Source organism: Heterodontus francisci, chromosome 14 (genome assembly GCF_036365525.1).
Source record: "Heterodontus francisci isolate sHetFra1 chromosome 14, sHetFra1.hap1, whole genome shotgun sequence".
Lineage (NCBI taxonomy): Eukaryota > Metazoa > Chordata > Chondrichthyes > Heterodontiformes > Heterodontidae > Heterodontus > Heterodontus francisci.
Genome location: NC_090384.1, coordinates 81678350 through 81750438, shown reverse-complemented (window position 1 = coordinate 81750438; position 72089 = coordinate 81678350). Strand labels below are relative to the sequence as shown.

At 43.3% G+C, this 72089-nt stretch overlaps 1 protein-coding gene across 1 annotated transcript; it reads right to left on the bottom strand.

The window, feature by feature from the left end:
* Positions 1 to 32989: 32989 nt before the first annotated feature.
* Positions 32990 to 35609, bottom strand: fibinb (fin bud initiation factor b). Its single transcript, XM_068046903.1, has one exon. The coding sequence runs from the start codon at positions 35382 to 35384 to the stop codon at positions 34767 to 34769; it is 618 nt and encodes a 205-aa protein (XP_067903004.1). The 5' UTR covers positions 35385 to 35609; the 3' UTR covers positions 32990 to 34766.
* Between the last annotated feature and the right edge of the window lie 36480 nt (positions 35610 to 72089).

Genomic DNA, 72089 nt, shown 5'->3' with positions numbered 1-72089 from the left:
CTCCCCTTACAATCGAATCCCCGATGACTATAGTCCTTCCACTCTTTTTCCCGCCCTTCCAAACAGCAGAGCCAGCCACGGTGCCATGAACCTGGCTACTGCTGCCTTCCCCTGGTGAGCCATCTCCCTCAACAGTATCCAAAACGGTATACCTGTTTTGGAGCGAGATGACCACAGGGGACACCTGCGCTGCCTTCCAGCTCTTTCTCTGCCTTTTGGTCACTCATTCCCTTTCTCCCTCAGCAATCCTAATCTGCGGTGTGACCAATTCGCTAAACGTGCTATCCACGACCTCCTCAGCATCGCGGATGCTCCAAAGTGAGTCCATCTGCAGCTCCAGAGCCGTCATGCGGTCTAACAAGAGCTGCAGCTGGACACACTTCCAGCACGTGAAGGAGTCAGGGACATCAGCCGTGTCCCTGAGCTCCCACATTGAGCAAGAGGAGCATAACACGGGTCTGAGATCTCCTGCCATTTTTAATCTTAAGCTTAACTTAGTCTTAACTTAGATAAATGAAAAAGGAACGAAAAGTTTTTACCAATCACATGAAAAAAAATAAATAGAAAAAGCCTTACCTTATCTGCACACCACCGAGTCCTTTTTTTTTTGGTTAGAGGAGGAGGGCGGGTGGGAGACACTACAGGTGTAGTGTCTCGGGTTCAGCTGCTGCCCAAATATATAGGACTTACTTACCCAGCTGCCACCTCGCTCTCCCTGTCGCCGCTGCAAAAAGGAACCAGCTGCCACCTCACTCTCCCTGTCGCTGCTCTCCTCTGTGCCAGCAGAGAGTCCACTTACAGATGGCTCCTGTGGTCAGAACTGTTTCCAACCTATACTAATTGCAGTCGAAACTGTCCCACCAGGTTCCTGCCCTAGCAGACTATCAGTCTGTCCAGACAATAAGGCAATTCTTGTGTGTTAATTACATTACTACCAAACTGTGAAAGTCACTTGATGTACTTACAACCGGTTTTACAAGATTCACCTACTTACTTCTTGCAGTGAATATACAGCTTTTAACACTATATAACCCTTACATTTGGCCAGACTGGGTAAGGATAGCAGATTTCCTCCCCTGAAGGGCATTAGTGAACTAGATGGATTTTTACAACAATCTAGTAGTTTGACAGTAATTGTTAATGAGACTGGTATTTTATTCGAGATTTATTAATTAATTGAATTTAAATTCTCCCAGTTGCCATGGTGGGATTTGAACTCACGTCTCCCAAGCATTAGTCTGGGCCTCTGGACTACTAGCCCAGTAACATTACCATTCTGCTACCCTCCCCATGTTCTGAATTTTGGCACCTTATGACAGGTGGAAGTAGGGAGACCAGTTTGAAGAATAGTAGAGAAGTTGAATTTTGTAGTAATAAAGTTATCGATTAGAACCAAGGCAGCAATGGGAGAGAGGTAAATGAGGAGAAGAACATAGTTGCAGAGAAAAAAAAAGACAATCCAAGTGATGGATTAATCAGGGGAAATAAATTCAGCTTGGGATCACCACTCCCGGTGGCACTGCTGGGACTGATTGGCTGGCAACTCACTGAGACGAGACCTCCTCCCTCAAGCAGGTGGAAGTCCCACCTTGGGACAATTAAAGCCCGGGGACCCGTAAAATGCGGGACGGATCCCCGGGCTAGGCGGAAGTGGGTTCGCCACCGACTTTTACGTCGGTGGCGAATTCTCGCCTGCCTAAGGTAAAATCCAGCCCAATGTGTCCTGCCACCTTTAAAGATCTATGCGCATGAACCCCCAGGCCCCTTTGTCCCTGCACACTCTTTAGAACTGTGCCATTTAGTCTATTTTGCCTCTCCCTAATCCTTTTCCCAAAATGCATCGCCTCATATTTCTCTGTATTCTATCTGCCCATTATGCTAGCCTATCTAAGTCCTGTTGCAGTTGATTGGTATCATCCTCACTATCTGTCACACCTCCGCGTTTGGTATCATTGGCAAATTGTGAAATTTGCTCTATATTCCAATATTCAAGTCATTCATGTATATCAAAAAAAGCAGTGGTCCTAGCACTGAACCTGTCTACCATCCTCCAGTCCAATCATTTACCAGAACTTGCTGTTTTCTGTGCTTCAGCCAATTTTTTTTTATCCAAGCTGACACTGGCTCTCCTATTCCATGAGTCTGAATTTTGTTAACCAGCCTTCGATGTGGTACTTTTGACAAAGACTTTCTTAAAATCCATATAGACAATGAACATTGCCTTCCTTTCATCAACCTTATCTGTTACTTCATTTAAAAAAATCAGTTAGTTTAATCAAGCATGATTTGCCTTTTACAGATCCATGCTGGCTCTCCCTAATTAACTCAAACCTCTCCAAGTGCCTGTTGATTTCTTTTCCCTGATTATTGTTTCTAAAAGCTTACCCACCACTGTTGTTAAACTGACTGGCCTGTAATTACTGGGAATGACCTTTACACCCTTTTTTGAATAAAGGTGTCACATTTGACGGGTGTCAGGCAAGATTAGCCACTGAAATCTCTGGAACGAAATTTGAATCCATGACCTTCTGGCTCCAAAGGCAAGACATTTTAAATTTTATGGATTTATGATTACCTTAAAAATGTATTTCTTTTCAGATATAGTGGATAATAGGTTCAGATGACATCATTGGAGAACTAACAGAAGTGATATTATGTTAGCAATCCAAACTATACTTATTTGAAATTTTATTTGAGATAAATATACCTGAAATTAGGATCCAATAGGTGGCTCAAGAGAAATGGACTGCAATCTAAATTTGTACAAATCATATTTTTTTCTGCCTTTCTGTTCATGGAGGAGGGGCTACATTTCTTTTACTGCTAACTTTTAAAAGTGCATATTTTCAAAATAGCATCACCTTTGTTTAAAATTATTTCAATTTATGTTTGGCATATGCAAACTATTGATCAAAATAAGTCCATAATAAAAATAGTATCCACAGAATTCTAGTTTGTAACTGTTATATACACAGTTGGATAGATGGCAGCTATCTGGTGATTGAGAGTTGCTAATGTTCGTTTATTGTTATTAAAGATTTGTAACGCTAGTGCCACAAATGCTGAGTGATTTATAAAGTCTTGTAAAAGCATGAACTTGCATTAAAAAAAACCCTTTCATTAGTGAGGCACTGTAGTCTGATTATTCTGTGGGCTTCAGTTATAGTGGGAGGTCAAATTTGCCAGCACTGTGGTTAAAATGTTTGGGAACATTTTGTGCAGCTGGCTGCTGTTAATAGGATTGGTAATTTTACTACACACAGAAGTGCCAAAGATTTATGATTCCCAAGATACATTATAGACGTAAACCATATTGCAATTTACTTTAAAAAAAAAATCTCTGCAATACATACAAAGATAGCATGTGTAAAAAATAAAATTGTGGTTGAGGTTGTGGTGATAAATCCAATTTGCTTGAGGAACTGAATGATAAAGGGAAACTCACTGGACTTCACTTTCATCTTAGCATGTTAGCAAATTTGCTATCACCGTGTTGTGCTGACGCATCCTACAAGATACCATTTTGTATTTCTGTTTTGCTAGAATTATTTAAAAAAATACAGCATTGAAAGACAGTTGCCCTTGTGCCAGTGCTAGTTCTTCAACTGGAGGTATTGAATTTTGTTTTGTGGCCCTTTTTCCATATGCTTTTATATTTTCCGTTATCAAATGCTTATCTAGTTCCCTTTTAGATGATGAATACTTTCTGCTCAAACAGCCACTTGTGGTGGACAGCATTTCACGTTCTAATAATTCTCTGCATGAAAACATTTCTTTTAACTTCCCCCTCATTCTTCTAGCTATAAGACTGAGTTTTTGCCCCATTGTTAACAACTTATCCTCTTAGAACCTTTCATAATTATGAAAATCTCTATCAGTTACCTCTAAACTTCCAGGGGAAAAGCCCCAATTTTTGAGTGTCTCTTCATAACTATAAACTCTCATTCATGAGAACATAAGAAATAGGAGCAGGAGTAGACCATATGGCCCCTCGAGCCTGCTCTGCCATTCAGTACGATCATCTTCTGCCTCAACACAAAGTGGATTTGAAGCCATTATCACATTGCTGTTGTGGGAGTTAGTTGTGTGCATACCGGCTGCTGTGTTTCCTGCATTACAACAGTGACTATACTTCAAAAAATACTTCGTTGGCAATAAAGCACTTTGAGATGTCCGGTGGTCATGAAAAGCACTGTATAAGCGTGTCTTTTTTTCAATCTGCTGGGACCATTTTAGAAGCTAGGGAATTTTGGAAATTTATAACCGGAACATCAACTATCTCTGTAGCTACTTCTTTTAGAACCCTAGGATGTAGGCCTTTTAGTCCCTTCTCCAATCCTTTTTCTCTGCTGATATTAATTACCTTAAGTTCCTTACTCTTATTAGCCCTTTGGTTATCCTCTATTTCTGGTATGTAATTTGTGTCTTCTACTATGAAGACAGAGTGTTACGACCAAGGTGGGAGGAGTGCACCGTCTTTCTCTAGTTCCACTTCTCCACAGGTCACATCATATATTTTAATGTTTACCCAGTTACCAGTACGGTCAATCATATGCTCTACCCTTTATCCAAGAATAAAATACACCAACCAGATTTCTTTAATAAACAACACAATGATCAGTTTATTATAAAACAATACTTATCCAGTAACAGTTTGAAATATGAATGTAAATAGATATGCCCTTCTAGATACACACATACGCGCACACACACACACACACCAGTTAGGTAAAAAAATAAATTTTCTCTGCAGAAATCTTTTTTAAAGAAGACAAAAATAATATTTTGGCCAAATTCTTGTTAATTCTTTAAGAAAAAGATATGTTGTGTCCCAAATGGCATACAGTCTGGTGACCAAGTACACATAGACGGGTCACTGGGATTTTTCTGGAGCAGGTTTTATTAGGCAGCATCAAGAATTAATCTGTCAAGCTTTCCAGGAACTTCTCAGGAGAAATGTGACATCAGGGGTTTTAGCTATCACACACTGGAATTTTGCAGGGTTTCTCAAAGAGGTGGAGAAAGATGAGCTGGGTGTTTCTTTCAGCAGGCTACAAACCCAACTGACGTTCAAACAGTCCACACCCCATCAAGAAAGTCAAAACCTCCTGACCACCATAAATCTTGATATGTCACCTCTCTGTAAACATCTCCCCCAAGCCACCAAGACCTCTGTTGTTTAGTTAGCTTAAGGCATGTGACATCCAGTAAAGGTTTGTTTTCAAACAAAAACTCAAGTGTCTTCCCAGTCACCCTTGTAGAAAAAAACACATCCATGGAATCTTTTCAGTTTTCCAAATGAACCAATGTCCACAATCTTTATCACAAGTCCTCAAAACATCTTAAGAATGGGAGCACCTTCATAACAAGCCACATAATATTTGTTCACGTCTCTGCCATTTCTTCATTCCCCATGATAATTTCTGTTGTCTGTGCCTCTAAGGGACCATTGTTTACTTTAACTACTCTCCTTTTTATATACCTGCAAAAGATCTTACGATCTGTTTTCATATTCCTGGCTAATTTACTCTCATAGTCTATTTTTCCCTTTTTTTTCAACATTTTGGTCACCCTTTGCTGGTTTCTAAAACACTCCCAACCCTCAGGCTTACTACTATTCTTTGCAATGTTATACGCCTCTTCTTTTAATCTAGTATTATCCTTAACTTCCTGAGTAAGTCTCGGATGGATCTTTCTTGCTGGGTTTTTAATGGAATGTATTTTTGTTTAACAGTTTGAATTGTTTATGAAAGTGTTTCCCACTGTTTATTTACCACCATACCTTTTAGTCTGTTTACTCAAACAACCTTAGCCAGCTCTCCCCTCATACCTATGTAATTGGCTTTGTTTAAGTTTAAGATTCTTGCTTGGGACGGGAGTATGTCACTTCCTAACTTAATATGAAATTCCATTGTATTATGATTACTTATTCCCAGCGGATCTTTTACTATGAGATTGCTAATTAACCCTGTCACATTGCACACTACTAGATCTAAAATAGCTTTATCCCGAGTTGGTTCCACAATATATTGTTCCAGGAAACTGTCTCAAAAGCATTCTACAAACTTATCTTCCAGAATACACAGTGGCGCAGTGGCACGGGCGGCACAGTGGCGCAGTGGTTAGCACCGCAGCCTCACAACTCCAGCGACCCGGGTTCAATTCTGGGTACTGCCTGTGTGGAGTTTGCAAGTTCTCCCTGTGTCTGCGTGGGTTTCCTCCGGGTGCTCCGGTTTCCTCCCACAAGCCAAAAGACTTGCAGGTTGATAGGTAAATTGGCCATTATATAAATTGCCCCTAGTACAGGTAGGTGGTAGGGAAACATAGGGACAGGTGGGATGTGGTAGGAATATGGAATTAGTGTAGGATTAGTATAAATGGGTGGTTGATGGTCGGCACAGACTCGGTGGGCCGAAGGGCCTGTTTCAGTGCTGCATCTCTAAACTAAACTAATACCTTTACCAATTTGATCTGTCCAGTCTACATGAAGATTAAAGCCCCCCACAATTATTACATTGCCTTTGTTATAAACTCAAATTATTTCTTCCCTAATGCTCTGTCCAATGGCATGACTACTGTTCGGGGACTTATAAACTACTCCCATCGGCGTTTTATAAGCCTTGTTATTCCTAATCTTCACTCATACTGATTCTACTTCTTGATCTTCTGAGTGTTACGACTAGGTGAGAAAGGTGTCTAGGGGTCCCCCTCAGCCTTCACCTGGTCTTACTGTAGCAGGGTTCAATTTTAAACACACTGTTTTTAGCTTTCGGCTAAGGTGAATTCTTGTTCACTGCTATCCAATTATCAGGCAAAGAAACCAGCACAGACAGGTTTTCTTAGGTTTAAAGAAGGTTAAAATTTATTAAACTTTAATTTGGTTGACGCCTACTGATACACGACGCGCCCATGCTAGCATGCTTATATGATACACACCTGCAAATAGAGACAGAAACAAGCAGAAGAACAATAAAGTGGAAAATTTTGAGGAAATATCTGAAGAGTTGTTGCTATGGTTCTTTGAGCTCACTGTAGAGTCCTTGATTGTAGGTAGTTCTTATTTTTTGTTGGGGCCCAGTATTCTTCTTAAACCTTGTTCGCTGTAAGAGACTTTTCCCTCTTGGGGTTCATGTGTCTTCAGTGGATTCAGAGGCTTGTGAGAAAGAGATGGGAGCAGACAGGAGAGGCTGTGGCGAGCCAGCCAGGAGAGGTCTTTTCGGTCCAGGAGCAAACAGACACTCTCAGTTCAAATTCTGTGGTTAGTTCAAAAAACTCTGGAACAGCCAGTCCTGGCCCCTGTGGATTGCATCACCCCAGCAGGCCCTGGAATGTACTTCCCCACTCCCTCACTGTCCGGAGATCAACATCCATTGTGGGCTGAATGTTCAGGGAATGGTTCTTTGTCTTCACAAGCACCAAAGAACAAAGAACAGTACAGCACAGGAACAGGCCATTTGGCCCTCCAAGCCTGCGCCGATCTTGATGCCTGCCGAAACTAACACCTTCTGCACCTCCGGGGCCCATATCCCTCTATTCCCTTTCTATTCATATATTTGTCAAGATGTCTCTTAAACGTCGCTATCGTATCTGCTTCCACCACCTCCCCTGGCAGCAAGTTCCAGGCACTCACCACCCTCTGCGTAAAAAACTTGCCTCGCACATCCCCTCTAAACTTTACCCCTCGCACCTTAAACCTATATCCCCTAGTAACTAACTCTTCCACCCTGGGAAAAAGCTTCTGACTATCCACTCTGTCCATGCCGCTCATAACTTTGTAAACCTCTATCATGTCGCCCCCTCCACCTCCGTCGTTCCAGTGAAAACAATCCGAGTTTTTCCAACCTCTCCTCATAGCTAATGCCCTCCAGACCAGGCAACATCCTGGTAAACCTCCTCTGCACCCTCTCCAAAGCCTCCATGTCTTTCTGGTAGTGTGGCGACCAGAATTGCATGCAATATTCTAAGTGTGGCCTAACTAAGGTTCTGTACAGCTACAGCATGACTTGCCAATTTTTATACTCTATGCCCCGACCGATGAAGGCAAACATGCCTTCTTGACTACCTTATCCACCTGCGTTGCCACTTTCAGTGACCTGTGGACCTGTACACCCAGATCTCTCTGCCTGTCAATACTCCTAAGGGTTCTGCCATTTACTGTATACCTTCCACCTGCATTAGACCTTCCAAAATGCATTACCTCACATTTGGCCGGATTAAACTCCATCTGCCATTTCTCCGCCCAAGTCTCCAACCGATCTATATCCTGCTGTATCCTCTGACAATCCTCATCATTATCTGCAACTCCACCAACCTTTGTGTCGTCCACAAACTTACTAATCAGACCAGCTACATTTTCCTCCAAATCATTTATATATACTACAAACAGCAAAGGTCCCAGCACTGATCCCTGCAGAACACCACTAGTCACATCCCTCCATTCAGAAAAACACCCATCCACTGTTACCTTCTGTCTTCTGTGACCGAGCCAGTTCTGTATCCATCTTGCCAGCTCACCTCTGATCCCATGTGACTTCACCTTTTGCACAAGTCTGCCATGCGGGATCTTGTCAAAGGCTCTACTGAAGTCCATATGGACAACATCCACCGCCCTTCCCTCATCAATCATCTTCGTCACTTCCTCAAAAAGACCTCCCCTTCACAAAACCATGCTGTCTCTCACTAATAAGTTTGTTTGTTTCCAAATGGGAGTAAATCCTGTCCCGAAGAATCCTCTCTAATCGTTTCCCTACCACTGACGTAAGGCTCACCGGCCTATAATTTCCTGGATTATCCTTACCACCCTTCTTAAACAAAGGAACAACATTGGCTATTCTCCAGTTCTCTGGGACCTCACCTGTAGCCAATGAGGATGCAAAGATTTCTGTCAAGGCCCCAGCAATTTCTTCCCTTGCCTCCCTCAGTATTCTAGGGTAGATCCCATCAGGCCCTGGGGACTTATCTACCTTAATGCTTTGCAAGACACCCAACACTTCCTCCTTTTTGATAATGAGATGATTGAGACTATCTGCACTCCCTTCCCTAGGCTCATCATCCACCAAGTCCTTCTCCTTGGTGAATACTGATGCAAAGTATTCATTTAGCACCTCACCCATTTCCTCTGGCTCCACACATAGATTCCCATCTCTGTCCTTGAGTGAGCCAACCCTTTCCCTGGTTACCCTCTTGCTCTTTATATATGTATAAATAGCCTTGGGATTTTCCTTAATCCTGTTTGCCAATGACTTCTCATAACCCCTTTTAGCCCTCCTGACTCCTTGCTTAAGTTCCTTCCTACTGTCTTTATATTCCTCAAGGGATTCATCTGTTCCTAGCCTTCCAGCCCTTACAAATGCTTCCTTTTTCTTTTTGACTCGGCTCACAATATCCCGTGTTGTCCAAGCTTCCCGAAACTTGCCAAACTTGTCTTTCTTCCTCACAGGAACATGCTGGTCCTGGATTCTAATCAGCTGACGTTTGAAAGACTCCCACATGTTTGTTAGTATGCAAATGTTTTTTCCAGCCACGGGTGATCTGTTCAACAAGTCATTTCCTCGGTCCAACAACAGTTCAAAATCAATGTTCATATGACAAAACCAATGTGCCTCATTCTTGGCAGGTGGGGGCCTGCATGACACCTCCAGACCCAGCGGAATGAAATGCGAATGGGGAAAAGCGCATTTCATTAAAAGGGTCAAGAGAAAATATAAGATACAGAAAAAAAACATGCATTTCTCTCATTCATTCCCATTCATTCATAAATCCTAAAACTTATTACAGCCTGTCTTTTCTTGGTACCAGTGCTGTTTCAATTGCCCCCTTTTTGGCATCCCAGTAAACATGTGGTTCTTTCGGAAGTTTTTCTTCAGTTTGCTCATTTCCGTAGCTGCCTAGGGTCTTTGAGATGATTAGGTTTAATTAGCCCTGAGTTGGAACTTTTTTTTTCACAAGAATCAGTAGTGGGCAGGTCTATCCTGAACTCTCTTTCAGTACTTTGCTGAGTCATGCAAAGGCTTTGACTTGAGGGGATGGGTGGTTCGCTTTTTTTCTGATTGTGCGGAGGATTCTTTGCTAATCTCCCCTTTGTCCTCTGGGACACTCCTGCCTGCAGGTATTTGTGCAGACTCTACTGCATGCCCCTATGGCACTTCGACTAGGTGAGACATCACCCTCATGGTTTCTCTGCACCCTAGAGGTCTTTCTTTGTCTCTGTAGGTTCCTGTACATGTTGTAATTAAACTCTGGTGGGGTGCTTCTAGTGTCTGCATTTACATGGTGTCTTAGTTTTCACATTTTTCGGGGTTGGCTGACCGGACAGGAGGGGTTTTCATCTGGGATTTCTCCCGGATTCCCTTTAGCCTGCCCTCTTGGCCGTTTTTTTCCCCTTCCCTGTCTAACCTTTTGCCAGCCGTGTGCCTGCCGTGTGTCCCTTTTGTTTTCGGCGGAGGTCCTCAACAGTTCACCAGCGCTCTGCTGGAGGGTCCTCCTAGCACCGTTTCAGGAGTTACGGGTGCAGGTTTCACTGTAGGTTGGTGTTTCCCCTCAACCTGGCACATGTGGCAACTCCTGCAATACTCCACCACATCTTTGTGGAGCTTTGGCCAGTCAAACTGCTGTCTTATGCGGGCTTTGGTCTTTCGTATACCGGCATGCACATTCACTGCAGTCTCGTGGGTCCCATCTTAATATTTCTCTCCGGTACCACTGCGGCACCACTAACTGGTGAACTGCTGTCCACTCCTTGCTCTCAGGTCTGTGAGGAGAACTCCATTTCCTCATCAGTACTGCATTCTTTAAATAGTAGCAATCAGGGACTCCCTATGCTTCACTTTCAGACTGGGCAGCCTGTGCTAACTCGTGCAATATTGGGTCGACTCGCTGAGCCTCACCTAGGGAAAATCCATTTAATGCATTCCCTGGGTCTCCTAACTTTCCAAAGAAAGTGTCAGACATACAAACCTGGTCATCTGCCTGCAGTGCCAAGTCAGTCTTCTCTGGGGGAGTTAGTTTGGTCATGGCCTGATCCACTACACATTCAGGGAAACCGCAGGGGTTCATCTCCTGCCATGGCCCTGTCTCTCTGACCTCCTCTGTTCCTTCTTTCATTCCTGGGGGGGCTACCACCTTCACCCCCGCCAGATCATTACCTAGGAGCAGGTCAACTCCGTCCACAGGCAGGACGATCCCTACGGTCACCGGTTCCGAAACTAGTTCGCAGTCTAGGTGCACCCGGTGTATAGGTACAGGCATACACTGCCCTCCAATACCATTCACCACCATTCTGGTGTTCACTGTACTCTCTGGGAAAAGGTCAGGCCTTTTCCCAGTGAAAGGGATCTAGTGGCCCCTGTGTCCCTGAGAATTACTATGGACTTGCTAGCCCCACTCGAGGGGTATGGGGTTACTTTCCCTTCAGACACAAAACCCTGATAACCTTCAGGAATCCTATTAAATTTTCCTGCACTTGCAGCCGTGAGCTTCCTGGGCCTCACTCTTACTGCAGTTAAAGCCACAGTTTGTTCTGCTGTGCTTTCCATCAGGTTCCCTACTTCACTGAGCGGGTGTGCCCTGACTAACCCTACAGGTTTTCCCTTTAGTTTTCAGCTGTCAGCTTTTAAATGTCTTGCTTTATTACAATGGAAGCACTCAGGTTTCCGGGTCTCACTCTTGTTCACAGCACCTTCCTTTTTGGCTAGAGGCGGGCCTCCTGTGTCTCCTACTTTCCGTTCTCTCCCAGGACTGCTTGAGCTCCTATCACCTTCCCATCCTTTGTCTTTTTCAGATTTGTGGGGTTGATTAGGAAAGGTTCTTCCCTGGGAGACCGACTTATAAATTAAAACAAACTCATCGGCCAGAAGGGCCGCTTGCCGAGCTTTCTGAACCTGCTGCTCCTCTACATGTGTCTTTATGGAGAGTGGGAGAGAGTTTTTAAATTCCTCTAACAGAGTTACTTCTCTGAGAGTCTCATAGGTGAGCTGTACTTTAAGAGCCCTCAGCCACTGGTCAAAAGCCAGCTGCTTATTTCTTTCAAACTCGAGATAAGTTTGTTTAGCTTGCTTCTTGAGGGTTCTAAACTTTTGGCGATAGGCTTCGGGTACTAATTCATATACCCCGAGGATTGCATTTTTTGTCAGTTCATAATTTGATGAACTCTCAACTGGCTGCAGGGAATACACCTCATGGGCTTTTCCGGTTAGCTTGCTTTGTAATAAAAGAGGCCAGGATTCAGCTGGCCATTTTAGCTGCCTTGCCAGTTTCTCAAAGGACACAAGACATTCTTCCACATCTTCCTCATTGAATTTTGGGATTAGTTGAGCTAGTTTTAATAATTTTGTACCCAGCCCTGAACTACGCTCCTCCATATTGGCCATGCTTTCACTGGGGTTACTCTGTCGCCCCCTAGTTAACTCAAGTCGTCTCAGCTCTCTTTCTTCTCATTCTTTCTACAAGGTTCTTTCTCTCTCTCTCTCCTGCTTCACTGTTACGACCAGGTGAGAAATGTGTCTAGGGGTCTTTTACTGTCTTCACCTGGTCTTATTGTAACAGGGTTTAATTTTAAACACACTGTGTTTTTCGCTCACCCTTTGTGATTCCTTGTTCACCTCATTCCAATTATAAGGCAAAGAAGTTAGCATAAACAGGCTTTCTTAGGTTTAAAGAAGAAAAGTGAAACTTATTCAACCTTAAACTTAAACTCTAATTCAGTTAATGCCTATGAATACACACCACGCCCCATGCTAGCATGCATACGTGATATGCACATGCAAATAGAGACAGAAAAGAGCAGGAGAAAAATAAAATGGAGAGCTTTGAGGCAAAATCAGAAGAATTTCTTGTTACTGTGCTTCAAGCTCATTGTAGTCCTTTTGTAGGTAATTCTTGCTTTTTGTTGGGGCCCAGTATTCTTCTTAAACCTTGTTCACTGTAGGAAACTTTTCTCTCTTGGGGTTCATGTGTCTTCAATGGGTCTTCAGTTCCGTGAGAAAGAGATGGGAGCAGACAGGAGAGAGATATTCTCAGTCCAGGAGCAAACAGCTTTCTGAATTCAAAGTCTCTGTGGCAAGTTCAAATTTTAAAAAACTCCAACAGTCAGTCATCTGACTAAACTGGTCTGACCATGTCTGTTTGTGTATTCATCCATCTTAGCAACGTCTGATAATCAAAAGTCCATTGTGAATTAAATTGGAGCAGGGAGTGGCCTCTGTTACTATGTAAATGTCTTTCCAGTCAGGGGCTTGGCAATTCCTTGTAATAGGCCCTCTTTTCTTCCCAGCAGCAATTTTAAGTTTTAATGTTCATGTGGCGAAATAATGTGTGCCTCATCTTGGTAGGTGGGGGCCAGCATGACACTCCCTCTGTCTTCACGTTCCTTCTGGAAGGCTCTTTCTTTCTCCCTCTCCTGTCTCTCTCTCTCTTTTTCCCTTTCCCCAAATTCAAATTTCCTCTGTTCCAAATGTATCTTTGCTAACAATACCCTGTTGGAGTCTGCTTCGAACTCTTTTTCTGCTTCTTCAGATTCAAGGGAAAAACGGTTGGCCACTAGCCTTAGGAGTTCAGACTTCCTAGCCTTGCCACGTACAGTGATCCCACACTGCTCAGCCATTTTTCTCAACTTCTCCATAGAGAGTGCTTTTAACTTAACCCAAGTTACTTCACCCTGGCTTGGGGAGCTATTAGCTTCAGTCGCAGACATGTTAATATTCAAGCACACACAACCACAAGAAAACCTGTATTGAAATCCTTTCTCTTTTTTGATTGTAACAATTTGGGTTTCCACTTCCAATTTTTCGTTTGTCTGTGGGTTAATTCCGGATACTAGCACCCAAACTTCTGTTACGACCAGGTGAGAAAGGTGTCTGGGGTCCCTCTCAGGTCTTGCCATAACAGGGTTTAATTTTAAACACACCATGTTTTAGCTCCCCTTGGTGAATCCATGTTCACTGCTTTCCAATTATAAGGCAAAGAAACCAGCCAAACAGGTTTTCTTAGATTTAAAGAAGAAAGGTTGAAATTTATTAAACTTAAACTCTAACTCGGTTGACGCCTATGGATACACGGCGCGCCCAAGCTAGCATGCATACACGATACACACATGCAAATAGAGACAGAAAAGAGCAGAAGAAAAATAAAGTGGAAAAGTTTGAAGAAATATCTGAAGAGTTTTTGTTACAGTTCTTCGAGCTCACTGTGGAGTCCTTGATTGTAGGTAGTTCTTTTCGTCGGGGCCCAGTATTCTTCTTAAACCTTGTTCGTTGTAGGAGACTTTTCCCTCTTGGGATTCATGTGTCTTCAGTGGATTCAGAGGCTTGTGAGAAAGAGATGGGAGCAGACAGGAGAGGCTGTGGCAAGCCAGCCAGGAAAGGTCTTTTCAGTCCAGGGGCAAACAGACACTCTCAGTTCAAACTCTGTGGCTAGTTCAAAAAACCCTGGAACAGCCAGTTAGTCATATGACCAGCTGATCCAACCAGTCTTGGCCCCTGTGGATTGCATCACCCCAGCAGGCCCTGGAATGTGCTTCCCCACCTCCTCACTGTCCGGTGATCAACATCCATTGTGGGCTGAATGTTTAGGGAATGGTCCTTTGTCTTCACAAGCACCGTCTATTAGTATGCAAATGTTTTTCCAGCCACAGGTGATCTGTTCAACAAGTCATTTCCTCACTCCAGCAACAGTTCAAAATCAATTTTCGTATCATAAAACCAATGTGCCTCATTCTTGGCAGGTGGGGGCCTAGTATGAGAAAAGCCCTATCTTCAGCCCTAGTTATACCATTCACCATGACACTGAACACAGCCCAGTTTATGTGGCACCTATCCCTCTTTCCTGGGTACTGGTGCCAGGGTCCCATGAATTGAAACCCCTTCTTCCCACACCACTCTTTGAGCCATGCAGTTAATTCTCTAATCTGCTTGACTCTATGCCAATTTGCACCTGGCTCAAGTGACAATCCATAGGTTATTACCTTTGAGGTTCTGCCTTTTAATTTGGTCCATAACTCCAAACTCTCTCAGCAGAACATCATTCTTAGTTCTACCTATGCCACTGATTCCTACATGGACCACAACAACTGGATCCTCCTCCTCCCACTCCCAGTTGATCTCCAGCCAGGGGGAGATGTCCTTTCCCTGCCACCGGGCAGACAACACAATCTTCAGAACTCCCGGTTGCAGTTGTAGAGAATAGTATCTATCCCCCTTACTATATTGTCCACTATCACTACCGCATTCCTTTTCACTCCCCCCACTTGAATGACATCCTGCGCCATGGTGCCATGGTCAGTTTGCTCATCCACCCTGCAGTCTTTGTTCTCGTCTACACAGGTAGTAGCACCTGCTACCTGTTGGTCAAAGTCAAGGGCCAAGGCTCCTCCATCACTATATCCTTGTAATGTTGTTGTTTTGTCGTGTTGCTTTGCTTGCTGTACACAAAGATACACAAAGACGATTGGTATGAACAAAAGATAGGTTTGTTTTATTTGAGAACTCAGACTGCTACGGATATATTACAACTATGTTACAGAGAGCTCACGAGGCACATCTAGCCTTGGGGATCCACACCTCTCAGCTGCATCGTCGCATGCTATGTGAGATCACTTCCCTTTGTGATGATCATGCCCACTCTCTGTACATGTTCTTAAAACAACATAACACAAGACCCCTTACCTGCCTGACTCGCAGTCATACCCTCCTATCCCTGACCGTTGACCATCTCGAAAGTTCTACTTAACCTAAGGGAAGTGACTGCCTTCTGTAACAAAATGTCCAAGTAACTCTTCTCCCTCATGCCCCAGACTGTCTGGAGCTTGGACTCCAGCTTAGCAACTCCGAGCCGAAGTTGCTCAGGCTGCAGACACTTATCACACTCATGGTTGTACGGGACTTCAATGCATTCCACATGTTGCAGTCACAGCAAACCACCTGCCTTGCCATGTCTGTTTAACCTTATTTATTTGATGGGTTAACTAGTTACTAATTTAGTAAAGTAATAGCTAGTTACAGTCTCCTAGTTTGAAACCCCTTCTTCCCACACCACTCTTTGAGCCATGCAGTTAATTCTCTAATCTGCTTGACCCTATGCCAATTTACACCTGGCTCAAGTGACAAGAACACACTGGGTACTGGAAAAACAGCAAAAAGAATAAATAGCAGCATCTCCTTTCCACCCACCACCCCCTCCACCCCCAACTCTGCTGCACTAAGTCCCATTTGCACCAAATTCCCTACTTAGCACTCAGTTTATGAACCACTCTGTTCCTGGATTACTCTGTGCTCCACACATTCTTTCTAGTGAATATAAAACTGAGAATGCCATTTGTCTTTTCTACTTGCATTCCCACCCTAATTATCTACTTGGCTATAATCTCTAGACATTTCTGTTCCTCTGCACCTGTTAAGAATCCTATTACTTAGGGTATACTTCATTTCACTGTTCATTTCCCCAAAATGTATTAGGTTCAATGCAATGTAAAGAATCTACTCACTACAATAATATGTCTGTCTTCCAGTAGTCTTTCACACTGTGCCCCAAAAATTGGTGTCACAGTTTGATGATATTCCTCTTATGCCAATGTTATTATCATTTATATGTAAATGTAAAGCAAATGAGGTACTTGCACAAATCTACCCACATCTTGCCAATCTGGCAAGCATCAGTTTGCTCCTTCTCCCTTTGTTCTGTCCCCTAGACATATCACTAGAAGTTTTTCATTCAACTTGTATGTCAATCAGTAATTCAACCAAGAGATTCTGGTGAACAACAAAGCCCAAGAAGTTTAAAAATGTAACTTGAACCACCAAGGTACTGTCTTTTACTTGCATCCATTCAATTGTCCTGTTTATTATGTATAATGTATGTGAATATAATTTTCTTGCCAACATGGTCAGTACTGAATCTTGTTAAATAGGATTCATGGCAGAACACTGGTGAATGAATTTGAGTTTGAAACGATAGAACTGAAAGGTGAGAGTGACACAGAACCTAAAAGTATACTGCATTGTGTGATGAGCACTGAAGTACTACCAATTTTGTGTTCTGCCACATTAACAATATGTACTCTATAGGAAAAAACACATGCTAATTTATAATATCCATCTTATTATCCATATAATCCATAATTATAATAATAATTTAACCACTGGTTTTATATCAAAAAACGTAGAATGCAAAAGCAAAGAGGTAAAGTTGAATTAGTGCTATTGCCCTCACTCACCATTCCCACCCGCCCCCCCCCCCCCCCCCCGAAAATATAAAAAATTGTGTAAAATGGCTTTTATATAACATGTTAGAAAAAGAGTTGGTCTTTTGCAATTTATCTTTGTTTGTTTCTAATATTCAGCCATATCATTTGAATGTCTCACAACAAATCTATTTGTTAGAGTATTGCTAAGATCAAGAAAAAGGGCATTCATTTTTAAATATTTTTAAATGCTTCAATCTTGCAGCATCCTTCTTAGTTCACTTAAGCCAGATTTGGTGGCTTTTTAGTAGAAAATATGACTGTGCCATTAATTAAGTGGTTACTGATTGTTTTCTTGCTGTATTTTCAAAATCGAGACATTATTTTGTTTAGATTTTTCCCCTCCTTCCTACATTGAAACACTTCATGGATGTATATTGGGTCAATGCCAAGAGCCCTTTAAAGTTGCTTCTTTGGACTAACACCAAAAATTATCTCCAAGAGATGGCTTTCTTTCTTTAAAACCCACTTTTTAACATGTGCCCTTTAAAATATTTTGTTGTAAACCTGAGCGGTACACTTACTTAAGACTTTTAATTTCTAGTAATTAAAATGGAAGGTAGTGAAATGGGTCAGAAGCCAGTAGGCTCACAAGTGCATATATACAGAGTTTTACCATTCCCTGCTACACAGTAATACAAATAAGAGGTTTAACTGCAATTTCCCCTGCATTGCTACTGATGATGCTGATTTTTTGGGGTAATTCCATAGGCATCTTCCAGGTCATACCCAGTGGCTATTTTTAATGTGATGAGGAATTTTGGCCTATTTACCCATGTAAAGAATCACAACCAAGTCAAATCCTGTTCTTGCCCAGCATCCAGTAGGAATCACAAGAATACAAACTCTGGCTGATTTTTTTCCCCCTTCCCAATTGTAGCACCCTTCCTACTGCCCTTTCTGAGATTAGCTAGTTCAACATACTGGGTATGTTCTGAAGAAGGGTCACTGACCTGAAATGTTAACTCTGCTTCTCTCTCCACAGATGCTGCCAGACCTGCTGAGTATTTCCAGCGTTTCTTGTTTTTATTTCAACATGCTGGGATTGAATTTGAGATTTTTTTGTTTGTTTTACTCACACGCTAAACTCATTGAGGAATGTTCTTCCAAAAGCATTTTGTTTAAATTTTACTCTGCCTACTTGCTACTAATCCTGTCCTGGGAAACTTAGCAAAAATATTTTCAGAATTTTACAAGATGAAAGACTCAGGTTATGAACAGCAAAAAGCAGTGATCATGAAGATTAACTATCAGAGGCTGCTGCATTTTATCAGAGTGCAGGAACCTTTAATTTCCAAGTACACTGTTGACAAACAGATGTTTTACAAAGTTTACTGTATTTCTAAATAGAACAACACTTAATTGTTTGCATAACTGTGACGCAGTATTCCTGACATTGCACTTTGACCTATAACTGACACTTTGGAACTAAATTGCTGATTTTTTTATCGAATGTCAGACCACAGCACAGAAATAATTTATGACTGTGAAAGAAACAAGACAATTTTAATAATTATCTGGCAGTTTCTCATCTGGTAGCCTGACTCCATTTTAATAGCAAATTTGACTGGGACCTCTGACTGTAAACATAGTGAGCAGTCAGTTGTTGAAATCAAAGACAAATCTCATGTCCATGCCTAGTATCCAATATACAGTGAATATGGTAGCTTTGATCAGGTGGCCAGACGCTTCTTGCCAGTAGTACTCAGAGTTAGACCATTGTAGAGCCTTAATTCTGAAGGCCCTTTTTTGTGTGGTAGTATTTTATATTTTCTCTCCAATTTTCTCTTTTTAGCTCACCTCTCCTGAAGACGCTGACTTCACAGGTGCTATCGCCCAAGTTAATATTCCTCATGTGTGAGCCTAGATGAATTGTCAATAGTTACTCAACTGTGAAAGCCATCAATGTCTATTTTGTCCTCCTAGAGGCACTAAGACCAATTATAACACCTAACTAGTTGCGATCATCTAATTCACCATTGACGTGGTACCTTTCTGGTCTGTATGGCTGAGTAGTACTTTTAATCAGTGGCCCATAAGGGAAGCCAATCCCTATTTTATTTGCAAATTTTTCACCTTTCCTTTCTAGCAGATGGTGACTTCTAGCTGAGGAGTAGTTCCACAGGTACTGGTCCCACACCGGTATTTTGACTCAGTGGCTATTCTTTTCTATGCCTTGGCAGTGAGTGCCTGCAGGCCATTCAACTGCATGATGCATCACAGCCAAACTGCCCTCACCTGATGCTCTTACATGTATATACTTCCAACTGGAGAAACTGGGCAACAACCAAGAGTGGAATTTCTAGCTGGTATTCTACTCTCTAATGCAAGGGTGCTACTGCTGCCTCAGCTGAGATCAAAGGAATCTGCACAGATTTGGAATTTAATTCTTGGACATTCCTGGATTGTATGGCTCAACTACTCACTAAATAACTGACAAAGGGTCATCAACCTGAACTATTACCTCGGTTTCTCTCTTCACAGATGCTGCCAGACCTACTGAGTATTTCCAGCATTTTCTGTTTTTATTTCAGATTTCCAGTCTCTGTAGTGCTTTGCTCTTGCACTAAATCATCTTGTTGACTCATCATAAGGAGTAGTGATTGGGGACATAGAAGCTACTGTTGCCTTTTTTTTGTTCTGTTCTGACTGTAATAGTTTTCAAGCTTTTGTCAGTATTTATTTCAACCCAACAGAACTATTTTGACACCGCCCACTCATCTACCACAGCATGATTAACACACTTTTTACATCCTATTTGATAAATAGTTCAGGAATTGATTAGAATGTTCCATTTATGGAAATAATGACACTGCTTTGTTCCATTGTTTTCTATCACTTATCTGGTGACTTAAATTTAATTAAATCACCCTACTGCTGGGATGAAATGTTGCAAATGCATTTTCTATTTTTAAAAATTCACTAAAGATTTATATTTTCCAGATAATTTTCTACCAGACAAGGCACTGAATCATAACTGTCCTGATAAATGTTCATTCCAGAATCATTCAAAAACGAGTTTTTAAAAAATAATTATGGTTCACGCTGAATAAGTGCTTAATGATATTTTGTAAAATATCAGGGTATTTAAAACAAATAGAAATGGCCCATTTCTGTGCTGTAATATTACAAGATATATTTTCATAATTCATACTTGGTTAAATGTTGCAATAATTGAAGAGCCCTCTTACTTTTTTCCCCTAGTTTTCCTCAGTTGCTGCCCTCCGAAAAGTGTTGACTCCTTTACCAGTGTGGAATCATAAATAGCAGTTGCCCTCTGATGCCTGTCCCGAGTAGCCATTACCCATATGTCAGTAGGCGATTTGATCTTCGGTTCATCATAACCAAGCTTGACAATGTTCTCACCCTGTGTCCAAATGCATTTACTTTTCCAACAGGAGTTATTGTACAATGGTCAGGAGAAAGAACCCTACTGATTTTCTCTTCCTCTAATGCAGCAGTAGGGACAGAAAGGTTCAAATGTTTACTATATGTAAGAGATTGAAGTTAAAACTTTGGACTTCCTGATGCCTCCTTGTTTAACACTGTTTAAAAGTTTGTATTCCTAGTTGCTGTGATGCAGTATCCAAATTTATGATGCTGTCTCTAGATTTGCATTGGGTTGCTGGCCTGTTTCACTGTAAGAAAGAGCTTCCATTTTTACAGTACTTTTCATATCCCAAAATTACCACACAGCCAGTGAATTACTTTTAAAGTGTAATCATTGTTCTTGTGTCATCAAAAGCAGCAGCCAATTTTTACACAATACAATCACATAAGCAACAGTGAGATAAATGACCAGTGAATCTGTTTTGATGATGTTGGTTGAGGAATAACTTTACCAGGAACGGTAGCATAGTGGTCATGTTACAGGACTAGTAATCCAGAGATGTGAACTAATGTTCCAGAGACATGAGTTCAGATCCCACCACATTCTATTAATAAATCTGGTGTCACGCTAGGCCCGTACCTGCCAAGAATGAGGCACATTAATTTTGTCATGAACATTGATTTTGAACTGTTACTGGATTGAAGGGATGACTTGTTAAACAGATCAGCCATGGCTGGAAAACACATTTGCATATTAACAGATGGTATTTGGAAGGACAAAGCAGCCATTCCCTGACATTCAACCCACAATAGACTTTTGATCACCAGACGTTGAAGGTGGGGGAGCTCGCATTCCAGGTTGACCGTTCAGATTGCTGAATACACAAATGGACATGGTCAAACTAATTAGTCACATGACTAACCTGCTGAGCAACCTGAGTTTTTTGAATTTGTGAAAACTGTTTGGGCAGAAAACTGTTTGTTCCTGGGCTGAGAAGATTTCTCTCCTGTCTGCTCCCATCTCTTTCTCACAAGCCTCTGAATCCACTGAAGACACATAAACCCCAAGAGAGAAAAGTTTCCTACAGCGAACAACGTTTAAGAAAAATACTGGGCCCCAATGAAAAGCAAAATCTACCTACAATCAAGGATTCTACAGTGAGTCAAAGAATCATAACGACAACTTTTCAGATATTGCCTCAAACCTTTCCACTTTATATATCTTCTCTTTTCTGTCTCTATTTGCATGTATCGTGTTTGCATGCCAGCGTGGGCATGGCATGTGTCTATAGGTGTTAACCGAACTACAGTTTAAGTTTAATAAATTTCAGCTTTTCTTCCTTAAACCTAAGAAATCTGTTTGTGCTAGTTTCTTTGCCTTATAAATGGAAAGCGCTGAACAAAGGAGAGCTAAAAAAAGTGTGTTTAAAAATAAAACCCTGTTACAGTAATACCAGGTGAAGGCTGAAATGGAATCCTAGACCTCTTTCGCACCTGGTCGTAACACTGGAATAAAAGATAGTCCCAATAATTGTGACCATGAAACTAGCGGATTGTCATAAAAAGACATCTGGTTCACTAATGCCCTTCAGGGAAAGAAATCTGCTGTTCTTACCTGGTCTGGCCTACATGTGACTCCAGACCCACAGTAATGTGGTTGACTCTTAACTACCCTTTGAAGTGGCTTAGCAAGCCACTCAGTTACATCAAACTGTTGTGAAAAAGTCAAGTAAGAATACAACAAAGACACAACCAGACCACTGGACCCTGAAAAGTACTCCTCACTAAGATCTTGTGCCAAAATTGGGCGAGCTGTCCCACAAATTAATCATACACAGAGCATCATACCTTTCAGCCAATATCCCAGACTCCTCCATCACCACTGATGGGATAGGACATACCCACCAAAGGTGGCGGCACAGTGGTATACAGTCAGGAGGGACTGGCCCTGGGAGTCCTTAACATTTCCTATGTTCCTATTCCTAATTCCTATGTTCCTATTAGTGGGGGAAAATGGCATAGAGGGAGATGATCAGCCATGATCTGTTTGAATGGCGGAGCAGGCTCGACGGGCTAAATGGCCTACTCCTGCTCCTATTTCCTATGTTTCTATAACTTCAGACCCCATGAAACTTTATGGCATCAGGTCAAACATGGGCAAGGAAACCTCCTGCTGATTTTCACCTACTGCCCTCCCTCAACTGATGAATCTGTACTTCTCCATGTTGAGCACCACTTGGAAGAAGCACTGAGCAAGGGCACAGAATGTACTCTGGTGGGTGACTTCATTGCCCATCACCAGGAATGGCTCGGTAGCACCACTACTGACCGAACTGGCCAAATATTGACGGACATAGCTTCTCAACTTGGCCTGCGGCATGTGGTGAGAGAACCAACACAAGGAAGAAACCAATTTGACCTCGTCCTCACTTGTTGCAGATGCATCTATCCATGACAGTATTGGTAGGAGTGACTACTGAACAGTCCTTGTGGACTCTCATCTTCATACTGAGGGCACCCTCCATCGTGTTATGTGGCACAACGCCCATGCTAAATGAGATAGATTCAGAACAGATATAGCAGCTTATCAGCCTGACCATCAGCAGGACAATTGTATTCAACCACACTCTGTAGCCTCATGGTCTGGCATATCCCTCAATCTGCCATTATCATCAAGCCAGAGGGACCAACCCTGGTTCAATGAGCAGTGGAGGAGAGCATACCAGGAGCAGCACCAGGCATACCTAAAAATGAGATACCAACCTCGTTAAGCTCTGGCACAGGACTCCATGCATACTAAACAGCAGAAGCAGCATGCTGTAGACAGAGTTGTTATCCCAAAACAAACGGATCAGATCAAAGGTCTGCAGTCTTGCCACATCTGGTTGTGAATGGTAGTGGGCAATTGAACAACTAACCAGATGAGGAGGCTCCACAAAAATCCCCATCCTCAATGATGACAACTCGGCATGTCAGTACAAAAGAAAAGACTGAAGCATTTGCAACCAGCTTCAGCTAGAAGTGCTGAGTGGATGATCCTCCTCATCTCCTCCTGAGATCCCCAACATCATAGATGCCAATCTTCAGCCAATTTGATTACTTCATATGGTATAAGAGCATAAGTAGGAGCATAAGTAGACCATACGGCCCCTCGAGCCTGCTCTGTCATTCAATATTAGCATGGCTGATCCTCTGCTTCAGCTGCACTTTCCTGCCCGTTTCCCATATCCCTTGATTTCCCCGAGAGACCAAACATCTGTATCTCAGCCTTAAATATACTCACCGATGGAGCATCCACAATCTTCTGGGGTACAGAATTCCAAAGATTCACAACCCTTTAAGGGAAGTTTTTTCTCATCTCAGTTCTAAATGATTGGCCCCCTTATCCTGACACTGTGGCTCCCTCCCTCTGTGTTCTAGATTTGCCAGCCAAGGGAAATAACCTCATAGTGTGTAGCCTGTCAAGCCCCTTCAGAAATTGATGATCACAATGGATACAGAGCCATGGGCTCTGACAACATCCCAACTTGTGCTCCAGAACTAGCTGCGATTAGCCAGCAGTTCCAGTATGGCTACAACGACAGAGTAGAAAATTGCCCAGGTATTTCCTGTCCACAAAAAGCAGGATAAATCTAAACCAGCCAGTTATGCCTCATTAGTCTATTCTCAATCATCAGCAAAGTGATGGAAGGTGCCATCAATAGTGCTATCAAGCGGCACTTACTCAACAATAACCAGCTCATCGATGGTCGATTTGGATTCCGCCGGGAGCACTTGAGATCAGACCTCATTTACAGTCTTTGTGCAAACACGGACAAAAGAGCTGAATTCTAGAGGCGAAGTGAGAGCAACTGCCCTTGACATCGAGGCAGCATTTGACTGTGTGGCATCGAGGAGCCTCAGTAAAATTAAAGTCAATGGAAATCAGGGGTAAACCCTGCACTGGTTGGTGTCATACCTAGCACCATTAAAGGTCGTTGTGGTTGTTGCAGGCCAATCATCTCAGCCCCAGTACATCAGTGCAGGAGTTCCTCAGGACAGTAACCTAGGCCCAACCATCTTTGGCTACTTTGTTACTGACCTCCCTCAATCATAAGGTCAGAGGTGGGGATGTTTCCTGATGATTTCACAGTATTCAATAACATTTGCAATTCCTCAGATAGTGAAGCAATCCATGTCCACATGCAGCAATCCACGTCCACATGCAGCAATCCATGTCCACATGCAGCAAGACCTGGAAACATTCAGGCTTGGGCTGATTAGTGGTAAGTAACATTTGCACAATGCAAGTGCCAGGCAAAGTCCATTTCCAACAAGAGACAATTGAACCACTTCCCCTTGACATCCAGCAGCATTACTGTTGCCGAAACCCCCACCATCAGCATCATGGGGGTCACCATCAACCAGAAACTTAACTAGATGCATTGGCTATAAGAACAGGTCAGAGGCTGGGAATTTTATGCTGAGTAACTCACCACCTGACTCCCCAAACCTGTCCACCATCCATATGAACACACAAGAAATAGGAGCAGAAGTAGACCATGTGGCCCATCGAGCCTGTTCCACCATTCAATACGATCATGGCTGAACTTCAGCTTCAATTCCACTTTCCTGCCTGCTCCCCATATCCTATGATTTCCTGCGAGACCAAAAATCTATCTATCCCAGCCTTAAATGTATTCAATGATGGAGCATCCACAACCCTCTGGGGTAGAGAATTCCAAAAATTCACAACCCTTTGAGTGAAGTAATTTCTCCTCATCTCAGTCCTGAATGATTAACCCCTTATCCTGAGACTTTGTCCCCATGTTCTAGATTCCCTGACCAGTGGAAACAATCTCTCAGCTTCTAACCTATCAAGCCCTTTCAGAATCTTGTATGTCTCAATTAGATCACCTCTCATTTTTCTCAACTCCAGAGAATATAGGTCCAATTTACTCAGCCTCTCATCATAGGACAACCCCCTCATCCCAGGGACCAATTTAGTAAATCTTCGCTGCACTGCCTCCAGTGCAAGTATATCCCTTTCTTAAATGTGGAGACCAAAACTGCACACAGTATTCCCTGTACAATTTTAGTAAGACTTCTTTATTCCTGTACTCCAATCCCCTTGCAATAAAGGCCAACATGCCATTTGCCTTCCTAATAACCTGCTGCACATGCAAGTTAACTTGGTGCATTCCTTGTATGAGTATCCACAAGTTTCTCTGAACATCAACACTTACCAGTTTCACGCCTTTAAAAAAAATTCTGCTTTTCTATTTTTACGACCAAAGTGAACAACTTCACACTTCCCTACATTATATTCCATTTGCCGTCTTGTTGCCCATTCACTTAACTTGTCTATATCTATTTGCAGCCTCTCTACATCCTCCTCACAGCTTACCTTTCCACCGAGCTTTGTATCATCAGCAAACTTAGATACATTACTCCCTGTCTCTTCATCCAAGCCATTAATATAGAGTGTAAATAGCTGAGGCCCCAACACAGATCCTTGCGGCCTCTCACTATTCACTGCCTGCCAACTTGAAAGTGCCCCATTTATGCCCACTCTCTGTCTGTTAACCAATCTTCTATCCACACTAATATATTACCCACCAATACCATGAGCCCTTATCTTGCCTATTAATCTTTTATGTGGCACCTTATTGAATGCCTTTTGGAAATCCAGGTTTGCTAAATCTACTGGTTCCCCTTTATCTACCCTACTGGTTACATCCTCAAAAAACTCTAATACATTTGTCAAACAGGATCTCCCTTTAGTAAAACCATGCTTACTCGTTCGATTCATACTATGCTTTTCCAAGTGCAATGTTCATACTTATTTAATAATAGTTTCCAGCATCCTCCCAATGACTGATATTAGGTTAACTGGCCTGTAGTTCCCTGTTTTCTCTCTACCTCCTTTTTTGAAAAGCGGTGTAACATTTGCCAACTTCCAATCTGACGTGACCATTCCTGAATCTAAGGAATTCTGGAAAATCATAGCCAGCGTATCCACTATCACTGCAGCTATCTCTTTTAGAATCCTAGGATGTAGGCCATCTGGTCTCAGGGTCTTGTCAGATTTTAGTCCCTCAGGTTTCCCCAATACCTATTCTTGACTGATATCAATAACCTTAATTTCCTCACTCTTTTTAGCCCCTAGGGTACTGCTTATTTCTGGTATGGAACTTGTGTCTTCTACTGTGAAGACAGACACAAAATATTTGTTCAATGCCTCTGCCATTTCCTCATTCCCCATGATGATTTCTCCTGTCTCTGCCTCTAAGGGACCAATGTCTACTTTAGCTACTCTCTTTTTATTTACTTACAAAAGCTCTTACAATCTGTTTTTATATTGCTGGCTAGTTTACTCTCATATTCTTTTTTTTCCCTTTTTATCAACTTTTTGGTGGCCCTTTGCTGAATTCTAAAACACTCCCAATCCTCAGATTTGCTACTATTTTCTGCAACATTGTAAGCCTCTTCTTTTATTCTTATACTCTCCTTAACTCCTGAGTGAGCCATGAATGGGTCTTTCTGGATGTGTTTTTGTTTTTGAACGGGATGTTCAGCCCTTTTGTTGAGCCCTTTGAATTGTTGCTTTAAATGTTTCCCACTGTTTATTTGCCGCCATACCTTCCAGTCTAATTACCCAATTAACCTTAGCCAGTTCTCCCCTCATACCTTCGTAATTAGTTTTGTTTAAGTTTAAGCTTCTTGTTGGTGATTGAAATGTGTCACTTTCGAACTGAACATGAAATTCAATGGTATTATGATCACTATTTCCCAGTGGATCTTTTACTATGACATTGCTTATTAACTCTGTTTCATTACACAACACTAGATCTAAGATAGCTTTATCCCTAGTCGGTTCTACAACATGTTGCTCCAAGAAACTGTCATGAAAGCATTCTACAATTCATCTTTTAGACCACTGTTGCCAATTTCATTGTCCCATTCTATATGCAGATTAAAGTCCCCCACAATTAATACATTGCCTTTTTTCCTGTTTAATATTCTGTCCAATAATATAACTACTGTTAGGGGGCCTGTAAACTACTCCCACCAGTGTTTTCTGACTCCTGCTATTCCTAATTTCCACCCAAACTGATTCTATTTCATGATCTTCTGAGGCCAGATCCCTTCTTATTAATGTCCCTATGCCATCCTTTACTATCAGGGCTACCCCTCCTCCTTTGGCATTCTGTCTGTCTCTCCGAAATATTGTGTACCTGGAATATTTATGTCCCAGCCTTGATCTCCTTGTAACCATGGCTTGGTAATGGCAATTAGATATATACCATTTACCTCTATTTGTGCCACTAGTTCATCTATCTCATTACAGATGCTTCGTGCGTTCAGATAAAGGAACTTCAATTTCATTTTGTTACCTCTGTTCCCTGCAATGACCTTATTTGCCAATGTACAATTTTTGTTAAACTCTCTGTCCCTTCCTGTCCACTCTGTTGGGAGTTACCCACATCACTATCCTGCTCCGTGCCCTGACCTCTCTCTTTGGATTTCTAAATTTGCCTTTACCCAAACCCTTCCACCCAGCCCTGTTAGTTTCCAGCCCTGTCCACAGCCCCAGTTATGCGATTGGCCAGGACACTGGTTCCAGCCCGGTTCAAGTGAAGCCCATCCCAATGGAATAGCTTCCTGTTCCCCGAGTACTGATGCCACTGCCCAAAGAATCAAAACCCCTTCTTCCCACTCCACTCTTTGAGCATTTAGTTCTCTAATCTGCTTGACCCTGTACCAATTTGCGCGTGGCTCAGGTAACAATCTGAAGATGATTACCTTTGATGTTCTGCATTTTAGTTTGGACCCTAACCCCTCAAATTCTCTAAGCAGAGCATCATTTCTGGCTCTATCTATGTCATTGGTTCCCACATGGACCACGACAACTGGATCCTCTCCCTCCCACTCCAGGTTCCTCTCCAACCGCAAGGAGATGGCCTTAACCCTGGCACCGGGCAGGCAACACAGCTGTCGAAGCTCATGGTCATGGCTACAGAAAACAGTATCGAACCCCCTGACTATACTGTCTCCTGTCACTACCACATTCTTCTTCATTCCCCCCACTGGAATGGCATCTTTCACCATGGTGCCACGGTCAGTCCACGCATCCACCTTGCAGTCCTTCTCTTCATCCACACAGGTAGCAAGGACCCCATACCAGTTGGACAAGGTCAAGGGCTGAGGCTCCTCATCACTACATGCTGATTCCCCCAACATGCCTCACTTGCAGTCACACTCTCCTGTCCCTGACCATTGGCCATCTCTAATGTTCTACCTACTCTAATGGGTGTGACTGCCTCCTGGAACGAAGTATTCAGGTAACTCTCCCCCTCCCTGATGCTCCGCAATGTCTGCAACTCAGGCTCCAGCTCAGCAATTCTGAGCTGAAGTCGTGCAAGCTGCAGACATGGTTGTCCGGGATTGCAATGCATTCCACAGATTCCCACATACTGCGGTTGCAGCACACCACCAGCCCTGCCATCTCTGTACATTTTCTTTTAGTCAATTCATTAATAATTCAAACTGAAGTAATGGAAAGTTGCACTCAACTACCTTGGAGTCAAAGGAAGAAGACTCACCAACTGCTGGAGGCTGAAAAAGATAGGAAAAGGAGCCCCTCTTTCCACCTCTGCACCAAATTCCCACGTGCGCCAAAGTTCCAAATTCACTCTGGCAAATGTCTCACTCAGGCAACTGTATCTTCTGAACTGCATTCCCTCACTGATCCAGAACATACAAGTCAGGAGTGTAATGGAATACTCTTCATTTGCCTGCATGAGTGCAGTTCCAACAACACTCAAGAATTTCCACACCATCCAGGACAAAGCAGCCCGCTTGATCAGCACCCTGCACCACTTTGAACATTCACTCCCTCCACCAGTGGTGCACTCTAGCTGCAGTATGTACCATCTACAAGATGCATAGCAGCAACTTGCCAAGGCTCCTTTGACAGCACCTTCCAAACCTGCGATCTCTACCACCTCGAAGAACATGGGCCATAGGTGTGTGGGAACAGTACCACCTGTAAGTTCCCTCCAAGTCACACACCATCCTGACTTGGAAATATATTGCTGTTCCTTCACTGTCACTGTATAAAACCCTGCAGCTCCCTCCCTAACAGGGTGGGAGGGTGTACCTACACTGCACGAACTGCAGCAGCTCAAGAAGTCAGCCGACCACCACCTTCTCAAGGACAATTACGGATGGGTAATAAATGCTGGCCTTGCCAGTTCTGCCCACACCCCATGAAGGAATGCAACAAATAAATGTTAGCCAGAATACCTCTCCTGCTTTTCAGTTTGTGCCACAGGTTGTTTTTACATCCATCTGAATGGGCAGAAATTGGTTTAATATTTCAGCCAAAGAATGTCATTTCTTACAGTGCAGCACACCCTCAGTGCTAAACTAAAGTGTGAGTCTAGATTGAGTGATTAATTCCTACTCTGATGCTTAGATCAATGACTTTCTGACCAAGGGGCAAGAATAGTAGCAACTGAGCCATGCTGACAGGTAGAAGAGTTCCTCATGAGTGAAGTTTAATGTACTGATTATCTTCAACAAATCAACAGAACAGCAACATTTATTTGAAAATAAAGCAGAAACTCGAACAGAACACTAATGCTCTGCTCGCTCTTTTCATTCTAATTATCTTGCCAACTGCGATATCGTGTCTTCTGATCTATCACTGGTAATGGTAAACATTCACCCACAACGCTTTATTCCATTTATTATGATCCCAATGTTCAGTGACCCAAAATAGCAATTTAATCCTAACAACATGAGCATATATTTGACAGAGATTTTAAGTTAAGATGCTGTTGAGATTAAAATCGCCCAATCTAACTTCTTAGATTTTACACCAAAGAAAAGAATATTTAGCAGATGCATCTAACACAGAAATCAGCTGGCGGGAGTGTACACCGGGGTGGTACAAATAATCCAAACGATGTTTGAGAATGGCCCCTGTATGTTAAATTGGATACCATATAATTCACTGAACCTGTGCACATAACACAGTGGCGTTAGACAGGCATTCGTACTCTATCATTGAAACCTTTATATTTACTGTTTAAATACATAATAAAAAAATAACTTTTTTACATAAGTGTTTCAATATTGATCCCAACTTTGGGACACGTCATACGATATAACATTTACAAAGGAAATACTTTTTGAGACTTCACATACTGTTTAACAGGGAAGCGTACACTCTTCATCAGAAAGCTGGACGGTTGGGTGGTGGTACAGAAATACATCACTGGTAGTTTCAATGAACGTATCGAGGCATAAACTGGTTTGACAGCGACGTTTCCGTTGGGACCTGAATTCTGCTCCTTGGTCGCCAAGTTTTCTGCTTATTGGCTAAGAATGAGCAAGGCAGCTATTTCCTAAGTGGTCCAGAGTAATGTCATTTCCAATAAATTCAATGTTTAAAAAAAAACAGTTACATGAAACCTTTAAGTCAACAATCTCCACATCAAAATTCTGGACAAATATATTGCAGTTTGCATACACGAAATGTACACAGGTACTATAAGCCTAGATTTTGCCCGACACTGCAAGAATGTAGCCTGATTCCGTCAAACGTGATAGCATTTTGTGCACAGTGTAGCGCTTTATTACAAGATATTGACAGGGTATTGCCGGGAGGGATATCTTTATAGCACACTTTGGGAATTGCAGTGCATATCCTTCTGTTGGCCTTTTTCTAATAGTGAGGACTTGTATGTTTTTAATTTGTGAAATTTAGTTACGACAGTACAACGTTAATCTGCATTTTTTCTCTCTACAGTTCTGCTATGCATTTCCAGCATTTTCTGTTTTCTTTTTTATATAATTATAAGCTGTATTTAACACAAAAGTAGTCTTTACCCTTCCTGATCTATCGAGAATCTAAGAACATGTGTGGGTTATTTCATGAAACGATCACTCATTAAATTAAGTTGTTATTTGTAGTATAAAATGGCGTATAAAACAGTTAATTATGATTTTCGTACAATGCACAGAAAAGGTGATGCCCAAAGGCTTTACTGGCTTAACTTTAGTGGGCGTTTGTGCCCTCCAGACTGAATCATTTGTCATTCATTGAAGATGTAGCCATGTGCTTGGGAGACCGTGCTGGCATCAGCTTCTGATATCACCACGGTCCTCTTGGACATATCGCCTTTTCTTGTCCCTTGGTATGCATTTCTTTTTTTCTCACCAAACATTTTGAAAAAGAAACAACAAAACCTGCAACTGGCACAAATTGTTTTCCTTTTTTAGAGTCATCTACCTTTATGACGCCCTGCATCCTTAGAGCGGGTAGAAACACTGGTCGTTATTATTTTGAAATTGTGTGCATTTGGTCTAACTTGCTTGAGGAAAGGCGAAGGGATCAGAATAAGCTGTTTTGGGGAACGTATTGAGAAAAGTCTGGGAGTAGTTCTCGGGCAATTAGAAGTGCCTGACCCAATCAGAAGAGATGTGTACATCCACAAGTCCATTGGGGAGAGAAATCAGACTCATCATTATAGATCATCAAAACACAGGTTAACAATTAAACATTAAAATTTATTTAATACTCTGTCTATTCGTTATCTTTAGACGGATGAAGGACAAATAAGGAACCTGGGTTACTATTATTTTCAATTGGGAATGAGAACTGACAGATGAACATGTACTGCCACTTTCACATGGATGCAGAGCGGTTTTGAATACATTGATGCCAAAGTGGTAACATAACTGCAATCAAGTCCCATTCGGGCTCCAAAATAGACTAAACTTAAGCAAAGTGGTGCGAAACCCTCTCCAGGAGGCTGTGACACATCACTCTGGCTTCCTATTATGTGCCGTCTCGCTTTCATGATGTGCCCAGGTAATTTATTGGCACTTCATGAACTTAGTATTATCTTTTTGATTAGAAAGCCAAAAGCGGGTGGACCCCACAGGGAGTGATGGGCAGTGCATATCTTCAGTGCTGTAATATAACTCTGGCCTTTGGTTTGGGGCTTCACCTCACACTGCACAGCTACCAATGCGAGACTGATATTGTAAAACGCAGTCGCAAAATTTGAATGAGGTGCGGTGCCTTACAGCTTGCACTCTACCAGGGAGCACTGCCCAAACGCAGAATCCCACCCATTATCAATGTTAACTGAATATGATTGCTAATGCCTTCTCTCTCATAAAAGTAAAATAACTCAACACTAAGTTTATAACAAAAGCAAAATACTGCGGATGCTGGAAATCTGAAACAAAAACAAGAAATGCTGGATTCACTCAGCAGGTCTGGCAGCATCTGTGGAAAGAGAAGCAGAGTTAACGTTTCGGGTCAGTGACCCTTCTTCGGAACCCTTCCGAAGAAGGGTCACTGACCCAAAACGTTAACTCTGCTTCTCTTTCCACAGATGCTGCCAGACCTGCTGAGTGAATCCAGCATTTCTTGTTTTCGTCTAAGTTTATAACAAGTCTGAGCACTTTCTAAAACAGGATTTACGAGAGACTGGAGTTTTATTCCACATGGTACTAAGCCCAAGTGATGTGAGGTGGCCTCTTGAAGAAACTCTGGTGTCGTTTGGCTTTATTGTGATGGGGAAGCAGATTAAAACCAGATTCCAAATTTATACGGCACTTTTTTGCGCTGATGTACACCGGAAACCATTTTACATTCTGCCAAAATAACCAGTTTAACTACAGCCTTAAGTGGAACTGGGCATTCACTGATGAAAAAAAATAAAAGTACAATTTCTATGTTCTTTTATCATCTTTTAAGATGACATAAATGCCCTAGCTCTACTGTAAATCTTACCAACAAATGGGTTGCTTAAAGGGGAGAGTTTTGATTAAGATCCATTTAAAATAAAACAAAACAAAATTTATGATTTAGCATCCTATTTTTATCTAGAAGGTGTTTTTTAAGATAATGAATTCACGATACTAGCGTGGAGGAATGACAGTTTCTGATATAAGGTGAGCAGCACCACTAGCTGTTCGGCCAATAACCCAAACCGCTATGCAGATTTTGTTAATTCAGTGTCGTTCTACTTTAGGATGTTTTTGCACGACACATTCCCTCACTGTGTAATTAAATAATAATATAAGATTGTATTCCTTTAGAAGGAATTCTGAGGAGGAGGAGGAGTAGAATTTAACTTCTACTGGTTCTTTAAATCTGACTGTTTTACATGTTGTAATGATGCCCCCACGACACTGAAAGGTTTAAACAACGACAGCATATTTGTGGCATCTAATAGGTGTCTACGGTTACAGCGCCACCCGTGGCAAATAACGTCCGTCAGACCGTATGAGGGCTCAGGTTCCAGCATATTATTGCCAGATTCCGTCTTCTGAACCATTCAACAGTGCACGCTTTCAAACGCTTATTCATAAGGGTGTGCTTTAAACCTGCGTCCGCAAAAAAAAAAATCCTGCAGCTAACTTCAAAAGCCCCAACCACAAGACACGTTCAGAAAACAAACATTAACTACAAACGGGGTTGCTGTGTTTTACCACTTGGGTGTAGGGCGGAAATTGTTGCCAAACCTAGACCTTAAAGGCATGTCATCAATCAAACCTGTCAGATTGTTGTAATCGAGCAGTGTGACATATAGTTGTTATGACCTGTGCAGTCCGAAGATAACAGATAAAATAACGATGTTAATAAGTGCCTGGGTTTTCTCCTAATTGTTCATTCTGCATTATTCTTTTCCCAATGGAATTAGGGCTCAGGACCTAAAAAAAGGCCTCTTATATTTTGACACATTTAAAACGAAACACATCTGCAATGACTGACATTATACTCTAAGTGCCGTGCTCTTCTATCGCGGTAAAACCTTTATTTCTTTGTATTAAAAAGACTTTGTACCTGCCTGCGGTATTTTAGGTGAAAAAGATTAGTATATATTTAACTAGCTGGAAACATATACAACAATGAACGTTTGACAAACCGCAAAATCTACAGGATAACAAGGAGCGACATTTGACAACCTCCTCGCTTTAAATAGGAACGCGACTTGATATACCGACTTGATATGCAATGTTAGTTTATATTCAATATGAAATGGGGAGGGGGGAGGGGGGAATCATATACACATGTTGCCCGTCAAATGTCACATTACGCCAATAGAATTTGATAAATATGCTGAAAAGTAATGAAATGTTATTACTAAAGGACGGGAGAAGGTGCGAAGTCCGTCCATTGTGGTTCAGTCAGATCTTAGCCTCGCATAAAATCATTCTTCAGTCTGCTCAGCCTTGTCCCATGACTTCTGACGATTAGGGTGAGAAGTTCGTGTTTATCTTTTAACCCAGACGAGATCTCTACTGTCTCCCTCAGTATCTGTCTGGTGTGATAGAGCATGTGCACCACCTCATCGTTAATCTTGTTCACTTCCCTCACCTCGTTTTCTTGGCTTTGTCGGAATTTCATCTCCAGTTCGACCAGAGAGCGATCCGAATGAGAGAAAGCTTCCCCGATCTGCGTCGCTTCCCTGCGCAGGTAGTTCCCATAACTGTCCTCCCCGTCCAGATCATAGGCAATACTTTTCCCAACCCCTTCCAAGATCCTCGCCGCGTCCTCCACTTGCCTCTTGATGGTGGTCATCTCCTCTTTCAGAAAAGTCTCCAGGTCGGCTTGCATCCCGCAACGCCGGTCGTCGGAGACTTGGAAAAGCATCTGACATTTTTCGGGGTCATCGTTTTCTTCATAGTCCCCATCCGGTACGAAGTAGTGATGAAAAGTGCCATTAGACATCTCCGGCTGGAGGGGTCCACTGAAAAAACCCTGCGTTAGGGAGCATAGAAGGCTGGCATAGAACACGCTCAGACCCAACATCTTTAATCCAGCCCTCTGTTCAGAAGGAGCGACTGTTAAGACCTTTTGGAAACAAGTTTTTTTTTCCCATTGTAGGACCCCCCAGTGGAACTTCCCCGTCAAGTCTCTTCTCCCGTGTCCGACCAATGATTCCTCGGCAATCCTGCCGTAAGGTGTAATTTGAGTTGAGTATGTTTTTTTAAAAAAAACTTCTTTCCACGTCTCTCTTTTTTCAACAAGTGTTTCTGTTCACTCGTCAGTGCAGATGAAGAAAATTATGGAGATCTCAGATGACGTGCCCTGCTTCTGGCAGACTCTCCAAAAAGGCCAACATCTGGGTTGCGAGGACAGTTTGGCGACGTGTCTGCTCTCAGATTACCTTCTCCTGGGAGACGGCCGCAGACATTAGTGCTATCTCCACGGACTGTCACCATCCCGGTCTTTGCTTTAATTGAAAAAAATCCTGCTTGCATAGGAATCTTTTTTTTTAATCCAAGTTCTTTTTCTCTGTGTTGGCAAACTGTACTTTGGGTCTTTTAAGAGTTCGCCCTCCCTATTAGTTACCGGAATGCATCCGAAACTAACGATTCTTATCCTGGAACTGACCTTTTCATCTAAACTGGCGGGATGATTTGAAACATAATAACCAAAACGATTTCCGCTCATTTCGGGCACAGGTCGGTAACGGGCGCCACATCACAGCGGCTTAAATTTCTGGACTGAGCCACTTCTTAACGCTACTGTTAGTAGTAATTCAAGTATTAATCTCCAAAAAAAGGCACGGAATTGCTATCAATAGAAAAGGTCCCACTGTTTCTACGTAACTGAGGTAGCCACACGCTTTATTTACAGCCTGCTCTCATGAACCGACTAAACCCTCATTTTTGTAACACTAAAATATCGGAACACACTTTTTAATCTGGGCGATGGAGACTCTAGGAAGCTTTTTTGCTGCTTTTGTACGAATCGAGATGTAAACCAATTGTTTTGTTTCATAGTTATAACCGTATGGATCACACAAACCCAGACAGTGATACTAGCACGAAAAGCGAAGTCTTATTTCATTTTTAACTTGTTATTTATATTAAATAAATAAATAAAAACCTAAGCATGCACAATAGGTTAGCATCTTCAAGGAGAACAGATGGGTTATGGTTTCGGTATAACCCCTTCGTTTAAATTTTTCTGAGTTTACACTCCAACCATAACATCTTTTCGTTGCAGATGCTGACGGGTCTGCTGTGTGCTTTCGACATTTTTTATTTAAAAGATTGTGTCAAACTGTAGAATCGGTAATCCAGGCACCTAGCTGGCTCCTGTATTACACCTAGGTTGTTATTTAACAGCTAAAACATGTACCTAATGCACATTGAAAAGTGGGTTTAGGTAACACTGACCCCGAATAAACAAAAAAAAAATCAGTGAAGGATAGCACTGAAATCCGACACAACAACACCGCCTCCTTTCAACACTCCCGTTTTGCGGAATATATCTGATTATATCATTTGTCCAGTCCCTTATTTTCAACTAAAACAGATTTTAGGTGAACGCTAAACAAATAGTTTTTTTTTGCAAACAATTGAACTCACAAAAAGTGAAATAAATCAGAAACTCAAATGAAGTATTTACTGTTGTTCTGGTAACTGTTTTTATCTTATTACTTTACAATCATTACTTTAGCTGGAGCTACTGTTCTGAATAGGGTATCAGAAGTTTTCATCCACACCTAGGTTTCATCGAGGCCATTCAGCTGCAGTCTTGGTCTAAACATGAACACAAGTGCTGAATTCTAAAGATGAAATGAGAGAACTTGATCAAGTGTGGTACCACGAAACCCCACTAAAACTCAAGTCAATGAAGGATGGGGGTAAACTCTACAGTGGCTAAACAGGCCCAGCATATCACTGCAGGAACTCCTCGGGGTGGTGTTCTAGACCCAAATATCTTCAGCTGCTATATAAATGATCTTGCCTCCATCATATGGTCGTAAGTTGGATGCTTGCAGACATAGTGTTCAGCTCCATTCTCAATTCCTCAGATAATGAAGCAGTCCATGCCTGTATGGAGCAAGACCTAGACAACATCCGGGCTTGGAATGATAAGTGGGAAATAACATTCATGCATACAATTGGCAGGCAATGACCATTTCCAACAAGAAAGCCAGCTATCTCCCACTGACAGTCAATGACAATAACATCATTGAATCCTCCACTTTCAACATTCTGAGAGTAAACAATGAACAGGAACTCACCTGCACAAGCCATAGAATTGCCATGGTTACTAGAGCAGGTCAGAAGCTGGATATTCTGTGGCAAATGGCTCTCCTTCTAATGACCCAAAGCCTTTTTGCCACCTACAAGGCACAAGGCAGGAGTGTGTGCCTGTGTGCATGCAGCTGCAACAATACTCAAGAAGCTCAACACCATCCAGGATAAAGTAATTCACTTGATTGACACTTCACCCACTGGTGTAAACATCTATCCCCTCCAACAAAAGTGTACCAATATATATACCATCTACAGGATGCACTGCAGCAACTCACCAAAGCTTCCACAATAGCATTTCCCAAACCTGTAACCTCCACCACCCAGAAGGACAAGGACAACAAGTGCATGGAAAACCATTACCTCCATGCTTCCTTCCAAGTCAAACACCATCCTGATTTGAACATTTATCATCATTCCTTTAGCACTGCTGAAAAAAATCCTGCAATTCGCTACCTATCAGCATTGTCGGAACACTTTCACCACATGAACTGCAGCGGTTCAAGAAGGCAGCCCACCAGCACCTTCTCAAGAGCAACTTGATGGCAATAAATGTTGGCCTTGCTACTGACACTCCGATCAACAATTTTTGTTTTGAAGTTTCATTTTACAAGACAATGTTGATTTCTTATCTCAATGTATTTTCTTCTGTATGGGCATTGCCTTGTAAACCATTGGTGAGCATACTGATTGCTTTAAGCTGAACCATAAAGGAGAGACCTCACTATGTGCTATATTCAATAAAAATATGTATGGAATATCAGTATGTCAGTACATACTAGTCCCATATATTAGTTCTTAATGCCATATGACTAAAACAGGATACCAGTAAAAATATACCTCAGGCTTATACATCCCCAGTATTTCTTCTGTAAGTCTCAGAATATGTTTTGTTGCAACCTGAGCATAGCTATGGAGCTGTTCCTGCTTGGCAGCCACACTCAAGTTACACTATAGATCTGTGTCCAGGCTCAGTGAATCTTGTGAGGAGTATTGTGAGAGCCCCTGGAGGAGGCAGTATCACACCACTTTGATTTGAGGCTGCATGAAGTAGAATTCCAGATTGGTTTCAGATCTAGTTTTAAAACTGCTTAGAGAGTCCTTTGGGCTTAAGGGGCATTCTTAAATCCACCCAAAGTTAATTTAAATGCATCGAGAGTGCAAATGCCCCCGCCTGTTCTCTTTGCAGATACATTTTCACAGGTGGGAGTGTTTTTTTCAGGATAAGTGAACTGCAGTTTGAGGCATTCAACATATAAATACGGTATTGCCTGGCTGAATATACATTTTTTTTCCAAAAATATACTTTATTCATAAAACTTTGTGAAGTACATTACATAACAGTTCAAATTTGGCAGTAAACTCCGATACTGTTAAGTTTCTTTCAATGCAATATATGAAGTGCCTTACTACACTTGCCATTACAGGTTATATTTATAATGTACATTTTATGTCAAACATTCCCTGGTGCATACAGCCAGATGGGTTTTATATGGTTTGCAGCCCCTTGGTATATTCTAGTAGGATGGCCTTAGACACTTGCCTTTCCTCATTGAGCCAGAATATACATGTAGCCACTCGTCTCAGTATAAATTCACCCTTTGCGTTTCTCCTCAGTATTTTGCTGTGTTTGTCCTTAGTGAAAGCACTATAAGAAAAATGTAGGAAATCCTTTCATAATTGTAAAGAAACACAATGGTGTTCCCAAATAGCTAATCATTGAGCGCACCATGTTTATTCGATCCAGAAACACCACACAATTTGAACTGAGCAGAACGTGGTGTTTTTGCAATGTAATTTTAAATAATGCATAATTTTAATCATATAAAATTTTAATCAGAAAATAATTTGCTGTATAACCACAGCATATCATGGTAGAAATTGTGTTGCAATTTTGCCAACTCCCTTAAGCATGCTTCATTAATGGTTGGAGGCAAGGAACAATGGGCAGAGAGACCTAGCAGTCCAGCCTTGTGAAGTGCAGGTTCTTCAATTCTCATACTTACAGTCTGAGTTGCATACATCTCTGGTTTGATCTGCACTTGTATACATGAACAAAAAGCCTGAAGGAGTGCAGAAAAACAGTGGCTGGTCGATGTGCAGAGAAAGGTACAGCTGCTCTGCATATGATTTATGGAGGACATTGTCTAGTCAGAGAATGTTAAGGGTGTGGGATTTCTCTCGGGGTGGGATGAGAGAGAGTGACTTCTGACTTGGAGAGATTAAAATATTGTCAGGAAGACCTTGGTGTGGCGATTAGTGAAAATTTGTTTGGAAATTGAGAATGTAGTTTTTGAGCCTGAGCTTACCTTTAATACTGAAGAGTAGATCGTCAAATGCTCGCTTCTCAGCAGCTATAGTGCATTATTTGCTATTCATTTCAGGAAACACTTAAGGGTTTAAGCACTTAACCTATGAATGTAGTGCTGGAAAAGTGACAAGAACAGGATTTGAACAAGTACTGTGACAGACTGAACTGAGGTTAGAAGCAATAATGAGTGGCAGCAAAGGCCAAGGCCCAAATTGTGGCTGAAGTCCAGATAAAAAACATCCAGAGAATGATAAAATATTTTGGAAGAGCTAGATTGTTGGAGGATATTCCAACTTATAGCATTCCAAAGTATGGAAGAATGCGTAGGCAGTGCGGAGCAGGAAGAAGCAGGGACTCATCCAAGACTGTTAGTGAGAGGGAGACTGGCTGGATGCAGAGAAAGGGATAATCACAGTTAATGAAACAGGAATAGAAGAACTTGGATTTTTTTCTAGTATCTTTCACATCCTCAGGATGTCCCAATGCACTTGACAACCTATTACCTTTGAAGTGTAGTCATGGTTGTTTTGTAGGACTGTTGTTTTGTAGTCAAAGACAGCAACCAAATTGCACATAGCAAGATCCCACAAAAAGCAAATAGATAAATTGTCAACTAATATGTTTTAGTGGTGTTATTTGAGGCAAAGATGTTGGCCTGAATACTAGGCAAACTCCTCTGAGCTTCTTTGAATAGTGTCTCAGGATTCTTTACATTCACCTGGGAGGGCAGACAGGGCCTCAGTTGAATGTCTCATTTGAAAGAAAGGTTATAATTTGGATTCAAAAGATATATAAAACTCCAACAAAACAACAACTTGCATTTATATAGTACCTTGAACATAGTAAAACCTCCCAAGGTGCGACACAGGAGCATTATAAAACAAAATTTGATACTGAGCCACATGAGATATTAGGGCAGATGACCAAAAACATGGTCAAAGAGGTAGGTTTTAAGGAGGGGTGGTGGTGAATGGAACTTGTTGCGAGTTAGGATGCAAGCAGTAGAGTTTTGGATGGCCTGAAGTTTATGGAGGGTGGAAGATGGAGGCCAGCCAGGAATGTCTTGGAATAGTCAAGTCTAGAGATAAAAAAGGCATGGGTGAGAGTTTTAGCAGTAGATGTGCAGAGACAGGGACAGAGTCAGGCAATATTATGGAGGTGCACAGATATGTGGTCAGAAATTCATCTCCAGGTCAAATATTGCTCCAAGTTTGCGAACAGTCTGATTTAGCCTCAGACAGTTGCCAGGAAGAAGGATGGAATTAGTGGCTATGGAAAGGAATTTGTGATAGGGATAGAAGACATTGGCTTTGGTCTTCCCAACATGTAGTTGGAGGAAATTTCTGCTCATCCAGTACTGGATGACAAATAAACAGCGTGACACTAATCCAAAAGCAAAATACTGCGGATGCTGGAAATCTGAAAGAGAAACAGAAAATGCTGGAAATACTCAGAAGGTCAGGCAGCATCTGTGGAGAGAAAAACAGAGTTAACTTTTCAGGTTTGTGACCTTTCATCGGAACAGTGTGACAGTTTGGAGACAGTGGAGGCGTTGAGAGAGGTAGTGATGAGTTAGAGCTGGGGGTTGTCAGCATACAACTGGAAACTGACAGTTTTTTTCATTTGTGGGATGTGGGCGTCCGTGGCTAGGCCAGCATTTGTTGCCCATCCCTCATTGCCCTTGAGAAGGTGGTGGTGAGCTGTAGAACACACAGACACAGTCACAGACCTATGAAACAAAAACAAAACTATTTGGGCAGTAAACTGGCAGAGTGGATCATCCGCCCATTACAGAACCTACTCAATTTTCATTTCTATTGAGTTCAATAAAAATGAAAGTCAGACAGGTTCTACCATGCACTGCCAGTTTACTGCTCAGTGATGGTGAAAATATCTTCCTATGATTCTAAGAAGCTTCTAAATATCAAACAATCAATAAAATAAAAAATTTAATAGGAGGTTCACTTATGGATTACCAGAATGTTACTTGCTCAATAAGAAGAAGAGTTGCTCAGCTTCCTCGATAACGTGCCTTTTCTGCAGAAAAATGTTCCAAGTGTATATAATATTTCAAGTCTACACATCTATGAAAAGACTTACAAATGAGAGTGACTTTGTTGCAATAGAAATTTGTGAGCTATAATGATTCTTCTGTAGACATAATTATGAAAATGAAGTATTTCTAATTTCTGAACTATGAAACTGTGACCTAAATGGAACCCATAGTCGGGATTTTACCAGCAGTAACCAGGTCCCCATATCAGGACCAAAAGCTAACCCAATATTCTTAGTGCTGGCCAATTGACATCTGGCAAGTGGGAAAACCTGCCTGTTAACTGCAGGCAGGTGTAAGGTCCAACACATACAATGCTGGCACCAACTTTATGAGGCAGCCAGCAATACTTGTAGATACAGCAGCCCTGGAGGGAGCAGCAAGGGAGTCCTGACAACTGCACAAATTGCTGAAATGGCCAAAGGTAAATCAAGGGTTGCTCCACGATTCACTGATGCCTTCCTGGAGATGCTCCTCCAGGTTGCACAGGCTCGAAGCGAAGTGTTGTTCCCTTGGGACAGGAGGAGGAGCTGTCTCATCAAGCAAATCAGGCATGGGTGGAGATAGTAGAAGTGGTCAGCAGCTGTTGAGCTGTCCCATGTACCTGACTGCAGCGCCGAAAGAGGGTCAATGCCCTGATATGTTCTGGCAGGTGAGTGCAGTGCACAATATTAAGCTTGCAGCCTTAAATCTGAGTGCAGATGAATGTGAGGATTGAGAAAGGATTGCCACCCAATTAGTGGAGATACCCAGGCATCGGCATTGTCTGTCAGACGCAAATTAGTCTCTCTGTGCAGGACTCCCACACAGTCAGTACTGATTGGCTGCATGTAGAAGGCATGCCTGTGGCATCATGATGGACAGTTAGGCTGTCCTGTGTGTCTTTGATGGGTGAGTAACAATGGGAATTTATGTACTTGAAGGAGAAGACTGCTCAATGCAAGAGAAAGATCAAGAACCGGAAGCGGTGTGTCCTACATGCTTTCGAGCTGGAAGGCATGGAGCCAGGTAAGACAATTGCTGATGGTGAGATGGGTGGGGAGCCCCAAGAATGGCCTATTGGACTGGTGCAACAGACCCACTGGTGAGCACAAAGCATAGTGCTCATCAGTGCACCACTGTTCACATAGAGCTCCAGATGATGAGTTGTTAGAAGGACATATTGCAAAGCACATTGCCCTCTCATCACTCTTCCCTCTCTTGCAGGTCATGGACAAGAGCAACCAGCTGCTGAGCCTGCGCAACAGCCCTCCGCCTCTGAGGAGGAGGAGACCTCAGAGGGTGCACCGTCACATCATTCCCCACACCCTCCACGAGTCAGATACTCCAATGTAGGTGAGTAGTCATGTGCAAGTAGTAATGGGGTCACAATCTAGTGAGCACTGCAAAGACAGGCCCGACCAACTGACAGAGGCAGTGCCTGTTGAAGCCACTTATACTCGGAGGACTGTAGAAGGGCCCGGCGATGCTCAGCTTCAGGTTGATGACATGCCTCTGGAGTCATTAACAAGATGGCAGATACTGGAGCTGCAGCATGAGGTGGGGGAACTTCTGGTGGAGCTACAGGAGGCGATGTGCACCCATGCACGGACGCTGGAGGAGTCCATCTAGGCCGTGAGTGCAGTCAAGACGCTGGCGTGTGTGCGGATTGCTTCCTCCATTGAGAGATTGGCAACCCTTATGGACAGCATACCAACATACCAGCCAATGGATGTTGGAAACACATGCAGACCTGCATGCCTTCGCCACCTCCATAAGCTCTGTGGAGCAATGGCTGGGTGAGAGGGATACCTGATGCCTGGAGTCATTGCCAGATCCTTGGACTCCTCAGGTGAGCAGGGAGGGCCAAATGTGCCTCGAAAGGGTAGAGGAGCGACTGTCTGTTGCATCTGGTGGCTCCTCTCAGGGCATTCCTGGAGTGGACAGCAGGTCCTCGATCCTTCTGAAGGTGACACCAGCACCTCACAAAGCCTCAGAGACAGTGGCAGCTCCTGTGATGTCCTCAGAACTAGAGTGAGGCTTAGCTGAGTTTGGTATAAGATATGTGATGCAGATATTGAGACAGAAGCAGCAAGCTGTCAAACACAAAGGCTTCTTCTTTATTCTGTTTTACTTTCACTTTCCCTTTGCCAGCATGTGTTCTACAGCAGCCTTTAGAGTATACAATGCACCATGCAATTGCAATTTCAAAACACTACAGTTCCTGCACCTGTGCAGGAGGCCCTCAATATGCTGGACTCTTCAGGCGTCAGACAACTGGAGGAATACCATCACAGTCATCGATATCCATGGAGTAGAAAGATCAGCAGTCTGCCTCCACCTCAGCTGATAATGCAGGGGGTGCACCACAGAGGAGCACCCACAAGCAATTGAAAAAGTCCACCTAGCTGCACTTGAGATTCACGGGTTATATTTTGTTATTAGATGTCACCTTGCTGTTTATGTGTCTTCAATTAATTCTGAAATGGTACACCACAAAAAGAATCCTTTACTTTTTTACACACTACTGTGCTATTGACAGTTCACTAACTCTCGCACAGGGTGTGATGGGAAGGACTACACTGAATGAGACCACTGCATTTCCTATGCTGTTGCCTCATGTGATGACAGGTCCAGGGAAATTGTCAGGGCATTCAAGGAAGAGGCAACAGGGCTGCACAAGGTGGAAGATTTATTGGAACGACTGGGTGTGTAAGGAATGCACATGTGAAACATGACTGTATTAGTGAGTCGCGAGCCTCCCTTGACATATCTCATTGCGCCTTTCCTGCTGTCCCTCAGGATCTTCATCCTGCTGCACCTGGTCACCATCTCCCTCCATTTCCTCATCCTCAAAGGAGGCATCACACTCCAGGATGTCCTCACTGGTCAAAATTTCTCCCCTCTGTAGCACCACGTACTGCAGAGCATAGCACACCACTACTATAACCAAGACCCTTGCTGGTGTATATTGAAGGGCTGCACCAAATCTATCCAGGCATCTGAACCTCATCTTTAGAGGCCCTATGGCCTGCTTAGTGGTCACTCGAGTTCACCTGTGGCAGCTGATATATCTCTCTTCTGAATCTGTGCTTGGGTTCTGCACAGGTATAAGTAGACATCTCTTCAGTGGGTAGCCCTTGTTGCCCAGTATCCATCCTTGATGGCACACGGGGGGCCTGAAAAGGTCAGACACCTCAGACTGCCTTAGTATGCAGGTGTCATGGCAATTTCCTGGAAATCTTGCACAGACCTGAAGGATCCATTTGCGATGGCCGCAGACCAGCTTTACATTGAGCGAGTGGAAGCTCTTCCTGTTGATGAACGCTGCTGCCTGGTTTCTGGGAGCCGTGATAGCCACATGCATGCCGTTGATGACACCCTGCACCTGGGGGAATCCACCGATAGCCCCGAACCCTATAGCCCTCTCAGCTTGACTGGCTAGATTGGTGTGAAAGTGCATGTATTGGCTGGCCCTCTTGAACATAGCATAGATGACCACCTTGATACAGCGGAGTTGCAGACTGGGAGATCCTACAGATATCTCCAGAAGATCCCTGGAATGATCCTGAGGTAAACGTTCAGCAGCAAGGCGATCTTCAACATCACAGGCATTAGGTGCCCACCACTTCCCTTTGGGCTCAGCTCTTCCTCCAGCTGGCGCACAGCTCAGTGACCACCTCCATGGAGAGGGGCAGTCTTTGGCAACACTGTGCTGCTTTAACATTTGCAGGAAGCTGAGCCTCTGATGGTAGACCCTCTCTAGTGGGTGGCGTGGTCTGCACACAAGAGGCTGGTTGCATACCCATCTTCACCCTCTTCGTCCATGCCGCCTTCCAGCCTCATGATCCTGGTGGTGCCCCTTTGGGTGTTACTGCCCCTCTCCCGGTGGCTGCAGTTCTCTTCCTCTCTGATGCTTCTCCTCACTGAATGTCTCGAAACCTGAGTGAATGAGGTCCATAACAAATTGCTGCACTCAGTTCTCTGGGCCTCCCACAACCCCTTACTCTGTACATATAAGAGCCAAGTCAGAGAGGACACTCAACCAGAATGCCTACGCTGTGCTAGCCAAGTTTGTCTTTGCTCCTGATTGGTACTGCTGCTGTCTAATCAGTATCACACACCTGACCAAGCCACGCTACCTCTCACAATGGCTGCCAACTGCAACCAACACTGAACTCCTGGGCTTTTGTTTCATTATAGCTGGCTAGGCTCTGAAGCTGTGTTGATCCCACGTGCCCCTCATAAAATGGAAAAAACCTGGCAGGCTTAATTACTTTCCTGCCATTTTCAAGTGTGAACTCCTCCTCCCAGCCCAGCCCAGCCGCCTCTTGTAATATCAACATGTGACATAAACACATCAGGTTTCCCTACAGATGCCTTTTGCCATGCCCCAGCCTGTTTCCAAAGCATTGAGAAAATCCCAGCACATTTGTTGGTTGCATTCAAAGTAAGCTTTCATTTCCCGGGGAAGACTTACTGTGGCTCAGTATGTTCAAATCTCAGAACATATTCAGTCTTTGCTATGCTGGACAACAGATGACATTTTGGATATCTCATTCATTAAATTATTAATCATTATTTTGGTGTCTGTGATCCAGTCTCCTCTCCAGAGCACATCTCCCCTGATTCCCATTGAGCATCACTTAGCTAATTTGAGCGACCCTCCCTGTCTTCCTTTCCTCATCTCTTCCTCCCTACTCTCTCCATTTTCCTTTCTCCCTCTGTATCCGTCCTCCATTTTTTCCCTTCCTCCCTCCATTTCCTCCTCTTCCCCTTCCTCTCTTTCCTCCCTCCCTCCTCTCCTCTCTTTCATTTGTTATTGTTGGTGAGCATCATAAATACTCTCCACTTGTCTGGATGGGTGCAGCTCCAACAACACTCAAGAAGCTTGACACCATCCAGGACAAAGTGCACTTTATTGGCACCCCATCCACCACCTTAAACATTCATTCCCTCCACACCTGTGCACCATGACTGCATTTAGAGAGAGGTGCAAAAATATAGGGTTGTTATAATGGGGGACTTTAATTATCCAAACATAGACAGGGATAATAGTAGTGTAAAGGGCAGTGAGGGGTAAGAGTTCCTCGAGTGTGTTCAGGAAAATTTTCTACAACAGTATGTTGCTAGTCCAATGAGAAAGGAGGCACTGCTAGACCTGGTTCTTGGGAATGAGGTGGGTCAAGTGGATCAAGTATCAGAAGGAGAGTATTTAGGGGATATTAATCATTGTATCATAGGATTTAGGCTAACTATGGAAAAGAACAAAGAGCAATCCAGGGTAAGAATAATTAACTAGGGGAAGGCCAACTTCAAGGGGGAAAGAATGGAGCTGGGGCAAATAAATTGGAATCAAAAGCTGGCAGGAAAACCAGTAGCTGAACAATGGGCTACCTTCAAAGAAGAGGTCATTTGGGCACAGTCAAGGTATGCTCCCTTGAAGGGGAAAAGTAGGCCAAATAAATCCAGAGTTCCCTGGATGACAAAAGAGGTAGAGATTAAGATAAAGAAGAAAAAGTGTGCTTATGACAAATGCCAGGTAGAAAATACTATTGAGAACCAGGCTGAATATAGAAGGTCCAGAGGGGAAGTGAAAAAGCAAATAAGAGAAGCAAAGAGAGAGCATGAAAAGAGACTGGTAGCTAGCATTAAAGGAAATCCCAAAGTTTTCTATGGGCATATAAATAGTAAACGGGTGGTAAAAGGAGGAGTGGGGCCGATTATGGACTAGAAAGGGGATTTACACATGGAGGCAGAGGGCATAGCTGAGGTATTAAATGAATACTTTGCATCTGTCTTTGCCAAACAGAAGATGCAACCCAGGCAATGTTGAAAGACGAGGTAAGTCAGACACTAGGGGTGTTTAAAATTGATAAAGAGGAAGTATTTGATAAGCTGTCTGTACTTAAAGTAGTTAAAGCACCAGGACCAGATGAGATGCATCCAAGGATATTGAGGGAAGTGAGGGTAGAAATCGCAGAGGCACTGGTCATAAATTTTCAGTCTTCCTTAGGCTCGGTGGTGGTGCCAGAGGACTGGAGAATTGCAAACGTTACACCCTTTTTTTGAACTGCTCTTTCAGAGAGCCAGTGGGACAGGAAGGGCTGAATGGCCTCCTTCTGCACTGTAACAATTCTGTGATTCTGTGACCTACAAGATGCACTGCAGCAACTCACCAAGGCTTCTTCAACAGCACCTTCCAAACCACAACCTCTACCACCTAGAAGAACGAGGGCAGCAGGCGCCACCAACTGCAAGTTCCCCTCCAAGTCGCACACCATCCTGCCATGGAAATATATCACTGCTCCTTCGCTGGGTCAAAATCCTGGAACTCTCTCCCTCACAGCACTGTGCGTGTATCCCACATGGATTCCAGCACTTCTACAAGGTTGCCACCTTCTCAAGCACAATTCAGGATGAGTAAGAAATGCTGGCTTTGCCGGCGATGCCCACATCCCATGAATGAATGAAAGGAAAAATGAAGTTTTCTTAATGTACAATAAAATTAAAATACTCAAAAATAAATCCTTGACTCATTGTTTATTCTATGAATTAAAGCTTAGTCAAGACTAGAGACGTTGCTCAGTGAGATCCGGTTCCCCCACTCATTTTGTAATTCTCTGTCTCTCTTGTGCTGTTGATCAAACGCACTCTTGTTCATAGCCCTACTTTGTGCAAAATTAGTTTACTTATTGACTCATATCAGTTGCTGCCATTCCCACTATTGCTAGGGCTGTGCTATTGCAAGTTAGTTATACCACAATTCATGCAAGTGGACATTGGCTTTGATTTTGTATTGAAATGTGGATGCTAGTCATTTGAATCTTTATCTACTAGAAGGTATTCTGACTGTTTTGAGTTCACACTAGCTATAGCATAATTGAAGCAAAGTTTAAACTGCCTCAGATAGACTGGTGACTTTTTAAAATTCTCTTTTTAAATAATAGCAAACTCACTGGGCAGGGTTTTAGGTTTGGTGTTGGGACCCCATTGTCAGGGTAAAATGGGGGTCCTGACCCCGCACTATGTGAGGAACAATCACCTGGCAGTGACTTCCCTAAATTAGCCATTTAGTGGCCAGAGGACACGCCCGATGTCCAATTAAGGATGGTGATTAGGCTCCTGAAGCTGGAGCATTAGTGGGATGCCCTGCAGCTCGGAAGCAGCTGCAGCCTGCTTTTGCAGGTAAGGGAGAGAGAGGGAATTTCCATCTTGAGGCGCCCACTCAGCAACTTTTAAAACTTTTAAATTTAGAAATGGCCACAGCTGCCAGGACACCATCGTGGAGAGGGAGCACCTTCGCAAGGTGGCCTGCGGCCACAGCTGTGCCAAACAGGTGGAGAGGGCAGCAAACTCTGCCTGGAGTGCTGGTCCCTCTAGTCAGCCACCAGGAGGCCACCATCAGGCAGCTGGCCTTTCCCCACACCGCAGTGGACCTGATAATTAGCCATTAACCTACTTGAATTGGCTACCAGCTGCTTGCGGGTAGGTCCCACCTTCAGGAAAATGGCCCAGGGGCGGAATGCTGTCAGCAAATTGGTACTCCGGCCAGCGGAGCAAATTTATGTCCCCATCTATCTCCATGGGGGTGAAAATTCAGCCCACTGCACCATTATTGAAATATAATTTTAATGCTACCAATAATTGATGGATTATAATGCAGTAATATGATTGAGAACTTCAAATTATGTCATAAACATTAATCAATGATCTTTAGGATCTTGCAGCATTTATCTGAATTTAGAGATGAAATTACATCTTGAGATCACTTTATATTATCCAGTAGTTCGATGTATGTTCAGAGCAACAAACTTTGTGCTGCCTACTAATTTAAATGATAGTGGCCTGCAGCGCAGTGCTAGGTGTGCTGCTGAGCGGCTGCTTGCATCAGCAGGGGCCCAAGTCCATGTGAGGCTAGCACCACCTAAAGCTAGCCTGCACTACTTAAAGCCAGCCTGCACCTTTTAAAGACAAGGTGTATTCTGACTGCAGCAGCTGCTAGAACAGGTTACAGGAGAGTCTTGGGACAGAAAGAAGCATGAAAACAGTCAGAGAGTGTGCTCCAAGGTTCTTTACTGTCAGCATTGGAGGCCTAGGTGTAGGAAGTAAACAGGCTGTGAAAGTTCTCTTCCCTCTGTACAGTGTTATGCTAGCAAAGACATATATTTCTAACTTTTAAGATACAAACTTTATTCAATGTGGACTCTTTGAAATTGACTTTTCCTTTAAAAAGTGGACAATCTGCTACAAAATGGCTGCTGATGATGAAAGGTCTGATGAAAGGTCACTGACCTGAAACCTCACTCTGCTTCTCTCTCCACAGATTCTGCAAGATCTGCTGAGTATTTCCAGCACTTGTTTTTATAACAGGACATGCTAGTTGCCTCCTCCATTCCTTCTGCTCCTCCTCTTCTGCTTTCACCTCCTCCTCGTGCTCCTGAGTTGCTCGCCATATCACTGGTTGTCAGGTTGTGGAGGATACAGCAGACCGCAAGCAATGGGACACACACTTCTCCAGAGTGGTCCAGGTAATGCAACCATTGCTTCAGCACCCCAATGGTCTGCTCTCTGATGTTTCATGTGGCAGCATGACTCTGGTTGCATGCTCATTAGCCATATGGTTGGGTAGTGGAACGGAGTCATGAGCCAGGTGTTAAGTAAATAGCCCTTGTCATGCAGCAGCCACTTTCTGCTTTGATGTGGTGGCTCAATGACTGAGGGAGCAGCAGAATGGCGTAGAATAAAAGCATCATGAACGCTGCCAGGATAGCAGCATGATGTGCTGAGCATGGTGGCACACCAACTGCACATTCTGTGAGTGGTAACCTTTTAACTTTTGCAGTTGTGGTACCCCTCTGCATTTAGATGCAGTACCCACAAAGTCACGCATGTGCAGTTGATGGCACCCTACAGCATGGGGAAGCTCGCTATCCTGGCCAAGCCATGTGCATGCTCCAGAGAGAACACAGCGACCTCCCCTCTCCTGGCATAAACAACGTCTGCCACCTCTCTTACGCAGCAATAAACAGTGAATTGGGAGATGTTACGGATGTTACAGATGTCATCTACTCCAGCCTGGAAGGATCCTGACGCAAAGAAATTCAGGGTCACAGTCATCTTCACAGCCACTGGCAGCACTGTCCTTGTCCTGCTCTGAGGTTGTAGGTCTGGCTGCAAGAGTTCTGTGAGCACCTCCTTCATAAACCACGATGACACACTCACTGTTCCTGGCGCAGGTTCAGGTAAGAGAATTGCTCTCTGAAGACCCGAGGTGGCTAAGACCTCCTGCTAAGAGCCACTTCTGCTGCTTCTTCTCCTCCCTCTGCAAGAAGCTTGTCCTCTTTGTTGCATCTACTCCATCTCCCTCTCTTGCTGCTGCCCAAGGGGGTTGGTAACTATAGCACTCATGACTGGGAGCAAGTAGTCTGACCAGAAATAAAAATAGAAAATGCTGTAAATGCTCAGCAGGTCGGACAGTATCTGTGGAGAAAGAAAGAGTTAATCTTTCAGATCCTTTCATCAGAACTGAGAGACTGAATCTGGTCAGAACACTTAAAGTCAGAACCAAGGTCTTCTCCACGTGCAGCACCACTCCCTGTCAACCTCACCAACATTAAGCAACTCTGGAAACTGCCAAGCACTTACGCAAACTCAAACAGTACCAGTAGAAATTCATAAGCAACTAACCTGCGAGTGGTTGATGATCTCTTGAAAAAAGGCTGGTGGAGTTCTTCCAGCTGCTGCACACACATTCAGCTGTGTGTGTTTATGAGAGGGTGTTAGCCAAAGCAGTGAGGTCGAAAATGGCAGCACTGGCATTGAATCAGTATTACAAGCTGACTGATGTCAAGATCTGCCTACTCTGCATACTTTCAGTGCATGCTCCCAATGCTCTGATCAAGATGGAGCTCAGCGTGGGCCGCGCAGGAAGTGTGTGCACGCGGTGTGGACTCAATTTTGGGGCAAAATGGCACCCATAGTGCCAAAACTACGGATTCTGTGGAATCCAATTTTGTAGCAAGAGTCTTTATGGGAAGTGGGGGGACTAAGAAGAAACATAATTTAAATAATTATGGAAGTCCGTTGGCTTGTCTCTTCATATGCGTGAGGAATTCTGCACGAGTTGAATAGCCATTGTAGTTTGCAATTTGCTGTGAAAACTCAGTGCTGATTTTGCTGTGTGAAATATTGTATGCATTTTCTTATATACTTTTGTCACAAATCCTTTTAAAGTAACATTTGATTAAACTGAACTTTTGCACTTTGGATATTTTTTGGCAGGCAGAAAATTTGAAATGATCGGTAGCTGATGTTTAGTTTGTACTAAATTGTCTCCAATGCAATGAGTTGGCCAATTAAACTAATAAAGAGAATTCCTGGCTTGAAGCTGCACTTTAATATTAGAATACAATCACCTGTATTAGTCTGAAATTCCTCTGTCCACTATCTTAGTGAAGGCATTAACCGACATATATTAAACAAATTAATGCCACCTCTAAAATACTGGAGGGAGAAGTTTCAGACGAGCACTCGTGCTTGTATTCCACGTTTTAAGTTTGGCGCAGTAGTCTGCAGTAATGAATGGCATTCAGCATACAGCAGTTGTTTCTTTCATTCACTGAACATGTTCACTCTGTATTTTTTTTCAATGATAATCAACCTCCTACTAAGAAAGGGGAAAAGCACTGTCTGCCAAAAAACTGCAAGGTCCTCATCTGAGAATGACCTGACTTTGCCAGATATTCTGAGGAAAATGCATGACTTCAGCTAAAAAGAATTTACAGCACTCAATGCCAACAACTACCAGTTCAAAAAAAAAACACAAAACATCATAAGAAGGCTGAGGTTTTAATTTAACTACTTACATAGTTTTTCAAACTGGGGGCCATGCATCTGGGGGTCCATGAAGGCTTCTCAGGAGGTCCATGAGCTCATCAAATTTCTGTCTGTTTGCCATCTGGATTGTGTATTTGTTGACTTACTAACATGTTATTTCTGTTGCAGTATACAAAGGCAAAATATTTTCTGCAATAACAACACTTTTTTCCTTGGGTAGCTGACATTGTGTTTCATAGTATAATAAAAGCAAAATACTGCAGATGCTGAAAATCTGAAATAAAAACAAGAAATGCTGGAAATACTCAGCAGGTCTGGCAGCATCTGTGGAGAGAGAAGCAGAGTTAACATTTCAGGTCAGTGACCCTTCATCAGAACTGACAAATATTAGAAATGTTAAAGGTTTTAAGCAAATAAAACGGGGGTGGGGCAAGAGATAACAAAAGAGAAGGTGCTGATAGGACAAGGTCATAGAGAATAACTGACCAGAAGGTCATGGAGCAAAGGCAAATGGTATGTTAATGGTGTGCTGAAAGACACAGTGTTAATACAGAGAGTGTGTGAATTGACTGTAAAATGAACAGCCCTGGCTCCAAGTATAAACATTAAAAAGAACAAAAACAGTGGGAAGGCACAGTGGAAACAAATTAAAGAAACTATTATTATTATTGTGTTTCATAGGTTAGGTTGTGCGTCAATAATTTCAGAGGTTCCCCCACACAAAAAAGCTTTAAAAATATAACGTAACTAGAATTAATAGGGTAACAATGAGAATAGAAATATATTCAGGTTAACTCGTCACATTTTATGAGCTTTGATTTTATAACAGAAAGAAAGTGATAATTATAGAACAGCTCTGAGCTGATAATTTACCTCCTAAATTGCAGTGCACTGAGGCATTTCTTAATATCACATGGAGTGAATCTAATTGGCAGAAGACTGGTGTCTGTGATAGTGGGGATCTCAGGAGGAGACTGAGAAAGATCATCCACTTGGCACTTTTGGCTGAAGATGATTGGAAATGGTTCAGCCATGCCTTTTACACTAATTTTCTGGACTTAGCCATGATTAAGGATGGGGATCTTCATGGAGCCTGCTCCTCCCATTAGTTGCTTAGTTATCCACCACCATTCCTGATTGGATTGTGCAGGACTGCAGAGCTTTGGTCTGATCCTTTGGTTATGGGATCACTTAGCTCTGTCTATAGAATGCATGTAGTCCTATGTTGCAGCTTCACCAGATTGGCACCTTATTTTCAAGTACACGCAGTGGTGCTCCTCTACACCCCTCATTGAAACAGGGTTAGGTGGTCAAGTGATTTGTTAGTGATGGAGGAGTGAGACCATGATGTTACAGATTGTGGTGGAATACAATTCCGCTGCTGATGGTTCACAGCCCTTCAGGATGTCTAGTTTTGAGCTGCATGATTTGTTCTTAATCTACACCAGCACAACACAATGGTAGGTGTCCTCAGTCTGAAGTGGAACTTGGGCTTCACAAGAACTGTGTGGTGGTCACTTCTACCATTGCTGTCAATCGGCGATAAGTAACTTGGTGAGGATGAGGTTTTTGTCGTGGGATGTGAGTGTCACTGACAAGACCAGCATTTATTGCGCATCCCTCATTGCCCTTGAGCAGGTGGTGGTGAGCCACCTTTTTGAACTGCTGCAGTCCATGTGGAATAGAGACACCCACAGTGCTGTTAGGAACGGAGTTCCAGGATTTTGACCCAGTGACAGTGAAAGAGTGGTGTTATAGTTCCAAGTCAGGGTGGTGTGTGACTTGGAAGGGAAGTTGCAGTTGGTGGTGTTCCCTTGTGTCTGCTGCCCTTATTCTTCTACGTGGTAGAGGTCATGGGTTTGGAAGGTGCTGTCGTAGGAACTTTGGTGATTTGCTGCAGTGCATCTTGTAGATGGTGCACACTGCTGCCATTTGTGCCGTTAGTGAATGGAGTAAATGTTTAAAACGGTGGATGGGGTGTCAATCAAGCAGACTGCTTTGTCCTGGATGGTGTTGAGCTTCTTGTGTGTTGGTGGAGCTGCACTCATCCAGGCAAGTGGAGAGTATTCCATCACAACCTGACTTGAGCCTTGTAGATGTTAGGCAGGCTTTGGAGTGTCAGGAGGTAAGTTACTCACTGCAGAGTTCCCAGCCTCTGGCCTACTCTTGTAGTCACAATATTTATATGGCTGTTCCAGGTCAGTTTCTGGTCAATGGTGGCGCCGCCTCCCCACCCCCCCCCCCCCCCCCCCACCCCCGCCACCCTGGATTTTGATGCTGAGGGATTTTCAGCGATGGTAATGCCACTGAATGTCATGGGGAGATGGTTTGATTCTCCCTTGTTGGAGATGGGTATTGCCTGGCACTTCTGAGGAATAAATGTTGCTTGCCACTTTCAGCCCAATCCTGAATGTTGTTCAGATCTTGCTGCATGCAGTCAAGTAGGTTATTGCCTCATGTTGCTTCTCTCACCACCTGATGCAAGCCCTGTCTGACAGCTATACGCTCCAGGACTCGGCCAGCGGTGGTTCTACTGAACTACTCTTGGTATTGGCATTGAAGTCCTCCACCACTCTGGTGGACTTTATTTTATGTGCCCTGTTATTTTCAGTGCTTTCCCCAAAAGGTGTTCAACATGGAAGAGTATTGATTTTTCAGCTGAGGGAGGGCGGAGGTGGTAATCAGCATGAGGTTTCCTTGTGCATGTTTGACCTGATACTACAAGACTTCATGGTGTCCCAGGCCACTCCCTCCCAACTGTGTATCACAGTACCCCCACTTCTGGTGGGTCTGTCCTACTGTTGGAACACAATATACCAAGAGATGGAGATGGAGGAATCTGGGGCTTTGGCTGATTGATCTCATCAACCTTACTGGGCCAGATTTTGTTTGGTAGATGTTGGTCCCGCCATCGGGACCAGAAGCGGTTATACGTCACGTCAGGGGAAGAACGGCTGGCCGCACACAATCCAGCAGGGGCCAGCTAATTAAAGGCAATGAGGGAAGGGGGCCAACAAATTATGTGGTCGGTGGCGTGGGTGGAGGCGGAGTCACTGGCATCAGCTGATGCCAGCCCTGCATTTAATCTTGCTGTGTGCAGAGAGGATTTGAAGAGTGCTAAAAGGCTGCACTATAACGGCAGATAGTACATCCTGGGTGGCTCCACGCTTTAGTGATGCCTCCCTCCAGGTGCTCTTACAAGTTGCCAGGGAAAGGCAGGATATACTGTTCTCCAAGGCCGGGAGGGGAAGAGCTGGGAGCCTGACTAAACAGGCCTGGCTGCAGATTGCGGAGGAGGTCAGCAGCCGTTGGATCACTCCTAGAACATGGATACAGTGCCGCAAGCAGCTCAATTACCTCATCTGGGCAGCGAAAGTGAGTAGCTCTTAAAGATTCAGCTCTCGGGTCCTGCATCTGGCCAAGCAGGAGGGTGTATTGGGCTGCCCACCCAGATGTGGGCAAAGTGTCAGGGCATGCAGACAAACTGCCTGAGGCATGGAAAAATGGCCCTGAAAAGAGGCTATTTGATGTTGGAGACCCTCATGAGGTCCCTGGAAAGGGGCCAGATGCAGGGGGCATCAGTCTGCCCCCATCCGTAACCGATGGACAAAGACCAGAAGATGTCTTGGGATTGTCCCCGCTGGGAAGCCAACAGCATTCATCCTAGTGTCCACAGGAGAAGACTGAACCTCAGAGAGTGGTGAGTGGGCTACCGATTCTTCATGGCCTGAGCCTGATGGAGGAGGAGGCCATGGAGCTGGCTGTACCGCAGGATGGAAGAAACATTGTGGATGGAGAGACAGGGGCACCTTCCCACGACAGTAAGAAAGGCTGCTTTTTGGTACAAGGGTGTATCTGCAGCAATGGAACCATGCTGTTCATCAGGCCTACAGGGATCTCCAAAGTAGGGGCATGTGCAATGTTGGGAGGGGAGGCGCTGGACCCTTCAATGTTTCTGTTCTGTCATGCAGGTCATGTGCAGCCTACCCGAAGAGTCTCCAAAACCGTGGGAGACCCTGACACCTCTGAGGGGGGAGGAAGGAGCCTCAGAGGGTCCAGCATCATCTCATACCCCTGCACTCTCCACCAGTGCAGATACTCTCACATCAGTGGTTATGTGCTCACAGTTAGATTCAGGCACACAACCTGGTGAGCACCACGCACGCACGCATGCGCACGCACACACACACACACACACACACACACACATCTGAGCTGCGAACGGAGGCTGTGACACCCCAGGTCTTTGACAGTTGGAGTCTCAAGGTGAGACATTTTGCTCCACGGAATCCAGTCTGGAGCTTTGCCAGTTCAGTGTTCCGCAACTGATCAATGAGTGTTTGTTCCCTGAAGGAAGGAAGGCTACAGCAGGGCTACATAAGGGTGAGTCTTTATTGGTCAACGTACAACTGGCAGTAAGGATCAAAGGAAACGTGAATGTATAACGGCATCGCGCACCTTCCTTACACGTATGTCATGGCGCCCCTCCTGTTGTCCCTCAGGTCCTTCATCTGGCGATGCTTGGCGAGCTTCCTCCTCCACATCCTCACCATCCAAGGAGGCATTGAGCTCCTCCCATTCCTCATTGTTCAATGCCTTCCCCACTCTGTAACGCCAGGTTGTGCAGTGCACAGCAGATCACCACGATATGTGAGACCCTCGCTGGGGCATGCTGAAGAGCACCAGCCACCGAACTAGGCATTTGGGTCTCATCTTCAGCAGACCCATGGCCTACTGTATGGTTGCACGCATTGTCCCGTAGCAGGAGTTGTACCGTTTCTCTGCATCTGTGTGTGGGTTCCTCACAGGTATCAGTAGCCATGTCCTCAGCGGGTAGCCCTTGGCTCCAAGGATTCATCCCTGAATGTGCGCAGGAGGCCGGAAAAGTTTGAAAAAAACTAGCACAGAATATAAAGACTGATAGCAAAAGTTTCTATAAATATATAAAACGAAAAAGAGTGGCTAAAGTAAACGTTGGTCCTTTAGAGGATGAGAAGGGGAATTTAGTTATGGGATATGATGAAATGGCCGAGGCATTGAACAGGTATTTTGTATCGGTCTTCACAGTGGAGGACATTAATAACATGCCAGTAATTGACAAAGAGACGAACGTAGGTGAGGACCTGGAAACAATCATTATTACGGAAGAGGTAGTGTTGGGCAAGCTAATGGAGTTAAGGATTGATAAGTCTCCTGGCCCTGATGGAATGCATCCCAGGGTACTAAAAGAGATGGCGGAAGAAATAGCAGGTGCACTGGCGGTAATTTTCCAAAATTCGCTGGACTCTGGGGTAGTCCCAGCAGATTAGAAAACAGCAGATGTGACGCCACTGTTTAAAAAGGGAGGTAGACAAAAGATGGGGAATTATAGACCGGTTAGCTTAACCTCTGTAGTGGGGAAGATGCTTGAGTCTATTGTCAAGGAAGAAATAGCAGGGCATCTCGATAGAAATTGTCCCGTTGGGCAGACGCAGCATGGGTTCATGAAGGGCAGGTCATGCTTGACAAATCTTTTGGAATTCTATGATGACATTACGAGCAAGGTGGACAATGGGGACCCAGTGGATGTGGTGTACCTAGATTTCCAAAAGACCTTCGACAAGGTGCTGCACAAGAGGCTGCTGCATAAGATAAGGATGCATGGCGTTAGGGGTAAAGTATTAGCATGGATAGAGGATTGGTTGACTAACAGGAAGCAGAGAGTGGGGATAAATGAGTGCTATTCTGGTTGGCTAGTGGTGTGCCTCAGGGATCGGTGTTGGGACGACAATTATTTACAATTTATATCGATGATTTGGAGTTGGGGACCACGTGTAGGGTGTCAAAGTTTGCAAATGACACTAAGATGAGTGGCAGAGCAAAGTGTGCAGATGACTGTGAAACTTTGCAGAGGAACATAGATACATTGAGTGAGTGGGCAAAGGTCTGGCAGATGGAATACAATGTTAATAAATGTGAAGTCATTCATTTCAGTAGGAGTAACAGTAAAAAGGATTATTACTTGAATGGTAAAAAGTTGCAGCATGCTGCTATGCAGAGGGACCTGGGTGTCCTTGTGCATGAATCGCAGAAGGTTGGTCTGCAGGTACAGCAAGTAATTGGGAAGGCAAATGGAATTTTGTCCTTCATTGCTAAAGGGATTGAGTTTAAAAGCAGAGAGGTTATGTTGCAGCTGTATAAGGTACTGGTGAGGCCACACCTGGAGTACTGTGTGCAGTTTTGGTCTCCTTACTTGAGAAAGGATGTACTGGCACTGGAGAGGGTGCAGAGGAGGTTCACTAGGTTGATTCCGGAGTTGAGGGGGTTGGCTTATGAGGAGAGACTGAGTAGATTGGGATTATATTCATTGGAATTCAGAAGAATGAGGGGGGATCTTATAGAAACATATAAAATTATGAAGGGAATAGATAAGATACAAGTAGAGAGGATGTTTCCACTGGCAGGTGAAGCTAGGACAAGAGGGCATAGCCTCAAGATTAGAGGGAGCAGATTTAGGACTGAATTAAGAAGGAACTTCTTCACCCAGAGGGTTGTTAATCTATGGAATTCCTTGCCCAGTGAAGTAGTTGACGCTTCTTCAGTAAACGCTTTTAAAGCTAAGGTAGATATCTTTTTGAACAATAAAGGAATTAAGGGATACGGTGAGAGCGCAGGTAAGTGGATCTGAGTCCACGAAAAGATCAGCCATGATCTTATTGAATGGAGGAGCAGGCTCGAGGGGCCGGACGGCCTACTCCTGCTCCTAGTTCTTATGATCTTATGATCTTATGGCACCTGGGACTGCCTCAAAATGTAGGCATCATGACAACTTCCCAGGAAGTGTGCACATACCTGCAGGATCCATACACAGTGGTTGTAGACAAGTTGTACACTGAGAAGATAGAAGTCCTTCCTGTTGATGAAGGCCACTGGCTGGTGGCCACAATGGTGCAGCCAATGATACCCTGCACCTGGGGGAATCTCGTGATGGTGCCGAACCCAGTGCCCCTGCCAGCTTGACAGTTGGGATCTGTGTGGAACTGCACATAATTGCCAGCCCTCCTGAAAAGGGCATTGGTGACCTCCTTGAGGCACCGATGGTCCGCTGACTGTGAGATCCCACACATGCCTCCAGTGGATCTCTGGAATGATCCAGAGGAGTAGAAGTTCAGCGCCACGGTGACCTTTAGGGCCGCTGGCAATGGATTTCCAACAAGTCCCCTGGGTCTAGGCTAGTCCTGCGTCATGGAGCTTAGGTCAGTGACAGCCTCCCTGGAGAGGCAGAGTCTTCATTGGCACTACCTCTCTGACATTTGCAGGTAGTTGAACCTCGATCTGTAGGCCCTCTTTGGAGGATACCTCCTTCTGCATGGGGGAGCCACCTGTCTTTCTCTTCTGTGCCCTTCTCCACCATCTGGAGACCGCTGCTGTCCAATTTGTGGCATAGGTTGTTGCAGTGTTGCTGCCGGTGCCTGGACATCCCTCCTGCTCTGCTGAACCACCTCTTCAACGGGGTCCCCAAAGTTTGGAATGATGAGGACAATGTTAGGTGACCTCTCCTTAAGTACAAGTCTTTCACTGCCAGCGGCCCTCCTCCTTCCCCCCACGTCACCTCTGATGAGGTGGCACCTGCCCGTTGTCCCCTTGAAATGGCACCCCCGCAGTTCCAGGATCTTTGCCCCAACTCCTCAGATGATACTCCCTTCTCCAGCCTGCCTGGCAGTTGGTGCTGCCTCTCCTGATGGCCTCCTTTTGCATCCAGCAATGAGCTTCCACTTCCATATCACCTCCTTCAAGGAGGTGAGGCTCTGAAGCTCAGTGAATCCAATGTGCCGTTGATAAAATTTACAACCACAGATAAAATTGCTGTCGATAAGCCTCTTAAACACCTTAATTGTCTGCTCACCACGGTGACATCTGATCTCTGCCCTTCATGTTTGCTGCCATAGACAAAATCGGGATGGGCTGTCATGACTTCAGACTTCCTGTCTGACGTTTCCCATCCCGATTTTATACCCGTTCCTCCCCTACCACCCAACCCACCCCCCCCCCCCCCACCACCTCCACTCCTGTTCCCACAAAATTCAGCCCACAGAATCATGCCCAACTGTTGCTTGACTGACTGTGGAACAGCTATGGTGCCGGTTCTCAGATGCTAGTGTGGAGAACTTTGAAGGATCAACTGGGCCAAATTAAGTGGCTAGCTTACAGCCAAATGATCTGTCCAGTTATATTCTTCCTATTCTTTTCAGTGGTTTGATACAACTGAGTGGCTTGCCAGGCTACCTTCAAGGGCAGCTAAAAGTCAACTAGACTGGACAAAACAAAGGTGAGAACAGTAAGTTTACTTCCCTAAAGGGCATTGGTGAACCAGTTGGATTCTTATGACAATCCGATGGCTTCCTGATCACAGTTACTTATACCAGCTTTTTTCATTCAAGATTTATTTAGTTTTAAAAAAAACTTAATTCAAATTCACAAAGTGCCAATGGGATATGAACCAATGTTCCTTAGATTATTAATCTAGGCCTCTAGATTACTAGTACAGAAACATAGCCACTATGCCAACGACCTGTACATTATACTGTAGCTAGTCTGTAAAGTGTCAACCTTTGCCCAGTGGCAGTAGTGTTTGCTCTGAATCAGAAGGCCATAGGTTAAAGCAGCCTTCCAGAGATTTCATCACATAATCTAGACTGACACTTTGTGTAGTACTGAGTGAGTACTGAGTACTGTACCACTGGAGGTGCTTTTTTTGTGAGAAGTTAAATTGAGGCCCCATTTGCCTTTTCTGATGGACATAGAAGATCCCATGGCATAATCGAAGAGCAGGCAATTTCAACAACAACTGTATTTATATAGTGCCTTTAATGTAATAAAATGTCCTGAGGCACTTCACAGGCATATTAAAAAACAAAATATGACACTGAGCCAAATGAGATATTAGGGCAGATGACAAAAAGCTTGGCAAAAAAGGTAGGCTTTAAGGAGCGTCTTGAAGGAGGAAAGAGAAGTAGAGAAGCGGAAAGGTTTAGGGAGGGATTTCCAGGGCTTAGGGCCTAGGCAGCTGAAGCCATAGCCACCAATGATGCAGTGATTAAATTTGGGGATGCTCAAGAGGCCAGAATTAGAAAAGTGCATATATCTTGGAGGGCTGTGGGGCTCGAAACATTACAGAGATAGAGAGGTCATGGAGGGATTTGAAAACAAGGATGAGAATGTTAAAAATGAGGCATTGCTTGACCGGGGGCGAGCACAGGGCTGATTGGGGAATGGGATTTGGTGTGAGTTAGGACACAGGCAGCAGAGTTTTTGATGACCTCAAGTTTACAAAAGGTAAAATGTGGGAGGCCGGGCAGGAATAGTGTTGGAATAGTGAAGTCTAGAGATAACAAAGGCATAAATAAGGTTTTCAACAGCAGATGTGCTGAGACAGGGGTGGAGTTAGGTGATGTTACACAGGTGGAAATAGGTGGTCTTAGTGATGGTGCAGATGTGTGATCAGAAGCTCATCTCAGGATTAAATATAACACTAAAGTCTTGATTCGTTGGTCAAAATTTATCCCTGAGCCAACATCACTGAAACAGATCTGTTCCTTTATTTCATTGCTGTTTCTGTGACTTCACTGTGTGCAAATTGGCTGCCAATTTGGATTGTGACATTGGCTATGCTTCAGAAGTATTTAATTGGCTGTGAAGCACTTTAAGATGACCTGAGGTTGTTATACATATGCAAGTTATTTCTTTCTTTTAGTCTGCAAATAGATTAAATCCATTCCATTAGCATTCACATTAATATTTAGCCTACTTAGGTAAAATAAAATCTAACAAACAAGAGATTAGCCTCCATATTGTACATCAAATTCTGGCATAATACCTCATTATACTAGCAGGATATCAAAATGTATTTTTACTTACATATCCAGGAATTTACTGATTTTATTATAAGATTGATGAGTATTGTGCTTAAATGTTAAATATACTTTTTTGAAAGTGATCAGTTGTTAAATGTGTTGAGAGCATGTGATTATCCATCAGTAAATGAGAAATTTGAAAGCTTCAAACAATGACTCATAAAACTAATAAAGCTTGTTTTAACTCTGCAAGGAACATTTAGTTTTGTTGCACACCAAAGCCTCTAGGCTCCTATGCATGGCAATGGCAAATAGTGTAAAAAAAAGTTCTGGATAATTAGCTGTGAAGGATTGTCTATGGAAGGCTATTTGCCAGATGTCGCTCAGTTAAAATTAACACCATCAACATGCTGCCAGCAAACTGAAAAGCACTTATGTCAATTGGAAAACTGGTAACTGATGCCTGGAATTTCTTTTAGTTTTTTTTTACTTTCTCTTGTTACGACCAGGTGAGAAAGGTGTCTAGGGGTCTTTTCAGCCTTCGCCTGGTCTTAATGTCACAGGATTTAATTTTAAACGCATTGTTTTGAGCTGCCCCTTTGTGAATCCTTGTGCATCACTTTCCAATTATCAGGCAAAGAAATGAGCATAAACGGCTTTCTTAAGTTTAAAGAAAAAAAGTGAAATTTTATTAACACTTGAACTTAAACTCAAATTCAGTAATGCCTACGGATACACACCGCACCCACGCTAGCATGCATATGTGATACGCACGTGCAAATAGAGACAGAAAAGAGCAGAAGAAAAGATATGTAGAACAGTTTGAGGCAATATCTTGTTTACTGTGCTTTGAGCTCACTGTAGTCCCTTTGTAAGTAGTCTTGCTTTTCGTTGTGGCCCAGTATTCTTCTTAAACCTTGTTCACTGTAGGAGACTTTTCTCTCTTGGGGTTCATGTGTCTTCAATGGGTCTTTAGTTTTGTGAGAAAGAGCTGAGAGCAGACAGGAAAGAGGTCTTTTCAGTCCAGGAGCAAAGAATTCCCTGTGGCAAGTTCAAATTCAAAAAAACTCCAACAGTTAGTCATGTGACTAAACTGGTCTGACCACATCTGTTTGTGTATTCGGCTATCTTAGCAGTTAGCCTGGAATGCTAGCCTCTCCACATTCAACGTCTGATCATCAAAAGTCCATTGTGGATTAAATTGGAGCAGGGAGTGGCCACTTTGTCCATTCGAAGTACTGTCTGTTACTATGTGAAAAAGGTCTTTCCAGCGAGGGGCCTGGCAGTTTCTTGTGATAAGCCCTCTTTTCTTCCCAGCAGCAATTTTAAGTTTTAATTTTCATGTGATGAAATAATGTGTGCCTCATTCTTGACAGGTGAGGGCCTGCATGACACTCTTTTCAAATTTTCTCCCTCTGAGAAGCTCTAACGCTTGCTAAAATATAGTTCTGTGGTTATCAGTAGCCCTCCAGTACCTCATCCATTCTTTTTATGTGAGACAAAAGAAAAATAAAGACTTACTGTGTTTTATCAAGACTTGCAGAAATGCTTCAAAGCACTTTGCAGTTAATTGCTTTGAAATGCATTAAGTGCTCCATAGGCATATACAGCAGTCATATTAGGCACAGTAAAATCTCACAAACAGCAGACTTTTCAAGGAAGGCAAGGCCAAACCCAACCTTGTGCTCACCAGACACCAACATGTGCACTTCCCGGCTGGAGACGCTGGATATCAATCAGCAGCACAAATATTGGCTGATATTTCTTCTTGAGCACAGGTATGCTCATTATGTATGATGTTAAATTGCATCTTTAGCAATGGAGGAGGAGGTGGGACACCCAATGACTAAAACAAAGAAGTGAAATCTGTAAAGACTCATAACAGCAAGGTCATTTTTATGTATTTTCTGCACATAACTGACACATGATCAGTTTGATAACCCAGCTGCATGGATGAAGTATAATGAAACATAATATCAATGATAAAAAATTAAGTTTGATTTTGACAGAATTATGATGTTGGTAGCATTTAAAAGAACTTTAATTTCTGATTAAACTCAAACTGTATCCAAGATATTATATAATCTGTTTTGCTATATTTGCAGGCTTCACTATAAAATGGTATTAGGTGACCCACCTTGCTTATCTAGGGTATCCTCTCCTTTTTATAAGGCTACAAGCATCCTAGATAATCATGTTATGTTATGTGAAATACAAAGAAATTGCATTATATAGCATCTTCAGGACATCCTAAAAAGCCTCGCAACCAATTTAATTACTTTAATTGTGCACTCAATGTTGTCATGTGATAATTATTTGCCTAGAGAGAGTTGTCAAAATTTACAAATGATACTAAAATATGTGAAGTTCTTTAGAAGACCAAAAGAAATTACAAAGAGATAAGATGGGGTAATGGGCTAAAAAGTGCTGGATGGAATTCAATTTCAATAATATAAGGTGATGCATTTTGATTGAAAAAAATAATTATACTCTGAATGGAAGTAGGCTCAGTGCTGTGGAAGAGCAGGGAATCTTGGGGGTGCAGATTCATAGAACATTAAAAGCAGCACACCAGATTGAAAAAAAAACTAATAGAATTTTAGATTTAACCTCTCGGTATAGAATTTAAAAGCCAAGAGGCATTGATGAGACTATATAAAATTTTATTAAAGCCTCAGTTAAAGTACTTTGTGGAGTATTGGGCTCCACAAAATAGGAAAGATTTTGAGCTGTTAGAGAAGGAACAATGCAAGAGAGGATGTAGCCTAGTATGAGGAAATACAAATACAAAGAAAGACATGAAAAATTGGGTATTTTCTCATTAGAACTGTACAGATTATGGGATTATATGATAGAATGGTTTAAAATTATGAATGGATGGAGCAGGTTAGATAGAAGCAGACTGTTTCCAGTAGTTGAGAGCTTAAGAACAAGGGGTCATAGATACAATGTTAAATGTAAAAGATTTAGCACTGAGAGCAGGTGAAATTTCTTCATATAGAGAGCTATGAGGCTCTGGAATTCGCTTGGTGGATTAGTGCAGGAACTATTTCAACATTCAAGATATAGATTGGGTAAAAGATGAGGGAAAATGGGTTGAGGGGATATGGAAACAGGGTGAGTAAATGTGATTTGAATTGTTTGCTCATGTGAAGGGTAAACACCGACATGGACTAGTTGAGCCTAATGGCCTGTGTATTTCGATGTAGCTGTTTTCTGACAATGTTGATTAATGGAGCAATAGGTTGATGGAGACACCATGAAAACTCTCTGTCCTCCTTCAAATTGTGTCATAGTATCTTCTACTTCCATCAAGACTTTGGTTTAACATCTCATCTAAAAATGGCATGAGAATCGGTATCCTGAAACAGGCAAACAACCACTTCCTACACTTCTTTCCCAAGGCCAGGCACCAGAGTTGGTGACAGGACAATATAACTAGGACCAATCAATACAGTTAACTGTCTACATGATCAAATAACTGTCCCACAAGACCCCCTGTTGTGCATCACAGGCATATCCAGCCTTGAGCTCTTTCTATCACCACATGCACATCAGCTCCAGGCCCCATCTGTAATATTTATAACAGCCTGTCCCAAGTCCTGCTAATCATACCAATAAAGCAGAGTCAGTGCACAGCTTAGCTTCAAGCACAATGCACGCGTGTATTTTTTTAAACTATCTCTGCCCACCAGAATGCTGCTTCTCTAGCTTCCCACCCAGATTGCTGCTTCGCCATGGAAGCACACATCAGTCCTCAACCTCGAGATAGAACATAGCAGTGTAATCCATCACGGCCTTAAAAAAAAAGTCACTTCTTGATGGAATGCAGCCCAAGTGGGGAATAGTTCTTGAAATACTGCACCTCTGTATTTATCAGCTGAGTCTTCTGCCTCAAATTGTAACCAGGCCTTCTGCCTTGCAGCCTCAAAGAAGTTTTAAAAGGTTTAGTCTCTCTGTGGGTACAACCCTCAGTTGGCTGCTTTAACATCTGTTATATATGATATTGTACACATTTAGTACAGAAATTTAGAGGATAATCTTAACCCAACTCACCAATGGGAAACCCACAGGATCAGGGGGAACACTGATTTTAATATTGCTCTGTAAAATCGAGCTGGGTGTAAAAGGGATAAGGGGTATGGGGCAAAGGTGGGTATATGGAGTTAGATTGCAGATTAGCCATGAATGGTGCTGATAAACTGGCAGGCCAACTGGCGGAGTGAACTACCGTGCCCGTCCACCCGCAACCATGACCCCGAGCTTCCAGTTGCTTGCCATTTTAATTCACCACCATGCTGTCATGCCCACATTTCTGTCCTTGGCCTGCTGCAGTGTTCCAGTGAAGCTCAATGCGAGTTCGAGGAACAGCACCTCATCTTCAGATTGAGCACTTTACAGCCTTCTGGACTCAACATTGAGTTCAACAATTTCAGACCATGACCCCCATTTTGATTGTTTTTTTCCCCCCATGTTTTCCCATGTGCCAGCCTTAAACTTGTTTTTCATGTTTTTGCTTTTGGACAGAGCTGTTCATTATTTCTGCCATTAACCCTCTCACTGGGCAAATGCTTTGTCTTTTACTGCAACTATTACCACTCCATTTGCCTACATTCTATGACATCTTTGTCATTTAATCTTTCCTGCCCTCTGCCCTATCACAGACCTTTCCTTTGTTCTTCTTCCTCCTCCCCCTTTAAACAGCATAAAATCCATTTCTACTTTCCTTCGATTCTGAAGAAGTCATATCTGACTCGAAACATTAACTCTGTTTCTCTCTCTACAGATGCTGTCAGACCTGCTGAGTATTTCCAGCATTTTCTGTTTCTACTTCTGGTCCAAGTACATCAGTTTTTTCAGAGCTTGTTACTTTTTTACTGTTGCCCCTCCAAAACTTCTATGCAACTCTACAGCCCTTTTAATGCTTTGCATGCATAGGAACATAGGAAATAGGAGCAGGAGTAGGCTATTTGGCCCCTCGAACCTGCTGCACCATTCAACTAGATCATGGCTGATCTTCTACCTCAATGCCATTTTCCCGCACTATCCCCATATCTCTTGATATCTTTAATACCTAGAAATCTATAGATCTTTGTCTTGAACCTACTCAATGACTGAGCCACCACAACCCTCTGGGGTAGAGAATTCCACAGATTCACCATGCTCTGAGTGAAGAAATTCCTCCTCACCTCAGTCCTAAATGGCTTATCTCTTTTTCTGAGACTGTGTCCCCTGGTTCTAGAACCCCCCAGCCAGGGAATCATCTACCCTGCTGAGCCCTGTAAGAATTTTGTATGCTTCAATGAGATTACCTTTCATTCTTTGGAACTCGAGAGAATATAGGCCCCGTCTCCTCAATTTCTTCTCATAGGATAATCCCACCATCCCAGGAATCAGCCTGGCGAACCTTGGTTGCAAATGTATCCTTCCTTAGGTAAGGAGAACAAAACTGTACACAATGCTCCAGGTGCAGTCTCACCAAGGCTCTATACAATTGCAATAAAGGCCAACATACCATTTGCCTTCCTAATTCCTTTCTGCACCCGCACCTTAGCTTTCAGCGACTTATGAACAAGGACACCCAGGTCCCTTTGGACTTTTTTAATTCATTCGTGGGATATGGGCGTCGCTGGCTAGAACAGCATTTATTGCCCATCCCTAATTGCCCTTGAGAAGGTGGTGGTGAGCCGTCTTCTTGAACTGCTGCAGTCCATGTGGGGTAGATACACCCACAGTGCTGTTAGGAAGGGAGTTCCAGAATTTTGACCCAGCGACAGTGAAGGAATGGGGATATAGTTCCAAGTCAGGATGGTGTGTGGCTTGGAGGGGAACTTTCAGATGGTGGTGTTCCCATACATCTGCTGCCTTGTCCTTCTAGGTGTAAGAGGTCGTGGGTTTGGAAGGTGCTGCCTAAGGAGCTTTGCTGTTTTGCTGCAGTGCATCTTGTAGATGATACACACTGCTGCTGCTATGCACTGGTGGTGGAGGGAGTGAATGTTTGTGAATGGGGTGCCAATCAAGCAGGCTGCTTTGTCCTGGATGGTGTCAAGCTTCTTGAGTGTTGTTGGAGCTGCACCCATCCAGGCAAGCGGAGAGTATTCTATCACACTCCTGTCTTGTGCTTTGTAAATGGCGGACACGCTTTGGGGAGTCAGGAAGTGAGTCATTCGCTGTAGGATTCCGAGCCTCTGACCTGCTCTTTTAGCCGTGGTATTCATATGGCTACTCCAGTTCAGTTTCTGGTCAATGGAAACCCCCATGATGTTAATAGTTGGGGATTCAGCGATCATAATGCCATTGAATGTCAAGGGGAGATGGTTAGATTCTCTCTTGTTTAATAGTCATTGCCTGGCACTTGTGTGGCACGTATGTTATTTGCCACTTTTGTTTTTATTCATTCATGGGATTTGGGCGTCGCTGGCCAGACCAGCATTTATTGCTCATCCCTAATTGCCCTTGAGAAGGTGGCAGTGAGCTGCCAATTGAGTGGCTTGCTAGGCCATTTCAGTGGGCATGTAAGAGTCAACCACATTGCTGTGGGTCCGGAGTCACATGTAGGCCAGACCAGGTAAGCAGATTTCCTTCCCTAAAGGACATTAGTGAACCAGGTTTTTACAACAATCGACAATGGTTTCAGGGCCATCATTAGACCAGCTTTTTAATTCCAGATTTTATTAATTGAATTCAAATTCCACCTTCTGCTGTGGTGGGATTTGAACCCATGTCCCCAGAGCAATACCCTGGGTCTCTGGGTTACTAGTCCAGTGACAATACCACTGCGCCACAACATCCCCTATCAGCTCAGGCCTAGATATTGTCCAGATCTTGTTGCATTTCTACACGACTGCTTCAGTATCTGAGGAGTCGTGAATGGTGCTGAACATTGTGCAAACATCTCCACTTCTGACCTTATGAAGGAAGGTCATTGATGAAGTAGCTGAAGATGGTTAGGCCTAGGACACTACCATGAGGAATTCCCGCAGTGATGTCCTGGAGCTGAGATGATTGACCTCCAACAACCATAACCACCTTCCTTTACGCTGGGTATGACTCCAACCAGTGGAGAGTTACTTCCCAATCTCTCACCATTTAAGAAATAATCTGCATTTCTGTTTTCCTACCAAAGTAGATAACCACATTTTTCCAAATTATATTCCATCTGCCAAGTTCTTGCCCACTCACTTAGCCTGTCTAAATCCCTTTGAAGCCTCTTTGCATCCTCCTCACAACTCACATCCCCACCTGACATAAAAGCAAAATACTGCAGATGCTGGAAATCTGAAATAAAAACAGAAAGTGTTGTTTTTTTCATGTTTGTGCTTTTGGCTAGGGCTGTTCATTATCTTTCATTCACACCCTCTCTACACTAATGCTTTGTCTTTCACCACACCATTAGCACACTCTCTTTGCCTTTGCCTCATGACCTCCTTGTCAGTCAATCTCTCCGGCCCTCTGTCCTATCAACACCTTCCCTTTTGTTTTGTGTTCCGCCACCCCTGCTTTTCTTGCTTAAAACCTATTACATTTCTAACCTTTGTTGTGATGAAAGGTCACTGAACTGAAACATTAACTCTGCTTCTCTCTCCACAGATGCTGCCAGACCTGCTGAGTATTTCCAGCACTTTGTATTTTTATTTCACAGTCCCACCTAGTTTGTGTCATCAGCAAACTTGGAAATATTACATTTGGTCCCCTCATCCAAATCATTGATATAGATTGTGATTAGCTGGGGCTCAATCACTTATCAATCACTGGTCTGATTATTAAGTTTACGGATGACACAAAGGTTGGTGGAGTTGCGGATAATGATGAGGATTGTCAGAGGATACAGCAGGATATAGATCGGTTGGAGACTTGGGCGGAGAAATGGCAGATGGAGTTTAATCCGGACAAATGTGAGGTAATGCATTTTGGAAGGTCTAATGCAGGTGGGAGGTATACAGTAAATGGTATCTCAGTAAACTCCCTTAGGAGTATTGACAGGCAGAGAGATCTGGGCGTACAGGTCCAGGGTCACTGAAAGTGGCAACACAGGTGGATAAGGTGGTCAAGAAGGCATACCGCATGCTTGCCTTCATCGGTCGGGGCATAGAGTATAAAAATTGGCAAGTCATGTTGCAGCTGTACAGAACCTTAGTTAGGCCACACTTAGAATATTGCGTGCAATTCTGGTCGCCACACTACCAGAAGGACGTGGAGGCTTTGGAGAGGGTACAGAGGAGGTTTACCAGGATGTTGCCTGGTCTGGAGGGCATTAGCTATGAGGAGAGGTTGGAAAACTCGGATTGTTTTCACTGGAACGACGGAGGTGGAGGGGCGACATGATAGAGGTTTACAAAGTTATGAGTGGCATGGACAGAGTGGATAGTCAGAAGCTTTTTCCCAGGGTGGAAGAGTCAGTTACTAGGGGACATAGGTTTAAGGTGCGAGGGGCAAAGTTTAGAGGGGATGTGCGAGGCAAGTTTTTTACACAGAGGGTGGTGAGTGCCTGGAACTTGCTGCCAGGGGAGGTGGTGGAAGCAGATACGATAGCGACGTTTAAGAGACATCTTGACAAATATATGAATAGGAAGGGAATAGAGGGATATGGGCCCCAGAAGTGCAGAAGGTGTTAGTTTAGGCAGGCATCAAGATCGGCGCAGGCTTGGAGGGCCGAATGGCCTGTTCCTGTGCTGTACTGTTCTTTGTTCTTTGTTCTTATGGTACTCCACTAGTCACAGCCTGTCAACCTGAGAATGACCCATTTATTCCTACTCCCTGTTTTCTGTCCATTAACCAATTCTCAATCCATTCCAGTACATTACTCCCAATCTCATGTGTTCTAATTTTGCTTACTAACCTCCTGTGTGAGACATTATCAAAAGCCTTCTTAAAATCCAAATGCATCACATCCACTGGTTCCCCCTTATCTATCCTGCTTGTTACATCCTCAAAAAACTCCAACAGGTTTGTCAAACATGATTTCCCTTTCATAAATCCATGTTAACTCTGCCCAACACTACCATTATTTTCTAAGTGTCCAGTTATAACATCCTTTATAATAGATTCTAGCATTTTCCCTACTACTGATGTCAGGCTAACAGGTCTGTAGTTCAAAGTTTTCTCTCTCCCTCCTTTTTAAATAGTGGGATTACATTTGCTACCTTCCAATCTTCAGTAACCATTCCAGAATCTATAGAATTGTGGAAGATGATCACCAATGCACCAATATCTCTGCAGCCACCTCTTTCAACACTCTGAGATATAGATCATCGGGTCCAGGGGATTTAATAACTTTCAGTCCCATTAATTTCTCCAGTACTACTTTTTTGCTAATACTAATTTCTTTCAGTTCCTCATTCTCACTAGTCCCTTGGTTCTTTAGTATTTCTGGGAGGTTTTTTTTTGTATCTTCCTGAAGACAGACACAAAGTATTTGTTTAGTTTCTCTGTCATTTCCTTATTTCC

Coding starts and splice junctions, on each gene's coding strand:
- fibinb (XM_068046903.1), bottom strand. CDS start 35,384: ATGTTGGGTCTGAGCGTGTTCTATGCCAGCCTTCTATGCTCCCTAACG.